The sequence below is a fragment of the Phaseolus vulgaris genome, chromosome 2, assembly GCF_000499845.2.
Source record: "Phaseolus vulgaris cultivar G19833 chromosome 2, P. vulgaris v2.0, whole genome shotgun sequence".
Taxonomy (NCBI): domain Eukaryota; kingdom Viridiplantae; phylum Streptophyta; class Magnoliopsida; order Fabales; family Fabaceae; genus Phaseolus; species Phaseolus vulgaris.
Genome location: NC_023758.2, coordinates 35,980,717 through 36,052,638, shown reverse-complemented (window position 1 = coordinate 36,052,638; position 71,922 = coordinate 35,980,717). Strand labels below are relative to the sequence as shown.

Sequence of the window (71,922 nt, the reverse complement as noted above, 5' to 3'; positions counted from 1 at the left end):
TGAAAATATAAATAATAATAAAAATTTAAAGTTTTGAATGTTAAACCTACAAACGTAGTGTATGCATTTTGAAATTAAATTTAAATATATAATAAAATTATGAAATTTCAATCTATGCAAACAATTAATTCTTTGTTTACATTTATTAAAAACTGAGTGTGGGTGTGTTGGACAAAAGATTGAAAACTGAGTGTGTATTGTAAACTGAGCGTGACAAAAACAGTGTCCAAACACTTTTCTTCTTTTCAAATTTGTGCGATCTGTGAGAGTGAGACCGTGAGATTGTGAGTGTGAGTTTCACATTTCCTTTTTTTTCAATCTTTGCAAGTTGAAGGTTGAGTCTCCATCTCCATTCTGACGATGGATTTCCATCCTTTTTCAATTTCTACGAGTTGAAGACTCAACCCTAGATTTCGCCCTATCTTGATTTCTTTCTTTTTGTGTTCTATTGGTCGAGGTTTGTGTTTTGTTGTCTTTGATTCTCAGTACGAATTTTATTTTTGAAGGTCGCGTTCTTGATTTCAGTGGTATAAGGGAGCTTGAGAACAAGTCTGTTGTGAGAGCTTGAGAAGACACTTTCGTGGAAGTCTACCACTTGAGGTAAATCCTTAGATTTTTTTACTGATAAATTGCTACATTGATCTGCTGGGGAAATAACTTATTTTTCTTATATAAGGAATAAAGATAAGTTGATACTTCTTCATAAATATCAATTCAAGAATATGCTCTCAGTATTATGCTTCATCACTATTTAAGCATTTTGGATTAGATACTGCTCCATAATCTAATCCTGTTCAATACATAACAACCAAAAAGTTAGTCAACAATAAGAAAATTTTAGTCATAACAAAAAAATTGTGGCATTGTTTAGAGTTTGAATAATGATACATTGATAACCCATATTTTTTATACAACCACATTATAACTCCTAAAACTATTATTTTAATATTTTTTCATATCATTTAATTCCAAACTTACTCTTTATTATATATATTTATTTCTAAACACATCATATTAAGAGTTGTATACAATTCTATGGATTGTCAAACTATCATTTTCCTTAGAGTTTAGATAATTGAACCAGTGCTTGGAATTGAGGTAGAAGCTAAAGTAGGTTTTGAAAAGCCAACAACTGTGAGCTCCTGAGATGACATGTTAGGGATGACCTTTTTAACATAGGTTGTTTGAATAATGGGTCTACCAAGGTCATAAAAGGGCTGGCAATACGCTGGATACCAGCGGATGGAAAGCTCTTGTCCACCATATGCATTGTTGTAGTTCTGTATAGAACAACAGAATTCAAATGAAAAAGTTTGAGAATAGTAGACACAATTCAAGAATATTGGCTAAATGATGACGAATATCATTTTTCACATGTACATATCCTCTGAAGTTAAACCAATACTTGAGTAAGTGAAGTACAAAACAATTTGTATTGATTACGTTTTTTTTATCAGCAAATAGCAATGAAATTAAATGAGACCACTTCAGGGGTGATCCAACTCTTATACAGCAAAATGATGCTCACAAAGTACCTTTCCATCTACATATCAACCAAAAAGACCTCCTACTGTCTATCCCAGCTCTACCAATAATAAAAAGAATTACAAGGATCAACCCTTTATAAAAAAAACTAAGTTGAATGCATACATACCAAGGGTTCAAGACATCAATCAGAGAATAAGAAATTAGTTGACGGTATATTTGATGAGATCCAGGACCAAACTTTAATATTGTCAAATTGTAGTGTATAATTGATTACTTATTTATTTCAAGATTATTCTTACAAGTTAACAACAACAACAAAGAGGCTTCAATGAGTATACATAAACATTTTCCATAATGGTTTAAAAACTACGTAAGTGTTATTTAATTTAGTAACTAAGTGTTATTTAATTTAACAACTATGTGACTATTTCATAGGTTTATGATGAGAGGAATGGGGTGATTGACCCAAACATGAAAGCATTAGCTTGGGGACCTAATTTATCTCCAACATCGTGGAACATGTACTTTGTTAATGGATACAAGTTTCATACAAAGGCATGGAGTGAAGGCAAGAAAACTTCAAATTGTGTGGGGTGCGTGTAAAAGGTGTCACAAACGGAGGACAAGATGATTTCTTTGGCGTCATCAAACATATTTACGAATTAGAATATCTTAGTTTTAAATATTGCATCTACGTTTAGGCTACATTTGTAAGAGTGTTGCATTTTTCACTTTTACACTACATTTATATATTTGTTGTCAATTTTAGGCTATGCTTTTATTGTTTTAGCCCACACATTTTAAGGCAACACTTAAAAAATGTGATATAAATAAATAATGATTTTTTAAACGTAGTCTTTGGTAGTCTTTAAACCGCATTTATAAAATTATTAATTTTTTATATTTAAACAATGATTATATAAGTGTGACATAGTTCAAAGTTACTTGAAATAAAAAAAATGTTGTGATATATGAAAAGATGTTGTGATATATGATGTTGCAATTGAATCGATGCATCGAAAGCCTGAAGAAGTGAGGGTTTAAAAGATACATATGTTGTTATTGCCATAGTTGTTGTCAATAAGATAATTCATTTTTGTGGGTTGTATATCTAGGGTTTGTTAGGCGTAAATTCAGATCTAAGTCACAGCTTTAGGTTTTAAAAGAAATTTTTAAAATTTTTTATCAACAATAAAAAATAATAAATTTAGAGTATTTAAAGATATTTTTATTCTTCTAAAAAATAAACTAGTTCTCATAGTTCCCAAAACATATTCCAACAATAGATATTTACAACCTGGGGACCTGCCAAGGCCCATTGCGACAAATTTCTGGACCTTGCTCTACATTGGTATAACCTTATAGTAAAATTTCAAATTTCTAATTATTGTATTAAAAGAAATTTGCATTGGAGAAGATTTTGCTAAAGAAATTTGCATATAAGTATTAAAAGAATTAAAGTTATTAAATAAATATTAAAATAAATTACATTATTATTAATTAAAACCAACATTAAAATAAATATTAAAAATAAAACACTACAAGAAAACAAGAATCTAGAGTGAACCAAAAACGGACGCTTATGCGTCGGATTTTCGTTGGACGAAAAAACCTTGGAAGCAATAGTGTGGGTCAGTGAGTTGGACACAGGTTGCGTGGGCCAAGTCCACGCATAAAGGATGAAAAATAAAAAATTTATATAAAATGCAAATTTAATAGTAGACACAAACTGCAATGGGCAAGACTTAAACTCAAGTCCTCTTGGTGAGAAAGAAACTTTAACCACTACACCAAATAAATTCTTTTCTCATAATATGATTTGTATTATACTTATTATTATTATTATTAATGTGGGGAACGTGAAACATGTGTGGGCCGCGGCCGATGCAAACTGAATTTAAAAAAAAAAAAAAATTAAATCCACAAGTGCGTCGGTTTTGCGTCGAATACTATTTTGTGAGTTTTGTTTGTGCCATTTTAGCCAACGATATTAGCGTCCTGGCCCACCCAAATATTTGAAAGCTAATAGCTTGTTTTCTTGTAGTGAAAACATAAACTAAATCACTTTAATTAAAATTGATAATAATTTTTTTATAGAAACTTTCATTGCTAATATTAACTAAGGAGATGCATACCTTTAGTCACCCTGATTAAAATTTATAATAAAAATTTTATAGAAAATTCCGTATCAACTATGCAGATGCATACATTTAATATATTTAGTTTTCTATTTTTTTTATTTTATTTTAATATAAATGAAAATAATACATAAATTAATATATTTTTTTAATACATTTATTTTGTATTGATTTTTTTATCGATTGCCAAGTAAATGAAAAATTTAAATATACTTGATATATTAAATTTTGAATAATTATTTTTTTCTTTAAACTCTGTTTTGATATAATATATAAAAGGGGAATATAATTTTCTAGTAAACTTGATCATTAAGGTAAAGCCTATATTTCAGGAAGAGAAGCATGAGAGTAAGACTCATGATGTATATTAATTGAAGAAAATATATTATTTTATAAAATTATCAGAAAATATATATATATGTAAATAAAAACAAGCTAATTAGTGAAACATGAAACTCAGAATGCAAAAAGTGGGCACAATAAATATTTGGAATAACCCTTTTTACGAGGGTATGAAGTATTGTTTCTCAAGTTATAAAGAAAACTAGCGTTAAATAAAAGGAATAAGTGTGATTGGTTCTAATTGAACACATAACAAAGTGCTGTTAATTCATGATCTTATCGTAAATTTGATACTCTAACTGGTATATGATCCTTTGAAAAGAAATATACTTCTTCATTTAAGATGATTTTTCCTTTGTTCAAGATAAGAGAATATTTGTTGAGGGGAAAACGATTTAATAGAATATATATTATGAACAATGCTAGTTTCATTTGGGATTTATTCGTGTTGTTTGTTTACGTGACATTATCATTGTTACATCAAAGGACATGATTCCACCAGTCCATTCAAATAATAGAAGTTGATATTTATTTTTTCATCAAATAAATAAAATATATTAAAACATTTAAGGATATTCCAATTTTTGAAATATGAAACTACTAGCTCTTGATTCACACCAAAACAAGTAGTGTTGTGAGCAGAATTACATCATAATACATTGCTAATGCTGGAATTTATGCAGAATTTTACTGCATAACTATGCCATAAAGCACTAATTGATGTGCCAAAAAGATGATAAATTTTGCTAATGATGGATAATATGCAGAATTTTGCTGCATAACTGATGTGTCAAAAAGTTGAGGCATATATTTGTTGTTATGTTTTGGTTTGTACTTAGGTGAAGTGATTTTTTTGACACTTCTAGACACTCCTAAAGTATTCAGTTTTAATTTATTTAATCTTTGCTGATAGAAAGAAATAAGAAACTAAAAAAATTATTGGTATTTAAATTAGTTTTTATTGATAAATAATTTTTAAATTAGTATATAATTAACTACCAAAAATGGAAATGCAAATGAGCACATGAGAGAAAAGTAAACATCAAAACGTGAAACCTAAAATTTTAAAATAGCACATATAACATCGGTTCCCCATACAACTGATGTAATATCCATGGCAGAAATTACAAAAATGTCACAAACGATGTGATTTTGAATATATTACATCGATTGTGAGTACAACCGATGTAATATTTATGCCAAAAATGTCATCGCGTGATGTTTTACACGATTTTCATCGCGTGTTGCAATATTTGTATTTTGCACTAGTGTACTTGATGGAAGAAGCCTTCGAATCTCCAAGAAGAACAACCCATCTTTTAGTATCAACCCATCAGTACTACTCCTATTGATTACCATGATCAGTTGGCAGAAAATGAATAACTTCGTTAGAAAGTTCAATTAGCAAATGAAACAACTCAAATGTTAACTCAAAAGACTACATTGTTGAAGGACAATATGAGATTGAAGCAGCAATAAATGGCCTTGATGATGGACCGGCAACATACCGATACTTCAATCAATACGAGTCAATTCCAAATTTTAACTTTTATTTTTTTCTTAACATCCACTTATGTTTGAGTTAACAATTTTATTTTTATTTTTTTATTTCTTTACATCAACTTATGGGTGGGCTTAACCCACTATAATCTCTTTTCTTTTTCATTTTTATTAGAGTCTACTTTTGCATTGTCTAAGTCCACTCTAATTTTATCTTCTATGTGGAACAACATTTTTTTTCATTTGAGTGGATGAAGCCCACACTAAAAGCCACACATAAACAAAATATTATAATATTAAATGTTCACTTAGCATTGGTTAGACCATCGCTACTTTCGTCATTTTCCTAGATCCATGTTAAACTTATTAGCTTTCACGATTTTAAAGTGTATTGAGAGGCGAACACATGTTTTACACATAAACATCGACATTCCCATTTTTTTATGCATTTTTAATTACTCAATTTCGTTATTTTTTTTTATTGTATTAATTCCAACAATATCTTCCAAATGAGGTATACATATGCGCTATTTCCTTGATTAGGAGTTCTAACCCCACTTTCGATGATCTTATTATTTATTTTATTTCAATAAGCTCATCATACCAGTATAGTTATAGGAAAGTGATTTTGGTTAGCAACAAAAACACCAACTTGTATATTAAATCTTACCAAATGCATAACTTTGTTAAGCCAGAAAAAAAAACATACAACAGGTATAACATGAACAGTTTACTTACTCAAATATGATGTTCTTTACATTTAACCATAGGATACAAATTCAAAATTATGTTCGTCGAGCAATTAAATAAGAATAAGAAAGTCTTTCATTTTTGTTAAATAGTCACAAGCATCATTTCAATTTAATTAGCCCAGCTACTTATTCAAGTTAGGTTCTCTATCGTGTTTGTATCTATGTAATTCTAACAACCAAACAGGAAAGTGATTGTTGCATTAAAATATCTTCTGTATAGAATTTGATAGCATTCGTTTTGAATTGATCTTGTATGTAGTTTGATGATAAATTTGGAGTACGAATAATATTTATCCTTTGCGAAGGCAACAGATATCTTTGATAATATTCACCTGAAATTATTGTCGTTGCTTTATCCAAGAGAACATTAGATGAGGACCAAAGAGTATAAATCCGAAAATAGTGCAGTCCAATCCCAATGGAATACTTATCTTACTCCAAATATTCTTGAGCCTAACCCTAACAAAGGTATAGTTACACAAGATTCTTGTATCCGCGTCTATAAAATGAGGGTTAGGTTTGTAGCAAACATCAAGGCAAGTAGAGATATACACAACACTTGTGTGAGAAAGTAATAAGATCCTTAATTTCCTAAACCAAATATCGACCATGTCTTTCTTGGGCATCTTTAGCTCGGGTAAAAACAACGGCACTGAGAATGCCTTCAAGAACTCGGGAGGAGGTGGACAAGACTTCGATCAGGGAGAGTTCAACACAGGTGCACAAGTTGCCAAGGGTAGATGGACACCTTGCGCTGCCAACAATGGCACCAAAGATGCTTTCAACAACTCTGGTGGGGGAAAGCAGAATTTCGGAACTGCCAAGTTCAACACTGGTGGTAGGTTCTATTAAGAACCTCTCACTCTTGAGCTGCTTCCCAAATATACATAGCCCTATAAATAATATGGGAATAAGAAAATAAGTCCTCACTTTGTGGGCCTTTCTGTAAGATGTATCTGATCATATGCTAATAATTGTCATGCTGGAGCTCGAGCTCTTTGTCCTGTAATGCTGAAATGATCCACTTATATATGCTTTTATTATCTTATTACATGAGTACTACTTTTACTAGTTTATTAATACTAGGTCTAGGTTTAAACCTTCTGCCATGTCCAGATCTTGAGATTACTTTGTGCATAAAAAGCATAGAGATCGTTAAAAAACAATTTGGATGACAAAAAACACGCTAATTATCGTCGGGTACAAATACATATGATCATTGTACATCAGATTTCAAATAACGAGTTTGTTATGTAAAGCATTTTAAACTCATTCTCCTATGATCAAATGTCAATTGGAAATCACATGCTTAATAGTTTATATTACAACCAAAATGCTAATAAAGATATTTAAGATTAACTCTATATATAATTTTCTTTTTATCAATAACAAAAAATATATTAAATATGAACAGCTTGTAAAAACTTAGTGGAGGTTTTTACTATGATACAAAGGAAGACTTGGTCTTGGATCACGGCAAAAGCAAGTGTGACTAATTTTTCTTACTTCGACTGGTGTTTGGAACCTCGATGTTGTATGAGGTATTTGAAAGATTGATATTTGGTGTTTCTTATTTAATTTTTTTTGTCCAGGTTTGGAAGGTATGATGTGTTTGTGCAGGTTTTCTTGTTTTTTTTTTCTACATGGCAATGTCGGGTTGATGATTTTGTTCTTGGACTGCGGTAAAGGAAAGTGTATTTGATTTATGTTTTTCGGTTTGGTGTTGAAATCTTTATGGTGTATGAGCTTTGAGAGATTAATATGTGGTGTTTATGGTTATTGATATGTCCAGTTTGGGAAGTTGTTATGTGCTTTTGCAAGTTATTTCTGGTTTATGTATTCTTCCGGCATGATCAGTTTGTTGATGTTGGCACTTAGTTATTTGGCGCACTTTAGTCTGCTGCAAATATATTGCTTAGTTGTTGGATGTTATGTTCTGTATTGAGGGTGTGATCTCTTTGGTGGTTTATTTCTGGTTTACGTTTCCTTCTTGTAGGATCGGTTTGTCGAGTTTGAAATTTGGTTATGGCACTTCAGCCTGCTGGCAAAGATCTTGTTTAGGTGTTGGATGTATGTCTTATATTCAGGGTGTGATCTCTTTGGTGGATTGATGTAATTGTATTTGTTAGGTTTCTATATCTTGATCTGGTTTATTATTTTGGTTTGTAGTGTAGTGTATGTTGGATCCTTAGTTGGTAGGATGCTAGGAAACTTGTTTTGGATTTTTGTATAAGGGTCTAGACACCACTGAAGTGTCTCATTTTATTTTATTTATTCTTTACTGATAAAAAAAATACTTATTTATGGATCACTTGTTGCGCCAAGACTTGGCAAAAAGACCAATTGGATTTGTCTTGGATATTTAAGCTTTATCATATTTGTACTTGAATCTTCATCGTATTGTACTATTCATCATCTACTTCGTATCAAATGCTCAAAAAGAAATGTTTTGATATTAAACTTTTAATGTGTCTTGATCAATCATTCCACTTGGAATCCTTTTCCTATCTGTATATCTTTATTGATAGAAACTTGATATTGCTTTAATTTTCACTTACATAGATCTCGTATTGTAGCATCATCTTTTTGTCATCAGACGCTTAATAAGTAAATTTTATCTTTGATAATATTTATGTGTCTTAACCAAATAATATCACACTATTTGAACTTTAAACTTTTTTTCATATTTAGAGATAATGAAGCGTTGAAGCTTGTAAGTGACAACTTTTTGGGATTGCACAAATCTCATTTTGCACTTCATCCTTTTGCCATTAAACGTTCAAAGAAGAAACTTTCGATTTTATCTTCCTACACGTCTGTAAGTGTTAAAAATATTTTCTATAATTATTTTGAATATCACTGATGCGTGGGTATCACTTATGCCCAAGAGACTGTTGATCTGATGACGAAAATAATTAGTATGAATATAAGAAGGTTAGGAGGCAATATTAAAAGAAAATATTTAAGAGATTTGATTAGTAAGGAACAAGCAGATATGGTTTGTTTACAAGAGACCAAATGCTTTGAGTTAAATAAGTGTTGCTATCTTCTCTGGGGTTCTAACGAAATAGAGTGGGTTGAAAATTGTGCTTGTAATAGTGCAAGTGAGATTATTAAGATGTGGAGGAAAATTTGTTTTCAGATGTCTAATTTCTTTAATGGAAGGAAATTTACTATTATTAAAGGGTGGGATTGGAGCACAAGTAACAATTGTGAATGTTTATTGCTCCAGTTTGTTAAAAGATAAGATGTTGATTTGGAAAGAGATTAACGACTACAGGAAGAATCAAATTGCTAAGGCCTGGTGCGTAGTTGGGGATTTTAACTCTATCAAAATGCAGGAAGAGAGGAAGAGTCTGATATTTGTGTCCGATTATAGTAGAGAAATAAAGGTTTAAATGCCTTTATTGAAAATTCTGAATTGTTAGATATCCCGATGGTTGGCAGAAAGTTTACTTGGTATAAACCAAATGGGTTAGAGAAGAGTAGGATTGACAGAGTTCTTGTGTCAAAGGAATGGCTTGAAGTTTGGCTGCATAGTAAACAATTTGTTTTATGTAGATATGTCTCTAACCATTGCGCTATTGTGCTAAAAGGTGTGTGTGTGGACTGGGGCCCAAAACCGTTTAGGAGTTTGGATGTCTGGCCAAGTGATAGTAGGTATAAAGAGTTTTTAAGAATGGAATGGTCTAGTTACGAAGTACAAGGAGGAGGAATGTTTATCTTTAAAGAAGTTGAAAAACTTAAAGCAGATCTAAAAGTCTGGAACAAAGAAGTTTTTGGGAACGTCAATCCGGTGGGTGAAAGTTTGCACAAGAGAATTTCCGAGTTGGATGTGAGAGATGGTGAAAATGAGTTAGACGAGTCCAGAAGGGAGGAAAGAAAGTTACTCTTAGCAGATTTTAAAAGGAATCTTTTTAAACAAGTGGCGATTTTGCATCAAAAAAATGAGACAAAAGTGGTTAAAGTAGGGCGATCTTAACACAAAAAAATTTCACTCAACAATTAAATGGAGGAGAGCAAGGAATGAGTTACACAGTGTTGTAGTTAATGGTCAGTGGTGTGCTGATAAGGAAGTGGTTAAGGACAAGGTTAGCTATTTTTTTCAAGTCTAGATTTGATGTGAAAGACGCTTTTCAGATCAGGTTGGACAGTGTTAGTTTCAAGTCCATTTCTGAGGAGGACAATGAAATGTTGGTTGGTGATTTTTTCGAAGAAGAAATCAAGGAAGCAGTTTGGAGTTGTGATAGTTTGGAGAGTCCCGACCTAGATGGTTTTAATTTTGGATTCATTAAATTTGGTTGGAACTTCATTAAAAGGGATGTTGTGTCAGTGGTGAAAAACTTTGCGGTAAGTGGAAAATAGCCCAGGGGATCAAACGAGTCGTTCTTATGCTTGATTCCTAAAGTTGATAATCCTCAACAGCTTAGTGAGTTTAGACCTATTTCACTAGTTGGGTGCTTATATAAAATTATTTCGAAAGTTTTATCTCTAAGATTGAAGAAGGTGATTAACAAAGTTATAAATGTCAGACAATCTGCTTTTCTTGAAAAGAGGGGTCTATTGGATAGTGTACTAGTGGCTAATGAAGTTCTTGAGAAGATGAAGAGGAAGAAGAAAAGTAGTGTTTTCTTTAAAGTTGATTATGAGAAGGTCTATGACTCTGTAAGTTGGAAGTTTATTTTCTATATGCTAAAAAGGTTTGGTTTCTGTGATAAATGGATTCATTGGATTGAGGGTTGCTTAATATCGGCCTCGATGTCGGTGCTTGTAAACGATAGTCCAACTGAGTTTTTTCCTAAAAGGGGGTTACGTCAAGGAGACCTGTTAGCTATGCTTTTGTTTCTTATTGCGGCTGAAGGATTGACAAGTGTGTCAAGGATGGCAGTGGAGAAGAATTTGATAGATAGTTTGGAGATTGGGAATAAGAAAGTTAAGGTTAACATGTTACAATATGTCGATGATACCTTATTCTTTTGTGAAGTCAATACTAAAAGTGTCTTTAACATCAAGGTGGCTTTGAATTATCTTCTGGGCTCAAGATGAATTTCTTGAACAGAAGGATAGGTGGGATGGGGTTGATCAGACAATGGTTTAACGCTTTGCAGTTATCCTTAATTGTGATGTCATGGTAACTTCTTTTACATACTTGGGTATGTTGGTAGGTGGTGTCATAAAATAGGTGCTTTTAAAGGTGGTGTGGTTGAAAGATTGAAGTCGAGATTGAGCAAGTGGAAAGGTATGTTTTTATCAATGGCCAAGAGCATTTGCCTGATTAAGTCTTTCCTTTCGTCTATTCCGTTATTTTATCTATCATTGTTCAAAATGCCATTTGCAGTGGTAAATGAGATTGTAAAAATTCAGAGGATTTTTTTATGGGGTTGAGGGTTTGAAGGGAGAAAGATTGTCTACGCATCTTGAAAAAAGGTTTGCGAGTCTTGCGAGGCTGGCGGTCTTGGAATCCTTGATTTAAAGGTCTTTTATGCGACTTTATTAGGAAAATGGATTTGGCGTCTGGGGATGGATAAGGGTTGTTTGTGAAAAGAGGTTCTTGAATTTAACTATGGTAGTTAGAGAAGTTTGAGAGAGGGAAGGAAAAATAGCAAGGATTCTCTTTAGTGGAAAGATTTGAAGGAGGTTTGAGGTTTGGAGGGATGGGGACAAAATTTTGATGATGCTTTCTTTTGGAAGATTGGAAATGGGAAGGATATATCCTTTTGGGAGGATAACTGGCCGGGATGTGGTCTTTGAATAACGTGTTTTCGAGGTTGTATTCCTTGAGCACATCCTATGATTCCAAGTTGGCAGAGTTTGGAGGTTGGGTTAATGGTGGTTTGGGTGTGGCATGTAGCTTGGAGAATGAGGCTTTTTGAATGGGAAAAACCTTTAGAGTATTTTTTACAGGAACTTCAAGGGTTGAGGCCTGATGTGGGAATTGAGGATAGCTGGGAGTGGAAGGATAAAGATTTCTTAAGGTACTCGGTAAAATCTTCCTATGTTGTTTTAAGGAAAGATGTAGAGGGAGATAATAAGTATTTGTACGACAGATTTTGGAGGTGTAAAGTTTTGCCCTCTTCTCAAGTCACTGCTTGGAGGGTGTTGTCAAATAAGATTGCTACCAGGATGAATTTGGAAAGGCGTGGGGTTGTGGTAGAAAGTCTTTTGTGTAGTTTGTGTGGAGTAGAAGAGGAGACGTGCCGCCATTTGTTCTTTGAGTGCAAAATAGTTTGGCTCATTTGGAGTCATTGTTATGCTTGGCTAGGAGTGGTGTCTATGGATCACAATGACTCATGTTATCATTTTTTACAGTTTAAGTTGGGTAGAGCATCTGAATCTATTAATGATGTTTGAAACGTGATTTGGATTGATGTAGTAAGTAAGATCTGGAAGCACATGAACAAAGTCATCTTTAAAGGTGGTGTGATTAATGTTTCATAAATTTTTACTCTTGTTTAATCGAAGGTTTGGTCGTGGGTCATCTCCAAGACATCCTCATCTTTTTTCTCTTATTTTGATTGATGTCTTGATTCTTTCGTTTGTATGAGATTAGTTAATCGATGTTTTTTCTGCAGTGTGGGTTTGTCTCTTTGTGTTTTGGGTGTTTATTTGAGCTTTGTTAGCTTTTTGTAGGAGGTGTTTTTTGGTACTGTTAGGGGAGGCTAAGTTTTTTTTTAAGATTTATATAAGGGTTGGACCACTCCTGAACTTGTTCAAATTAATTTATTCTTTCTTGTTGATAAAAGTATTCTTGAAACATAATCTTTTATTTTCTGAAATATCTCAACCTTATATTTTCAAGATTTCACTATTAAAAATATTTTTAAAATACTTTAAACTTAATTTAAATGTTGAGAAACAATTATACTTTACTCTATATTTTTTTTTTGAAAAATGCTTTAATACAATGACCAAATGTGCCTTTGTTTTTCGAAATTTTTTCAGTTAAGCAGTGTTCATTCAAAATCTTTCTAGTATTTTCTTAATATTAATCTTTAAGGCATAACACTACTTAAAACACTTTGTAATCATAAATAAAAAAAATTATTTAAAGATAGTTAAGACTCAATATTTGAAATTTTTGGATGCTCTATTTTACATACGAAAACTTTTCCAAATGTAATCAATCATCCTATTTGAAAACTTTAGCTTATATACATTAAGATCTTCAAATGATGTTCAAAATCATTAAAGCAATGTTAGAAACAAAACTATGTTTCCAAAAGAGAACATTAGATGAGGACCAAAGAGTATAAATCCGAAAATAGTGCAGTCCTATCCCAATGGAATACTTATCTTACTCCAAATATTCTTGAGCCTAACCCTAACAAAGGTATAGTTACACAAGATTCTTGTATCCGCGTCTATAAAATGAGGGTTAGGTTTGTAGCAAACATCAAGGCAAGTAGAGATATACACAACACTTGTGTGAGAAAGTAATAAGATCCTTAATTTCCTAAACCAAATATCGACCATGTCTTTCTTGGGCATCTTTAGCTCGGGTAAAAACAACGGCACTGAGAATGCCTTCAAGAACTCGGGAGGAGGTGGACAAGACTTCGATCAGGGAGAGTTCAACACAGGTGCACAAGTTGCCAAGGGTAGATGGACACCTTGCGCTGCCAACAATGGCACCAAAGATGCTTTCAACAACTCTGGTGGGGGAAAGCAGAATTTCGGAACTGCCAAGTTCAACACTGGTGGTAGGTTCTATTAAGAACCTCTCACTCTTGAGCTGCTTCCCAAATATACATAGCCCTATAAATAATATGGGAATAAGAAAATAAGTCCTCACTTTGTGGGCCTTTCTGTAAGATGTATCTGATCATATGCTAATAATTGTCATGCTGGAGCTCGAGCTCTTTGTCCTGTAATGCTGAAATGATCCACTTATATATGCTTTTATTATCTTATTACATGAGTACTGCTTTTACTAGTTTATTAATACTAGGTCTAGGTTTAAACCTTCTGCCATGTCCAGATCTTGAGATTACTTTGTGCATAAAAAGCATAGAGATCGTTAAAAAACAATTTGGATGACAAAAAACACGCTAATTATCGTCGGGTACAAATACATATGATCATTGTACATCAGATTTCAAATAACGAGTTTGTTATGTAAAATATTTTAAACTCATTCTCCTATGATCAAATGTCAGTTTGGACCCTTAGAACTCAAATAACGAGTTTGTTCTCGTATCATTTGATTTGGTCGTGATCGGGTCTTGATTCCATCACTTATGTTTTTTTGACCAACTTAATTCGGATCCAATAGACAGAACTCAACTCAAGTAAAAGCAGGTCCAATGATCCTAAAAGAGGTTTGGTCATGGGTTACTTTCAAGGTTTTCTTATCTTTTTTCTCTTGTTCTGACTGGTGTTTTGATCCTTTGGTGTATATGAGGTTGGTTAAATAATGTTTTTGCAATGTTGGTTTGTTCCTTTGTTGTCTTTTTGGGTGTTAACAAGAGTTTTGTTAGTTGTTGCTAGGAGGTTAAAGATATTGTTAAGGGAGGTTAAGATTTTCTTTTTCGATTAGTATAATGACTGGACCACCTCCAAAGTGGTTCACATTTATTTATTTTTTCTTGCTAATAAAAAATACCAAATCAATATTTATCCGATGTTAACTTACTCAACTTGTTCGAGTTTCATATTATTTGTCTTAGGCTTTGTTTGCATCCAAGTTAATACAATATACATTTGTATCCATTCAATTGTGGGAGAGGAGTAAAATCGATCCTCACTATGTAGTGAAGAAAGACAAACAAATAAAAAAAAATTACATAATATTACTAAAATGTCAAAATTACCCTTAACCTTTTATGCATATAAAATAACACTTTAAATATATATATATATATATATATATATATTACAATAATAAGAATAATATTTAATAATAATTAAAATAATTTTATTAAATAAAAAAATTAATAATAAAAAAATTAATTTTAATTTAATTTTATGAAATTATTTTTTTAATGTATTTATAATAAAAATAAAATTATTCAATAAAAATAAGTATTTTTTACATCGAATATTTTAATTAACTTAAATCTATATAAAAATACTTCATATTTTATTTTTCAAATATTTTTAAAGATAAAGATAAATCTATAAAATTACATTTTACACATTTTAAAAAAATTAAAAATTTCTTTATAAATATCATATGGCTCACCAAGTTCAATAAACTTTTTTTGACAAATGTACTCTAACATATTTAATCCAAACAATCTCATTTTCTTTACATTTTTATCTGAAATTCACTCCCTCAAATCTTCTTCCTAATTCAAACACAACAATAATGAGTTGTATTGTAAGAACTCATCTCTGTAGCCGCTATATAATTTCCACAGCATTTTATACATAATGAAAACGAACATTTAATTAATTCTTGTAATTACAATTGGACTGCACATTTTCCTTCACTTTCTTCCATAATTGGTGTTCTAGAGGAACCATATTCCATATTAACTTACTCATTGAATAATTCAAACCTGAAAGGAAATGCTTTTGGCCACCATTAATTATAATCTCTTCTGTACAGAATCTGATAGCATTTGCTTTCATTCCATCTTATCTACGGTAAAAGTGGCACACGAATAATATTATGTAGCCTTTGCCAAGTGATCGAACAAATATCTTTCATCAATTCATTTAAATTTCCTTTATCCTCCTAGAGCATATTAGATGAAGACCAAAGATATATATATCCGAAAATAGTGCACTGCAATAACAATGGAACAACGGAATAAATGTGTCTTTCGAAATATGCCTGTTTCTGACGTGACCCTATTTATCAAAGGTAGGTAGTTACACGAGATATTCTCCTTTCAGTATCTATAAAATGAGGGTTGGGTTTGTAGCAAACGTCAAGGCAAGAAGAAAGATAAACCAGTGAAACAAAGTAAAGAGATCCTTAATTTCCTCGACCATGTCTGGTTTCTTTGGGTCACTGTTTGGTTGGAATGGCAACAATGGCACTGAGGATGCCTTCAACAACTCGGGAGGAGGACAAGACTTCAAAGAAGGGGAGTTCAACACTGGTGTACAAGTTGGCAGAGGGAGATGCGCACCTTCCAGGGGTAACAATGGCACCAAAAGTGCTTTCAACAACTCAGGTTCAGGAAAACAGGATTTCGGAAAGGCCAAGTTTAACACTGGTGCTAGGTTCGAGTGATTCACCATCACTCACTTCGAAGGGCTATATATAGAACAATATTGTGGGAATAAGAAACACAAAGTGTTCATTTTGTGGGACTTTGTGTTATGTGTGTGTCTATGATCATATGCTAATAATATCATCATAATGGAGCCAGAGCCCTCAGTAGTTTGTGCTGTAATATTCCTGATTTACTCTCTCATCTTATTTCGTCATTGCTTTTACAAGTTTCTAATACTCACACACCAAAGATCACACTAATATAACTCTTGGCTTCCTCATTTTTTTCTATAATAAATCCAGCTCTACGTTTGAAGCAAACTTCTAAAAGAGTTGGTTCATAAACGTCCACTTAATAACACCATGGAAAAGTTTATTTTGACACCCAAAAAGTAAGCTACACACATTTCACAACCCATTATAATAATATTTTATAAATTAAAAAATAAAATAAATATAACTAAAATAATAATTTATCAGTGTATAAATTATATGTATTTTAGTGTATGGGTATCATCACTCATAAATCAATGCAATTAGCATCAGCTATGAAGAACTACAAGTGTATTTGCCTTAGCGTATGACCTATGGTAATATTTTTTTCAAATAATTAATCCTCGTTGTATAAAATAAAACTATATAAAAGTGCTCATATTTCTTAAAAGGATCAGGTAAGTGAAAAATGATAATTTATATTTTACTATATTATATTTTGTCGAGTCTTATCCATTTATTCTATGGTGTATATATATGGATTTAGCTTAAATCATAAACTAACTGAAGTAAGAAAAAATCCAGTATCCCATGGATAATTATCCACGGGATCCTGTATGTAAATTTTATTGTACTCATTGAATCATCAGTGAGTAATATTATTATTGACGGAAAGAAAGAGAAGGTGGAAAAGTGTGTCCACGAAAAACATTATTACCTACAAATATAAGGGATGGGAAAACAAAATGGGTGGATAATATTATTTAATCTATTGATAAAATTAAAAAGATAAAAGAGATAAAAAAAAAAAGCATTACCCGATAAGAAAACCAAAATTCACTCAATTTTTTGTGCTCAGATTTCCAACAGATTTGTTCCCGTATTTGCAACATGTTTTGGTTCCCATTTTCGTTTCATTTTGTTCCTACTTTGGTTTCCAATATGAAGATACTGAATATGCAAATTATTAGGAACTTGAAAAGTTTGACTTCATTTTGAGTATGTTTAAACTTCATTTACAGTACATTTTAATCACTTATGTTTAAGTTTTGGATTTTGGATTGTGTTTCAATTTCATTTGAAATTATTATGTTTTAGTTTGATTTACATTTTGGATTTGGTTATATTTGAATTTAGTTTTGATAATGTTTTATTTGGAGAGTTTTTTAAATTAATTTTAAATTTTCTTATGATTGGATAATATTATATTTAACGATGTTTGAATGTTGAAATGATTATAGGTGTTAATGCAAATTATAGGTACAATGATAACACAAAATATATTTACATATTTTTTGGATATTGAATTGATTTATACATGTGAAAAGGAAATTTTAGAACATTGATAGCATGGTTAATTCATGCATGATTTACAGACAAGTTTATCCACAATGAAATTATCCACCTATGAATTTATTACAAATATCCACAGATTTGGACTAGTATGTAATTTAAACCACGATGAAATTATCTACGGATGATAGTGATAGATAAAAAAATGTTTGTAATTACCTACGGATTATCAGTGAATGTTTTTCTACGAATGCAACATAACGAAAAGGGTTTTTAACCATCATGGAGTTATTTTTTTTTGCTTTTTATCAAAATGAGGTCCGTTTAAAAAAAATTACAAATTTGGGACAAGTCGTGCCAATTTGGCACGACTTCATATGCATAACTCGTCCCAATTTGATACGATTCTGCTATGTACTAAAGTCATGCCAACTTGGCACGACTTCTGCATGTCAAACTGAAGTCATGCCCAACTTGGCATGACTTCTGCCACGCCATATTTTTATTTTATTTTTTTTAATTTTATTGTTTATATATTGGGTAGTAAGTTATGTAAATGTTAAAAATTAATTTGATATCTTGATCATCACCCTCCACAAAGACCTAAATTAGTAAGATTCATTACAAGATATAAAATAGTGATGATCAAGATATCAAATTAATTTTTAACATTACATAACTTACTACCCAATATATAAACAATAAAATTTAGAAAAAATATTAAAAATTATGACGTGGCAGAAGTCGTGCCAAGTTGGCACGACTTCAATATGACATAGCAGAATCGTGTCAAATTGGGACAAGTTGTGCATATGAAGTCGTGCCAAATTGGCACAATTTGCCCAAATTTGTAATTTTTTTAAAACGGACTCCATTTTGATAAAAAGCAAAAAAAAATTATCCCATGATGGTCAAAAATACCCAATAAAAATCTTATCTACAAATGGTAGGCTGTGTGTATTACCCACGAATATTATTGAGTAATTTTTCTATGGATAGTGTGTTACTCATATATATTATCCATTGAATTATATTTTCGACAAAAAAAATACATCCCAAGTTTACCTACACCCATATTAAATACGAAATTTATTCCATCGATAATCCATAAATCATTTCCAATTACCTACTAGATATTTTGCATTTTCTATAAATTTTTTAAGCAAGTAAATGTAATTTCTTTTGTAGTGACAATTTTTAAAATAATTACAAAAAATTTAAAAAATTAAAGCAATAATAATTATTTAAAACGGTACTATAATTTATATATTTAATTATTTAATTTAAAAACGAAGATCAATGTTATTAAAGTGGAAAAACCAAGTTAACATCTAATAAGATTAACTTGCAAGAGATAAAGGTTGAATCACAATGACTTGTGGTATTCTTCATTATAGCACATGGATTTAACAATTCTATTTATTTGTCTCCTATTGTGTTCTACCAATAAAAAAACTAATATGAAAACTTTCTTTATCAATTATATCTTTTTACATTAATAATCATAACCATTATGTAGTCCATCACATTTTTTCACTCAAAACTAACTGATTACATAACTTTTCCTTAGAAGAGGGAAAAATATTATAAAAATATATTTTTTCAAAATAACTGATTACATAACTTTTCCTGGAAAAGAGAGGGGGGAAAGATTATAAAAGTACTTTTTCAATCGAAATATATTGGTGGGACAATGTGAGACATGAAGTGAGACATGAGACCTTCAACAAATGATTAAAACCTCAGTTCATAAGTTTTTGAGAATATATAAAATATTTTTGCATAAGATTCTTCATCCGCAAATTAAATGCAGGCTCAATCATCAGCAAATGTCAAAGTAATAAAAAAAACCTTGCAGCAGACTGATAAACTTTTGTAACAGAGATCCTTAATTTCCTCAAACACCGTGCGTGTCTCTGGCTTTATTGGAATTTGTTTTCTTCCAAAGTGTTAGAAAAAAATAACACATAGATAACATAATATGCGAAGAATTATACAAATAACATAGTTTAGTGTAGCACACCAGAGTTTAACTTATAAAGGGTCAGATTTTGACAAATTGAGTTAAAAAAAAATAAAATTGGTAGGATTTCAGTTTGGAAAAATCGAATTATAACCTTTTTTTTAAAAAATAAACAAGTTAAAAATATTTTTTTTAAAAATTATGTATAAATAATTAGTATTATTAATTGAATTTGATTTGAATATTAATAATAAATTTTAAAATTTAAAATATATTAATATCAAGTGTTGTGTTTAATTGTGTTCTTGATAGAAAATATTATTATCATTATTAATTTATATAAAAATTCAATAAAATAGAAAATGAAGGAATTTTTTAATTAAATAATTAAAAAAAAATTAAAAATAATACCCAACAAATAAAATTTAATATCTAAAATTTTATTAAGTTATTTATATAATATAGGAGTAAGATGTAATTATGTCTCATTCATTAATTTGATTTAATAACTATTTTTGAAATTTCATAAAAGTTAACCATTATAGATATAAATAATAAAATATTTTAAAATTATATATATATATATTATACTAAGGCATTTTCGCATTTTAAAGACTTTATCGAGGTGAAGAAAGAAATTATGGGTGCGAAAAGCAAACAGTTCCTTTTACTCCTTTACCTTGTGAGCCTAAATAACTATACTATTGGATCCTCTATCTTTCCAGGCCCAACATTAATAAATCTTGGGGTCATTTACATTTCGCAATTAGTTGAGAGGATTATAGATTAAGAAACATCAAACATCTTTCATTCCTTCTTCTTTAAGCTCCTATCCCCAAAAATAAACAAGAAAGTTAATTTTAAAAATTTATATATACAAAGCATCATTAAAAGAAGTTTTTTAGTTACACTTACATAATTTGAATGCTGTCTTTAGAAGTTACTCAATATTTTTTGCTGCAACATATATGTTTTTAATTTTTTAACACAAATTAATATATATAAAAACACATATTAGGCTACAATTTATTGATTATTCATTCATTAATTAGATTGGTATGAACATTTTCCTCTTTAATGAATTTTGTTTACAAATAACATGAGATGAAAGAGAATAATTTTTATCTTTGTAGAACTCATTAATTTGCAGCAGCAAAAGATGATTAAAGAGGTTGACATATTAATAACTTATTTCTTTCAATATACTAAACACACCATTTATCTATCATGTATTTTCATTAATTGTTATCCATACATATTCAAGTTTCCACTTGTGGGGAATTTACCCCGAAAGGGTGCAACTTAACTGATACACAGTTGTTTCTCAAAATGGGGCAAAAAACCTCATATTCCATCTCACCTTTCTTAATTTGCAAGGAATGAGTCAAACCCGCTTTACTTCATAAGTGTGTCCACCAACTTTTATAAAGACCTTTTTCTCCTTTTTAAGACAAAAAATAAATGAATTTTCATAACTAAAATTAGCTTGGACATAGAATTTAGAAAAACCTATATAAAATAACTTTTACAAATTAATTTAGGTTTAAACTTAATTTATTTGATGAAAATTGCTGGTTTTATTTGTTTTCAACTTTTTAAAAGTTATCTTTTTTCTTTTAAGCTTCAATTATAAGCGCTGACAAGTCGTAGAGGTTTTTTCTGTAATATTTTTTCAGTGTACTTATTTATCTTCTGCACTGAAGGAGAGAGCAAACATCATAAACTTTACTAATCATGCCAGCAAATAGAAACCCTAACACCACAGATCCCATGGGGAACGCTGCAACTCGCAGTGCCAATCCTTCGAGAGAACCTTCCTTCAAGAACGCCGGAAAGGGTTCACAAAGTTTCCAAAATTCAAAAATTAATAGCGATTCATGTTCATGTGTTCGAAGCAGAATTGGGTCTGATAGAGTGGTTTATAACGGTGGAGGTGAAGAACAAAACTTCAAGAATTCAACGATAAACAGCGTAAAAATGGAATCACCCACCAGCTCCTCCGAAACCTCATCCTCTTCTAGATCGGAAACCACAGTCTGTTGCTCTACTTCTCAATCCTTCAACAACCATGGTACAGGATCTCGGAAATTCAATGATGCCGTGATTAATGTCGGTGGAAGCAAAGGTAACCTATTTTTTTTTATCAACAAAAATTAAATAAACTAAAGTTAAATATTTTAGTACTATCGTAATCCTTATACCGTGAAAAAAAAAAACCAAGCTAGCATTATTATTGGTTCCTTATTTTCCATTCTGGTGACCCTCCTTTGGGTTGGGAGGAAGACTGGGTCAGCATGAATTACTTCTGATTTTCCAAACTATATAAAAAAAAAGTATAAGAAACCATAAAAAATGGTAAGAAGAAGAGATGTTTAAGATTATATGTAATTATTGTATCCAATATTTGATAATATTGTACTTAATTATATGCAATTAATTTAATAATTATAGAAACTCATGATTAGTATTCTACCTAATTAGATTGTAATTTGGGGAGAGAATCTCGCTATATATTTTCTATACATGGAGTGACGTAATATACACATAAGAGAATAAGAAACATCTTTTCTTCTTACCATTTTTTATCATTTTCTTTTCTTACATGGTATCAGAGCCATTTTGAGCCTATTCTAACGAGTATTTGTTGGGTTTAGCAGGTCACCCGCTATCGGGCCGTTATCGGACCACCCATAACATATATCTCCACGCACGAGTTGGTAGCCTCGGCGTGAGGGGTGTGTTGGAGATCCCACATCGACTAGAGATTAGAGTCTTTCATAGTATATAAGTGGGTGCAAACCTCACCTTATTGAGCCGGTTTTCTGAGGTTAAGTTAGACTTAAAACCCACTTCTTAACAAAAAGACAACAAATAAATAAATAGATAGAATGAAAGACAAAAACCAAATATTATGTAAGATCTAGTATTATGTAAGATGAAAACAAAAAAGTTGACAAAAGTTTAAAAGAAATGAAGATGAATTAAGACATGCAATACTAAATATAAAGCTTTAACTAAGAAGGGAAATTTTAATTAGGAATAAATTTTAATGTTGTCCTTTAATTGAATATTCTCATTCATACGGCCGCCAGACATTATGATAGAAAACAGTGGTTCGATAAAAAAAAAGAGTCACAATCTACTTTTACTTCATATATTTTCAAGTATTTGCATCAAAAAAGTAAAATTAAAATAGTTAGCAAATATAATTGTTTTACAGTAAAAGTGAGAAGATAAAAAATGTGGGCGAAGTCTTACATAATTATATATCTGTGATAGAGGTAATGACTGTTTTGCTGTGTGCATGGTCGGAGTAATAGATCTTAAATAAGTTTCGTGCATAGAGTTCTCAATGAGGTTGTGGAAGCAACATATAGTGTCATGTTTGTTGGTTTCTTTAATTTTTTTTAATTTACTTTTGTCAAAGTTTGACTATATTAGTGTGATTATCCTATCACAAAATTTGAGGCTGATTTTAAACAAACCATCACAACTTCCAGCTCTTGTAAAGGAGACTTTGATGAAAGAAATTCATTGTGTGTAAGAAAAGTATAAGTTAAGTATGTTTTTCTCCTTTGAAAATAAGTAAATTTTAGTTTTTATAAAGGTACTTTTACTTTTGTTTTTTTAAATATATAATTAATTCTTGTTTTATTTTTATATCACGTCAATTAATTATTTATATTTCTAAGGTCACTTGATCAACTTAAGTGGTATATATATATATATATATATATATATATATATATATATATATATATATAAATAAATGAGACTCGACTTTTTTTTATCCCAAAATTAATGTTAGGCTTAATTATTTTTATTTTTATTTTTTTCATTTTCACAAATTTCCTGTGAATTTTTTTTATAAACTAATATTCTACTATTTAAATTATTTAAAATTTGAAAATTAGAGTCAACTGTTGTTTTATTTGAATTGATAATAAAAGGGATGAATGTCACAGTGGCATGAATATTTTCTTTTGATCATTTGACATATTTAAAGTTTTTGAAAATAATGTGTCTGATATTTTTGTTGTAATATACTAAACAAAATTAGGATATGTTGTAAAACTGTTGTTGTATAGGTGTTGCACGAATCTGAATTTGATTGTGTCTTAGTTGGATAAAAAATGTGTAGAATCAGGTATATTTAGTTCAAATGAAATGGATGATAGTTTATGTGATTAGGAAAATATTTTTATATTCTATGTTGCTGTTTTGGGTATGACATTATTTTTTTGACATGTTATTCTTGAAGAAAATAGGTGCTTGATGTTTCTATGAGAGATGATGTCTTTTGCATAGTATTTTATTTATATAGTGTTGAAATATCTCTTAAATATTTTAAATAATTAGTTATAAAAAAAAAACTAAACAAAACTAGGAGTGTTATCAATGTTGCTGTTAAAAATAATGAATGTTCTCAATCAAGTATCACGAACTCAACTATAAGGGGAAAGGAGTACCATAAGTTTTGACATATATGTTGTATAATCCATGAGGCTGATGAGTATAACTTAGTGGTGTTTATCATGCTGAGATCTTTTTCTATTTTTTAAAAACGAATTATGATTCTCTTTAGAGGAACTGCAATGTCATGTTTTATAGAATGTAAGGGAGAATCTTCTTGGTTTAGGGTTTAAGGGTTGTTTTGTTTTTTATTTGAGAAACCTCTATTTATTCACGGTGAAAGGTTTTTTTTTATGTATATGGGTTAGTACGTTCTAAAGTATTCCCGTTTTAATTATTTTTATTTTTTTTATAAAAAAAATGTGGATTAGTATGTGAACTCCATATGGTATGACTTAGTTTAATTGAATGTACTTAAATAATTTTATTTTTTTTATCAGTAAAAAATTAAATAATTAAAAGGATATTTAAAGAGTGTATCAACCTTATACAAACCGGAAAAAAACAACTTGAAAATGCTACCTAACTTAGCTACAAGAGCAACAACCCACAAACTCCCTGGCCAACCCACCTTAGACACATAACCAAAAGGACCAACAAAACCAGAACTGGTTTGCAGAACAGCTAGTGGTCCAGCCATCCAACTAGCCCAGGTTACCAAGACTGCACCTAAAGCACCCTTGCTGAAATTAGAGATAGATAGATAATTTTACTTGTTGTTTTGCAACCATTATTTGCATGAAAATGTTACATGTTTATATCTGTCTTGCCTCTGGCTTACATTACTTCAAATCTGACTGTTGTCTGTTTTCTGGTTTTAAGCAGTGCAGGGACAGATGGATCTCAAGAGGGCCAAATCTTGTACGGCAAGCCAATAAGATTGTGTTGTTTATGTTTTCCTACTTTATCTTTGGTTTTTGTTTGTGTTAAGATTTTATGTGGAGTCTAATGACCTAGACCCCAGATGGTTATGTTTATGTCTTGTTATGCTTTCCCCTTTTTTTCAACAACTCATATCTCCTAAAACTTTTATCTTCTAAATAAGACCATGAGTGCTGGAATTATGTACTTGGATTTCCTATTAAATATAGTGCTCTCTGTAATGAAGCTATTTTCAAGTCAATGATTAGGTGGACTTTTAGCTGCGCACGTGTTTAAAATGTAATTGCTTACCCACTCAAATTTCGCAAATATCAAAGTAATACTTCTTATTGTTTTGTTACATATTTGTTAATTATGTATTATTTTTGTGTACAATGAGTATATGTATCTAACACCAAGTTTAATTGTTTGTATGTATGATTAAAAAGTGAATCATAAGGAATTAATTATTTTCTTAATCTTAGAAATCATAAAATTAAGATCTCACGACATACTGTCTTTTATGAAAATCTCTTTCCATATAATTTGAAAGATGATAAAAATGATAGTCCCAACAATTTGTCTCTGCCTATTCCATAGTCTTATAATTCAAATTATGATTTTTTTTCTGACAATTGCAATACTGCTACTGAACCATTATACCCACTGGAAAAATGAATACTACTCCACCAAGGAGATTAGCTAGGGCCAAGAGACCTCCAGCTTACCTTCAGGATTTTCATACTGATTTGCCATCTACACACAGTGTAAGTTCTAAATATCCCATTAACAATTTCGTATCATATTCTGCTTTATCTTCTAATTTTAAAAGTCGTATTGCTTCTTTTTCTTCTTCTATTGAACCCAAAAACAATGAGGATGCTTCCAAACATGATTGCTGAAAAAAGGCTATGGCGGACGAATTGGAAGCTCTCTCGACTAATCATACATGGATTCTTGTGCCTCTGCCATTGGGAAAGAAAGTCATTGGATGTTGATGGATTTACAAACTCAAACACAAATTTGATGGCATGATTGATCGTTACAAAGCACGCCTCGTTGCCAAGGGTTATGCACAACTTGAAGGACTCGACTTCCTTGACACGTTTGCCCCTGTTGCAAAGCTGACCACCCTGCGCCTTTTACTTGCGCTAGCTGCATCTCATAACTGGAATCACGAACAACTAGACGTTAACAACGCTTTTCTTCATGGAGATTTGCTTGAAGAGGTCTACATGAAGCCACCACCTGGAGTTGTTGTTCCTAATTCAAATTTTTGTCTGCAAACTGCAACGCTCCCTCTATGCTCTCCGTCAGACTGACAAACAATGGTACGCCAAATTATCCAACTTTTTACTTAATAATGGTTATATTCTATCTGATGTTGATCACTCATTATTTTTAAAAACTATTGATACTCACATAAATGCTCTTCTTGTGTATGTTGATGACATTGTTCTCACCGGAAATAATACTGAGGAAATCACCCACATCACCAATCCGCTGAATCAAGATTTTAAAATAAAAAATCTGGGCGATCTCACTTTCTTCCCTGGTCTGGAAGTTGCCAGAAACAGCACTGGAATCCACCTTTCACAACGCAAATATACCATGGACCTTCTTCATGAAATAGGAATGCTTGGATGTGCTCCTGTTCCAACATCTATGGTTCATTCTTCACCTCCATCTAGCACTCAAGGTGTTCCTCTAGATGTTGCAGAATCATCCTCTTACCGAAGACTGCTAGGACGCCTTATTTATTTGACAAACACAAGACCAGACATTGCCTTCAGCGTGAACAAGCTCAGTCAATTTGTTTATGCACCCACCAGTTCACCATCAGGCTGTTTTTCGTATTCTTAGATACCTCAAGAATGCACCTGGTAATGGTATTTTTCTTTTAGCAACAAGCACAACCCAGCTCAAGGCATACAATGATTCAGATTGGGCAGCTTGTACTTGTTGAAGATGGTTGCTGCTCCTTCAAGACATGTGTTTGATGAAGCCATTTGTGTACATTTCATGTATATTTACTTTTGCTTTAAGAATGTCTTAGGTAGAGTAGGCTTTTTTGCTGAGTAACTCACCTCTTAACCCCTAACCATGTGATAAGAGCAAACACAAATTTCTTAAACTGTTTTTCACATGTTTTGCAAAACACACCTTTATTGTATAAAAATAAATCTGTTCTTTTATAAATAAACAGATTCTTTTTTGAACTGATGTTTTGGCTAAGTCTTGTGAAAATCAGATTTTGTGCATCAAGGATTTTGACTAAGTCTTCTCCTTTTCAAAACGACTGTGTTTCAATAGTTAAGTTTTTTCTGTTATCGTTTTGAAAAATAAATCTGTTCAACTGTAAATGAATAGATTCTTTTTAGTCTGGTGCAATGCTTATCTTAAACATTTTTTCGTTTTGTCCCTGCACCAGAATGGTTGACTGAGTCACCTTCACATAACAAATTCTCTAACTGCTTTTTGAAAATAAATCTGTTTATTTTCAATCTGTTCTTTTTATAACAGCTTTAACTGTTTTTTGAAAATCTGTTATGAGTTGTTTTTCAATAAAAAGAAAACTTGTTCCTGCGTTTTAACAGAGATCATACATTTGAGAAAACAAGTTTTACATCAGAGAATTAAGGATTTACAGAGAATATGCATGTGTTCTTGAAAGATTTCAAAAATCAAAAGTGTGCTTGTTCTTGTTTGGTTCCAAAGCTTGGTGAGAGGTGCTGCTACTGTTCAAGCGATCTGTTCTACTAGTTTAAGGCAGATTTCTGTATCCTGGTGTATTCGTTTCACATTTCATTCCTTGTAAAAGTGTAGTTGTAAACTCTTCTTGATAGGGTTTCTTGAAGAGTACGTGTGCTGAAATAGTGTTTTTCAGCAAGTGTACCAAAGTTTCCTTGTAAAAGTGTAGTTGTAAACTTTTCTTGATAGGGTTTCTGAGTATGTGTGCTGAAATAGTGTTTTTCAGCAAGTGTACCAAAGTTCTTGTAGGTTCAAGAACAGTGGTGTTTGTGGTTGTTTGAATTGTGATTTAGTGAATTTCACCTTGGATTAGGTGAAGATTGGATGTAGCTCATTGGAGTGAACCAGTATAATTGCCTTGTGTTCATTCTCCCTTAATCTCTGCACTTTAATTCACGCTTATTTGTTAATCTGCTAGAAATTGAATTTGTTCAATTAAAAATAAATTTGTTCTTTTTGGGCTTGTTCATACAGTTCTTATTTTCTGAAAAATCAGTTTGGTTCTGTGAAGAAGATATACGATCTGTTAAATACAACTGGAACAGGTTGATTGTGATAGGTTACCCAATTGATTGTCAAGCTAATTATTGAACTTTTATCACTTGCTTATAAAATTGAAGGTCACTAATTTGTGTGTCTCATAATATACTCCTAAAATCAATGTGTGTATCTGGAAAATCAATCTGCATAATCTCGAGATTAACTTGGTTGATATAAATGTTTTCAAACATAAACAATGGCAAAATAAATTTGTTCATTTCCAAATAAATCGATTTATTTTCTTTGTACTGTGATAAATATTGATTATGCGAGAAACTTTTAAAAGGTCAATTCACCCCCCTCTTGAACTTTGACACTATTAAACCCAACAGTACTGAGACAAGAAAATCAGTTACTGGTTTCTCTATTTATCTTGGTGACTCTCTCATTTCCTGGAAATCGAAAAAGCAACAGACTATCCAGAAGTTCATCTAAAGCTGAGTATAGAGCTCTCGTAGCCACCACTTTTGAGATACAATGGTTATCCTATCTGTTCCATGATCTCCACATTCCTTTCATTCAACCAGCCACACTTTACTGTGATAATCAGTCAGCAATACAAATTGCTTCCAATCAAGTATTCCACGAACGAACCAAACATATAGAAATCGATTGCCATCTTTTTAGGGAAAACCTAAATGTTGGACTGATCAAACTACTCCCCATCCCTTCCTCCATGCAAACAACAAATATCTTCACCAAGCCTCTACCTCCTTCCATCTTCAACGTGCTTCAATCCAAGCTGGGAATGAAGAACTTATACTCCCAGCTTGAGGAGGGGTGATAAAATATATATGTTCTGTTTTTATTGGGCCCTTGTATCTTTGGGCTTTTTCTGTTTTTAAGGCTTTCTGTGTTTACTTTCCAGCACCATATATTTCCTCTTGTACTGTTTTGAGATACATTGAATAATAATAGAATTGATATTCTTTCATTTTCTTTTTCTATTGTTTTTCATGTCGCTGCCTTTCTCTATCTCTGTTCTTTTCAGTGCTGCATTAGGGTTTCTCTATCTCTGGCTTCTTGATTCTCTCTTGCTAAGCAGGGCTTCTTTCTTTGACTCCTTTCTAGCTTCCGCAGGTTTGCTCCACCAATCCCAAAAACTCGCGTAAACTCTGTTATAAGTCTCTAATTTGTTTCACATATCTTCATGTATTGAAGGTTCTAAGTTATTCTTTCTTTAATTCAACCGTCAAGAACTACAAAACTTTAAAAGATTTCTTGATATTTTGGTTAAAACAAAAAGAGCAATGATATATGAACAACTACATTTTTTCATACAACCACGTTACAACTCCCAATATTATTATTTTAATACTTTTTTATATCATTTAATTACAAATTTACCCTTTACTATATATATTTATTTCTAAATCTATCACATCAGGATTGTATACAACTCTTTGAGTTGTCACACTATCATTTTCCAAACAAAAATTTGACGAAAGATGATAAGGGCAGAATAAGTATTAGGTTGAAGAAAATGTCTTTTTTTAATGTAAATTTTCTTGAATATATAATTTAATATTTAATATGTATCAGTTTTAATATATTATTTAAATATTAAAATACAATATTCTTTAGATAAAAATAATAATATTTTATCATATTATTTATAGAAACTTTGAACGAAAGTATCAAAGATCGAAATGTTGTCAGCTATAAAAAAAAAATTGTAATCTTAAATTATTTTATGTATAAATCCTTTTGAAAATATTGTTAAAATAAATGAATAATTAGTTTATAAGCCTAGCATATATTGAATTTTATCATGGGTAAACATTTTGGAAAGATTATATTAATATTTACTATTTTACTTTTGTTGTATGTGAACTTGTTTTTATTCAATAATAGTTGTGTTTATATATATATAGAGAGAGAAAATGAAGTGCAACATGTGCAGAGAATGTATTCAAGATCTCGGGACCTACAAAATGCCCTGCTTTATAGATAGATGCACATGCAAGTCATCGAAGTGACTTTTCCTTCACTTCCACACTAATGCTTCGTGTCCTGGGATTGAAAAAACGAACTAAATTTTTGTTTGTATCCATATACAATGGCTAGGAGTGAAAAATGATTATTTGTGAAAGAAGAACAAAAGGAATAATTTGTGCGAAGCAAAGAAAAATAAAGAAAATTAAAAAACTTTACATAATATTATTAAAAAGTTAAAATTACCTTTATTTTTTTTATACATATAAAATAACACTTTATATATATTACAATAATAATAATACTAAATTATAAACAATAATAATAAAAATAAAAATAAATTACACATTTAATAATAATTAAAAAAATTTATTAAATAATAATAAAAAAAATTAATTTTTGTTTTGATTTGATTTTATGAAAATATTTTTTATACGTATTTATAATAAAAAATTATTAAATAAAAATAAATATTTTTTATATTAAATATTGTTTACATTAAATATTTTAATTAACTCAAATTAAAAACAATATTTTATTATTTAAATATTGATAAATTTGTAAACCTACATTCTATACCTTTTAAAAAAATTAAAATTTTCTTTATAACTATCATATCACTCACAAATTTTAATATTTTTTTCGTACAAATTCACTCTAATATATTTTAATCCAAACAACTTTATTTTTTTTAATTTTTTTTTTCTTAAATCACTTCTAACCCACTTTCTTGAATTTTCTTCCCAATTCAATTAGAAGATAAGATTGCGAGAGTGTGTTTCTTAAATTTAATTTTTATCAAGATAGTTAATTTTGTATAGAACATGTATGTAAAAGCTTTTCATTACTCTAAGTATAAAACATACAAGAATATTTACAATCATGTTTAAGTAACAAAACTATAAGGCATGAAATTTCTTTTACGAACATCTATCTATTGCAACAATTACTGCTATTAGATTCATAAGTTTAAGGAAGATTTTTTTACCTAGAACTAGAGAGTTTGGTAAGGATTTATTATTTTGTTTGATTTAAAATATATAAGCTCATATTACACTTGTTCTTGATAGAAGCAAATATGTTCTTACTAGAATTAACTATTATATATCTTAGCTTCATGTTATGGTTTAGATTCAGTCTTTTTTATCTCCATCAAGTTTAAGTAGAATGAGTTGTTTTGATTGGTCATAAAATTTGTTTTTTTTATATAATAAAATTGAAATATTTCTCAAATATTTTATTTATTATATTTTTTATTATCGATAAAAATTTAATAAATATTTCTAATAAATTAGCTAAAAGATTTCAATTAACACAGCTAAATAGCTTTTAACTGAAGGCCTTAAAGGTCAAAAGAAACTACAAGTTGGAATTTTGTAATTTTTGAAAAAAATGACCTTTAATCGTATTTTTTAGTTATGGATATATTTGAACGATGATGCTTACTTTGTGTGTCATTTTTCTCCGTGTGGGGTCCAATTTCTATCCCTTCTGGTCAAAAAGGGTGGCTACGTTTTGGAATCATCTTGCATAGTAGCATAGTACGACGTTGAGGTTAGATACTTGGATGAAATATTCATTCATAATCTTATTTCTAGACCAAGACAATTCAAAAACAAAATAAAAAGTAATCAAATCTAAAGATAATTGCATAAAAATGTAAGAATCAAATAGTTAGTTAGTGTAAATAGATCGAATAAAATACTTAGAGTTTAAATTTATTTACTCTCGCTTCTATTTATGCAACATTTTAGGTTTATGGGTGTGTTGGTTAGGAAGGAAAGTGAAAAAGGAAAGGAAATAAAAGGGAAAATAAATAGAAAATATGATGACTGTTTAAACTGCTGGAAAAGAAAAAATAATAAATTTCCTTCTCCGAGTTATTTGTTGGTATTAAAAGTAAAAGTTAAATTATAATATGAAAGTCCTTATATAAATATATTTTTTAGTTCCTGTAGTTAAAAGCATCTCAAGAAAGTTATTAAAATTTTAAATTGTGGAATTAAATCCCTACACTCTATGTATCACCACTAACTTCGTTAATCTATATTTTTTTATATTCTATATAATCGCAGTGCGATTTTAGTTTCAAGTTTCATCAGGTCAACTTTAACTTTATTATAATTTTAAATAAATTATTTCTGTTAGCTCGTTATGAATTTAATGAACTTTTCTAATATGAGATTTAAAATTACTATAGCAACACTAGAACCATTAAAACCCATGACTTAAACAGGTATCTTTTTCAGTCAGCAAAAGACCCATTAAATTTGTGCTTTTATTCATAAACGTATCTTCAAAAATTGGTTTTTAAGAATATGAACACTGATTTAGAAAAGTTCTCTAAACTCGTCTTTTAGCGGGAGTCAAACGTTCGGTCTTCACGGTTCAACAGGTAAGTCAGTTTACTTAAATTTTTCTTTGTTTTTTAGTAATAAAGTCTTCACTCATCGGAAATTGGAAGTCAAAATGTCGGTTATCCAAACGGTTTACCGGTCTCTTAGAATAATTTCAATTAAGAGTTATAAAACGTGATTAAATGTTTATTAGGTTTGTCTTAATCATTATGACAGTATAAGGTCTACTAGAACCGTATAAATAAGAGGGGACCCTCATGGTGAAAGGTAATGTTATTCTGAATCCTAAACTAGATCACCTACATTGACCTCATCTAAGTTGAGCGTTGGAGTATCTTTGTTGGTACCCCACCCTCTTGGACATCCAAGAAGAGCAATCGGGATTGAAGAGAAGACTCGATAGGGGATATTAGGTCTCAGATAAATTGTAAGAACATTTGGGTGCCCACCGTGTGGCCGAAAGAAAAGCCTATTAAAGAACTGTATGGTAGCCACCGGGAGCATGATGTGAAACGACAGGCAAACTGTATGGTTATCCCTTTGCTAATTTGGTAGGTGTTCTAATAGGAGATTGGTGTCAGGTATTTTTGTATAAGGGTTGGACCACCCCTGAAGTGGTTCCTATTTATTTATTTATTTTTATTGCTGATAAAAAAAATGATAAATCAGGTAATATGCTATAAATCTGGTAAATATACGATACATCAGGTAATGATATTTTATCAAGATACGTTTTTTATCAATATATCATTCACTTTTATACAGAGGACTTATTTGATCATCGGAGAACCTTTTGCAAGTTTACTCCTGATCGAGTACTAGATAACAAGTACGAATAGGAATGAGAGGGAGGAGCGACCGAATCCCAGAGAACGAACACAAGAAAGAGGGCGAAGAATAAGCAACTGAGAAATGAGAGACAATTGTTCAAGCCGGTAGTAGATACTATATAAACCCTATACACGTACAATTATCTTAAACTTAATTATTTTAAAATATAAAATATGTATGCATGTAACCTTGAAGAATAAATTGGTTCTTTAGTACAATTTTAAAAAGTAAAACAAATTGTTTAAATTTATTAGAGCAAAATGAAAATTATTTTTAAAAAGTATATATTTTTTAAGTAGTCAATTAGCGGTTTGAAGTGTACTAGCCGAATCAATCGTTTACCATAGATGGGTTTCCAATTTTTTAAAACTAAAATTGTTATAAAAATTGATTAAAATATATTAGACTTATATATTTTTGTTTTAGGGTCAACGATTTGACTTTTTCTCACCTCTTCCTTTTTTTTATCAGCAATAAAATAAATAAAGAAATAGGGACCACTTCAGGGGTGGTCCAACCCTTATACAGAAATACTTGACATCAGTCTCCTATTAGAATGCCTACCAAATTAGCAAAGGGATAACCATACCAACACTAACCAATGTTAATGAATCAACCTCATACAAGCCAAAGGATTTAAAACCCAATTAGAATAAGGGAAATAAGCAGAACGAGACTTTGCATAAATCCAAGACCATACCTTTACTTGCACCGAAGCGAACACTTCAGACACATCTGCCACACCTCTATTGAAGATGACCAAGTTCCTATGTTTCCAGATTTCGCTCACAATGCCAACCCAAATTGTACCCCAAACTTCGTTAACCGAAACAGAAGCCTGACTCATCCTGAATTGTGAAAAATTTGACTTAGGATCCTTGTGAATTACAGACGACACACCAAGCCACTTAAAGCACAGACACCAGACACGCCAAGCAAACCTGCAAACAAAGAACAAGTGACAAGATGACTCCTCCTCCTCCCCACACAAACAACACAAGAGATTTTCTACCGCCACTCCGCGCCTTACCAAGTTAACCCTAGAGGCAATCCTATTCTTCAACACCCTCCAAGCAGTGAACAAAGCAGATGACAAGGCTTTGCACCTCCACAACTTACTATACACAGGAGAATACTCCCATCCTCAAACCCGCCTTACCTGAACATAGGCAGAGTTGACTGAGAAAGTTTGACTCTCCCCAATCTTCCAGACCCAACTGTCCGCCTCCCCAAAAAATTTGGACGAATATATCTTCAACATAGCTAATTTATTTTCATAGTCTCCAACAGTCCAAGGTTAAGACGAACCTTCAAACAAAACTTTTATTCCTTCCTTTCAGTGCTTGGATCCTAAAGTTCTTTGGTGAGTACTTCAATTATTTTCTACTCCTTCCTTGGCTAACCCTCTCTAACCATGTTTAATACTTTGATTTTTGTCCAAGAAAATCCTAGTTGGTGGTGCTATGTATATGTTGCTTCCATTCGAGAAGATTTCTCCAAGATTCTCCATTTTCGCCATACCAAAAGGCTTCACAACTTGTTTGCTTCTAGGTTAAGGGAAGATTTCCTATTCTTCATGAAAATATTGTGTTAAATAAGAGCATATATGTTGCTTTGCCTGAAGTTGCATGATTGATTTTCCTGTGGTTATATATTTTTGCAGTTTTAAGTTTTGAAAAACCAAACCTCTGGATAGATTCTTGCATTTTTTTTTGAAAATTTTAAATTTGTTTGTCCTTTGAATGAAATTTACTGAACTTTTTTGCGAATATTTACTTTCGCGAACATATTGGCTGAAAATCTGGTTTCGGCAAATTTGGAAATTTTGGAAAGTGTACGAGGGAGAAGTTAGAATAGCCGTACCTAAACACTTAATAAAATTAAAATAAGTTTTGTAAAGGTGTAATTCTGCATTTTGGAGCTTTTATGGGGTTGCAGTTTCGTAGAAAATTCGTGGAAATTGAAGAACTTAAGAAAACCACCTCTCTGTAGCACTGGTATCATAAAACAGCTACCGACAAAAGAAAAGCAGCAAAAAGGACATGGTCCACAGCCAAAACAGATCATGCGAGGAAGAACATGTGGTTCTGATAAGTTTTCGTAGTACACACCATTATCCACACAAATAGAGGTATCCTTCCAATCACTGAAGTCTTTTTTATATATATATATTAAAAATAAAAAATCAATTGTAAAGATTTTTAGGATGTTTAAATTATGTATTGAATTATACTCTCAATATAATAATAATAGCAAAGTTAATGAGGTAAGTTTTGAGGAAATATTAAAATAAAGAATGAGAGACATTTTTTATTTCTATATCTTCATTTTCTTTTTCACTTTCGAATTCAGATTTTACGAAGAGAAGATTAGCTAACTGTTCTCTTAGCTCTTCGTCTATATTTAAATTATTTAGTTTTTTTTTAAAAAATTTATAATTTTTTTATAACGTTTCACGATTCCACACTTATATGTTTCACGATTTTTTTATAATTTTTTTTTCCTTCTGATTTGTTTGTTTAGATGAATTATTTTGTCTAGTGGGTGAAACTCTTTTCATATGTTTTTTATTGTTGATGTGGGTTTTTTTTTCTCATATACATATTGGATACAAAATTCATTTTACAATTGAAAAACAAATGGGATACCATCTCCTTCCTCTCCATACATAACACATATGCTACTTTCCAAGACAACTCCTCCTCTTACCAAATTATCCCTTGTTTCTACTACTTTTTCAAGAATTCTCCAAACATTCACTTGTGTAGAGTGAGGGTTTTTATTTTCCATAAAGGTAGAAACAAAGACCTTCACTTTCTAAATCTTTCCTTAAGTATACCTTGCTAACTTCCCTCCCTCCATATCCATTTATCATCTTCCCTTTTCTCGTACTCCTGCCATATCCATTTCCTTATTTTTCAACAACACCATCAATTGATCCACTTGATTCATTTTCCACCTTCTCCAATCAAACTTCCAGTTCCATCCAACTTGGTATAGCTTACACTCTTTATTTGTGGACATGGAGTAAAGTCTTGGAAACTTAGTCTTTAAATCTCCATTCTTCACCCACTTATCTTCTCAAAACCTTACAAAACCTTAAAGATTTCTGGTGACATATCTCCCACATACTATTGCATATTGTAGTTAATATAAAATGATAAATGAATTTTATTGTTTTTATTGAGAACATATTGGAGAATCGTTATACTCCTTCATGACTTTTATGTTATCACTTCCAATGATTGTTCACGTCACCACCATTAATCTAGGTGAGCTGATTCATTTTATATTAATAATAAACTTCGTATTAATACCCGTAGACAGTTAAATAAAATGACACGATTATTCAATAGAATTTTTGTTAATAAAAATTCAATTAAAAATATCAAAATTAACGAAAAACTTAAAACTTAATTAAACCAACTTAATAATATATATATATATAATTTCAATGAGATTATAGGATTTAGCTACTGCTAAAGCTTACATGAATCCCCATTCTCACTTAATTGTTACTAATATTTTTGTAGGTAATCCCAAAATAATATATTAAAAAATTATACTATAAAGAAGAAGAACTTCTGGGAAAAAGGAAATGGTTAATATTCTTACCCACTATAAAAGCAATGATGTTAAAATTTATACAAGTGTATTGAGATATCTAACTTATTTCTTTTATATAAAAAGTTATAAATAGCAGATTTATACTGTATAAGTGTGTCATGTATTATTTATAAAAAAATTATTCGTACATTTGATATGTGATTTCACTTTTCTTGCATTGTAAATTAGTTGCGTGAATGAATGAGAAGATAACAGTTGGTAAGTGGAAAATGTATTGTGACAGTTTATTAGCATTGAAAATGAAAATAGAGATAAAATTAAGAAAGTGAGAATTGTGAAAAAAATAAATCAAAATCCTTGATAGAGTTTTTAAAATTTAAATTAGTTTAGTCAATTTAAAATTAAATTATCCTCACCAACTAATTTCCAACATCAGTTCCTATACCTAAATCCTAGTCATCTTCATTAGTCCCTAATCTCACAAGTGGCCCCTATTCACAGGATTCGATCTGAGATTTTATTTCTTTTAATCAGCTGAATAAATATATTATACAATATAATATATAACTATAAGGTTACCTAAATCCTTCGACCTATTGTCCAAAAGTTTGTCCCACTCCCACTACTTCCAACTGATAAAACAACAGATTTAATTTTGATTGAACTAAAACTAGTTACATTTAGATGAATCCTTAATCAACCTATGGTTTATAACTTGTCAAGTACATTTTAAAATGTGTGAAACTGAAACCAGTGAAATCATATGGGAAAGAAGAGTAGAGCATGTTTGAACTGTGGCAAAAGGTTATGTGGCTGGTTCCTATTGTGGCTAGTTTGGGAGGTTGTTATGTGTATTTTATAGAATATTTTTGGCTTAGGTATCCTTCTCATAAGCATCGGTTTGTCGTTGTTAACACTTGGGTTTTTGGTACAACTCAGCCTGTTACAAAGTTATGACTTAGTTGTTGGATGGTGTGTCTTGTATTGGTTTATTGAGTTTGACTCTTGGGTAAGGTCCTCCAGCATGATGACAAAGACCTTATTTAGTTGTTGGATGCATGTCCTTGTTTGAGGGTGTGACCTCTCTCTAGTGGGGTGATATAACTGTATTTGTTGGGTTTCTTTATCTTTGTCTGGGATTTTATCTTGATCTGTAGTACAATATTTGTTGGATCCTCAGTTGGTAGGGTTCTAGGAAACTTATTTTTGGGGTTTTGTATAAGGGTTGAAACATCTCTGAAGTGTCTCATTTTATTTTATTTATTCTTTGCTGATAAAAAAAAGAAAAGAAGAGAAGAGTAGAGCATGTAGCTATTAACTTGGAACAATTCTATATGGTGTCCCATGCATACCAACGATAAATATGGTCTCCATACATGATAAAGAAATTGCATAACTATCATCAATGAGAAATTATTATCATATACTATGCTTTCTCTCTCTCTTGTAAGTTAATCAGGACTTTTGGTGTTCGTTGTATATTCGAAACCATCGAAGTTTTGGGTTCCGTTCTCTCCATTGTTGAAGGAACCTATAATTGGAACACTGCCGTTGTAAGTATTGCCAATATTTGCAGAGTCCAAAGTTTGTAAGTTTGAGCTCTCGTTGTTTAAGGAACCAACAATTTCAGAAGCCGAAATCTTTGCCTGCTTGAGAACTTGTGAGCCCAAGCCGCGGTTGTTACAGGAATATTTACTTGTAGTACTCTTAACCTTCAAATTACTGCAATCTTGTTTCCCGCCGCGAGTGTTGTTAAATGACTCAAGAATTTCACCACAGTCAACAGAATTGGTAGTTTCGGATCTGTGATCCTCTTTGTTGTTTTCACGTTGGTTAGGGTTATTGGTTTCATTGATCACGCTGTTTGATTGTGTTGTCTCTTCATCCTTCCCACTCAAACTAGTTTCCAGAAAGTTGTTGGTTTCTCCACGATCAACATCGCTCTCTCTTCCCTTTCCCTTTCCCTTTCCCTTGCCGTTTAATTTCTCCATGGTTTTCAACAGCCAATTGGAAGTTGCAGTTAGAGAAAAAGTTAGAAGACGAACTGCGAATACAAGCAGCAAAAAGAGCACATAGATGAGCTCATAGATAACAGCAGATAGAGCTGTGCTAACGAAGGAAAACACAAATTCAGGAGAATTGACGGATGGCAAAGCTTCACGAGTTGGCTCCTTCAAGGAGACTTCTGCAAATAGAAATGAATAAAGTAGATAAATCACAAAGTTTTGCCAGTTTGAAGAACAATAAGGTGATCAAGGATTACTCTTCTTCCACTGAAGCAAATTTGAATGAAGTTGATGAACGGATTCCAGCAAGGAGAAGACTGAGATTATTCAATTTGTAAATATTAATGAGTCCATTCATGTAAAAGAAGAGTATATATACCTGCATATTCCATGGACATGTTTTTGGGCCTGGTTGTTGAAGCTTCAAGTTCGGAATTTGGTGCCTACAACATAAGATTAATAAATAAAACAACCCTCTGCGAATATAGCAATTTTAATTCATGAAACGGGAAACAATTAAGAGAGAGATAGGGAAATAGAACTGAAATCCCATAAACGAAGAAAAAGGGTTTAGTTCAGCCATCTACAACGAAAAGAAAAACCCTAATGCACCTATAAGTCGATAACAAGACGAGGGAAAATAGGTCCCAGTTCCGAAAAAGTTAGATCTACCCTCTGAACAAGCCAAAGACATCAAAATAGGGTTGCAATGAAACCTCTACGCTTTATTTGGAGAACCAAAACTAAACATCTAAGGCCCAAAACAAGTTTGAGGTTCTTGTGTGCTGAGGTTGCTCTAGTGTGTTGGTTGGTTGTGGATCTTCCAATCACCAACTCATAGCAGATCTGTAGGCATAGGTTTGGCTTTTTGTTAGGCTACCTCTTGGTTGGTTGGGTTTAGGCTCTCATGCCCTTTGATGGGTTGCCTGGCTGGTTCCTCTTTGCTAGTTTACAGGTATAAAGGTTTAGTACGAAGGGTTGGGTCTAGCCTTTAGAGGATGTAGTCTTGAAATTTTGTATAAGGATTGGGATAACTATTTCATTTATGGGTAGATTGAGGTTATAGAAAGAGAGACAAAAGTAAAGAAGTAACTATAAGAGATGTAATAACAAGTAATAGTGATATGATGATGAAAAAGAAAGAGGAACGTACAGCAGGAAAAAGTTCTATGCAAGCTTGAGAACTCATACCTTAACTGAAGAATTCTGCTTCATGTTTTCTTCTGCCATCAAACTATGCCGAAGGCGTCACTCCTTTCTATTTCTAATAAGGAATGGAGAAAGAGAGATAGTGTGTGGACAAGAATATGAGAGGAACATAAAATATATAGAATTGGAGTTGTAGGGTAAGAATAGAAGAAAAAAAAAGTTATCATATTTTTAGTTAACATGTATTAAGCATTGTCGTCATTAAAGCTAAAATTTTCAACTTTTACCAGAATTTTTTTATCAATAAACAAGGAGGTATAATATATATAAAACTCACCAGATTTTTGATTCTAGAAATTGAGATACACAATTACTGACATATATAAAAAAATGTCTTGTGGCATAATAATTGAACACCTTTAATTTAATGCTGATAAAAAAAGTAACTGAACACATGCATTAATTTTTACGTTAGATTTAGTTCCTTTTCACTGTTCTATTATCGTACGCTAAAAAAAAATATTAAATAAAAAATAATTTTAAAGATAAAAAGTAATTAGTTATTAGTATTGGAGTTATTATATTTTCTATATATAGATGTATATAGAAAGTGTATCAATGTATAATATACGTGGTAAAAGTAAAACAATAGTTTGGTGTAATTGTTGATAGATAAGCATAATACATGGAGTATTGAATTTTATGGAACATATCTCTCCAATATTATTGTATATAAACACTAGGCATGCGATGAATGAATATACAAAAACATTTTTTCCATAAAATTTGACATGGTATTAGAACACTTTTTTTTATCGACAATAGAACACTTTTTAGTGACTTTACAAAATTTTCTTTCGCCCTTTTTTTTCCTTGACAATCATGTCTACTGAGAACTCCACAGATGTAGTTACAGATACATCAAATTCATACTACGTACATCATTGATATCAACCCAAACACCTACTTGTCCCAGAGAAATTGAATGACTCAAACAATCTAACTTGGAGTAAATCAATGACTCGTGCAATTTTTCAGATACAGAAAGTCATTGCCACAATTACTCAAGGTACTAAGGTACGATGTATGTTTCATCATATTACATAAAAATCAAGAGCCTTTGGGACAAGTTAGACACATATTGCTCATACTCGTCGTGTAATCAAATGAAAGCACACAATGATGAGAAGAAAGAAGATTGTTTAATGCAATTTCTTATGGGTCTCAATGACACATATATAGGTATCTGATCTAATATTTTGATTATGTCTCCCTTGCCTAACATTAAACATACATATTCATTAATTATACAGGAAGAGACACAAAAACAATTGTCGATGATTAATTTGTGTAACCATGATGTTTACGCAAATGTAGTAGGTTTTCTCATGAACTTTAATACTTCAGTCAATTTTGTCTTCACAAAACCATGGATTTTGGACAGTGGAACAACTGATCATATTGTTTCAAATCAAGAATTATTTATTAATTCAACTCCATTACCAGTTTTTTGGTAAACCTTCCTATAGGCTCAACAACCCCAATCACATCCAAAGGGACCATCCAATTTAATAGGGATATCAAATTAGAGCATGTTTTATGTGTCCCGTCTTTTCATTTAAATCTTATTTCAGCAAGTAAACTCACTAAAGCTCTAAATTGTTGTATTGTCTTACTTCCAAATGGTTGTATCCTGCAGGATCTGGCAACGGGGAGGATAATTGGCTTGAGCGAACAACAAGGTGGTCTTTATTACATGAAAACTTTAAAAAATTGTTTACCCTTTTAATTTTTTCAGCAACACATATCTCTGGCATATGAGATTTGGTCATCAGTCTTCATCCTGTTTAAAACTGTCATCTTTATTATTTTCTTTCAATATGTCTACTCACAATTATTGCAATATATGTCTCATTGCTAAACAAACAATACTGCCTTTTACTTCTAGTGCAATAAATACACAACGTCCATTTGATTTTTACATTATGATATTTGGGATCCTCATAAACCACCTACTTATTCAAGTGCACGATTTTTTTTAACCATCGTCGATGATTTCACTAGATGCACTGGAGTTTTTTTTTATAGAACACAAATCATTAACTATAATCTTTAATCACATTTGCATATACACAATTTCACATCCATGTTAAAGTCATTCAAACAGATAATGGTACAAAATTTCTTTCCATGCATCAATTTTTTCTTGATCACGACATTAAATGCCAACACACATGTGCCTATACTCCCAACAAAACAGAGTGGTTGAGCGCAAATACCGTCATATCCTCAAAGTTGCACGATCTTTTCTTTATCATTCTAATTTGCCTTTTTTTTTTGCGAGATTGTGTTTTAATCGCAGTTTACCTCAATAACCGCTTACCTTCCCCCATTTTACCAGATAAAACACCCTTTCAGTTATTATACAACCAAGTCCCATGTGTTACACATTTACCTATTTTCGACAGCCTATGTCATGCAATAATGAATCATCCCAAACAAAAATTTGATCCCCGCGCTCGACGGTGTGTTTATTGGATATCCACCTAATCATAAAGGCTACAAATTATATGATCTAACACTGTTTTTGTCAATAGGGATGTGGTTTTTCACGAAACTATTTTTCCTTTTCATGAAACAACATCACCCTCACACTCTTTTGTCCTACCAAATTTGGTCCTTGACTTAGACCATTAAAACTCTACATTTCCTACCACACTACCGAACTCACAATCGGCTTGACCAACTTCACCCGTTGAGCCCATTACCGAACCCATATCCATTGAGCCTATTCTTGAACCTTTGACCATTAAATATTTTGCATCTAATTCATCCCCTGATATTTCTACACAACCACTTCGACATTCTACAAGTCACAAGCATCCTCCTGCATGGCATAAAGATTACTTGTTGCCACCTCTTGCCAATCATTCTACTCCTAGCCAAGGTTCTCTCTCAGGTACACGATATCCACTTTCTCATTTTATTTCTTATTCCGACTTATCTTATGCTCACTGCACGTTTTTAGCTAACATTTCTAAACATAGAGAGTCTTCATCATATGATCAAGCCATTCTTTCTCCCCAATAAAAGGAAGCCATTGGAATCTGAATTATCTGCATTGACAAAAAACAACACCTGAAGCATTGTTTCATTACTAGTTGGCCACAAACCCATAAGATGTCGATGGGTTTATAGAATAAAATACAGGTTCAATGGAAGCATCGAACGATATAAGGCGCGCTTAGTCGCCAAAGGTTACACGCAAGAGGAGGGGAGTATTCTCCTGTGTATAGTAAGTTGTGGAGGTGCAAAGCCTTGCCTTCTGCTTTGCTCACTGCTTGGAGGGTGTTGGAGAATAGGATTGCCTCTAGGGTTAACTTGGTAAGGCGTGGAGTGGCGGTAGAAAATCCTTTTTGTTGTTTGTGTGGGGAGGAGGAGGAGTCGTCTTGTCACTTGTTTTTTGTTTGCAGGTTTGCTTGGCGTGTTTGGTGTCTGTGTTTTAAGTGGCTTGGTGTGTCGTCTGTAATTCACAAGGACCCTAAGTCAATTTTTTCACAATTCAGGATGAGTCAGACTTCTGTTTCGGTTAACGAAGTTTGGGGTACTATTTGGGTTGGCATAGTGAGCGAAATCTGGAAACATAGGAACTCGGTCATCTTCAATAGAGGTGTGGCAGATGTGTCTGAAGTGTTCGCTTCGGTGCAAGTAAATGTATGGTCTTGGATTTTATGCAAAGTCTCATTTTGCTTATTTTCCTTATTCTAGTTGGGTTTTAAATCCTCTGGCTTGTATGAGGTTGATTCATTAATGTTGGTTAGTGTTGGTATGGTTATCCCTTTGCTAATTTGGTAGGTGTTCTAATAGGAGATTGGTGTCAGGTATTTTTGTATAAGGGTTGGACCACCCCTGAAGTGGTTCCTATTTATTTATTTATTTTTATTGCTGATAAAAAAAATGATAAATCAGGTAATATGCTATAAATCTGGTAAATATACGATACATCAGGTAATGATATTTTATCAAGATACGTTTTTTATCAATATATCATTCACTTTTATACAGAGGACTTATTTGATCATCGGAGAACCTTTTGCAAGTTTACTCCTGATCGAGTACTAGATAACAAGTACGAATAGGAATGAGAGGGAGGAGCGACCGAATCCCAGAGAACGAACACAAGAAAGAGGGCGAAGAATAAGCAACTGAGAAATGAGAGACAATTGTTCAAGCCGGTAGTAGATACTATATAAACCCTATACACGTACAATTATCTTAAACTTAATTATTTTAAAATATAAAATATGTATGCATGTAACCTTGAAGAATAAATTGGTTCTTTAGTACAATTTTAAAAAGTAAAACAAATTGTTTAAATTTATTAGAGCAAAATGAAAATTATTTTTAAAAAGTATATATTTTTTAAGTAGTCAATTAGCGGTTTGAAGTGTACTAGCCGAATCAATCGTTTACCATAGATGGGTTTCCAATTTTTTAAAACTAAAATTGTTATAAAAATTGATTAAAATATATTAGACTTATATATTTTTGTTTTAGGGTCAACGATTTGACTTTTTCTCACCTCTTCCTTTTTTTTTATCAGCAATAAAATAAATAAAGAAATAGGGACCACTTCAGGGGTGGTCCAACCCTTATACAGAAATACTTGACATCAGTCTCCTATTAGAATGCCTACCAAATTAGCAAAGGGATAACCATACCAACACTAACCAATGTTAATGAATCAACCTCATACAAGCCAAAGGATTTAAAACCCAATTAGAATAAGGGAAATAAGCAGAACGAGACTTTGCATAAATCCAAGACCATACCTTTACTTGCACCGAAGCGAACACTTCAGACACATCTGCCACACCTCTATTGAAGATGACCAAGTTCCTATGTTTCCAGATTTCGCTCACAATGCCAACCCAAATTGTACCCCAAACTTCGTTAACCGAAACAGAAGCCTGACTCATCCTGAATTGTGAAAAAATTGACTTAGGGTCCTTGTGAATTACAGACGACACACCAAGCCACTTAAAACACAGACACCAAACACGCCAAGCAAACCTGCAAACAAAAAACAAGTGACAAGACGACTCCTCCTCCTCCCCACACAAACAACAAAAAGGATTTTCTACCGCCACTCCACGCCTTACCAAGTTAACCCTAGAGGCAATCCTATTCTCCAACACCCTCCAAGCAGTGAGCAAAGCAGAAGGCAAGGCTTTGCACCTCCACAACTTACTATACACAGGAGAATACTCCCCTCCTCTTGCGTGTAACCTTTGGCGACTAAGCGCGCCTTATATCGTTCGATGCTTCCATTGAACCTGTATTTTATTCTATAAACCCATCGACATCTTATGGGTTTGTGGCCAACTAGTAATGAAACAATGCTTCAGGTGTTGTTTTTTGTCAATGCAGATAATTCAGATTCCAATGGCTTCCTTTTATTGGGGAGAAAGAATGGCTTGATCATATGATGAAGACTCTCTATGTTTAGAAATGTTAGCTAAAAACGTGCAGTGAGCATAAGATAAGTCGGAATAAGAAATAAAATGAGAAAGTGGATATCGTGTACCTGAGAGAGAACCTTGGCTAGGAGTAGAATGATTGGCAAGAGGTGGCAACAAGTAATCTTTATGCCATGCAGGAGGATGCTTGTGACTTGTAGAATGTCGAAGTGGTTGTGTAGAAATATCAGGGGATGAATTAGATGCAAAATATTTAATGGTCAAAGGTTCAAGAATAGGCTCAATGGATATGGGTTCGGTAATGGGCTCAACGGGTGAAGTTGGTCAAGCCGATTGTGAGTTCGGTAGTGTGGTAGGAAATGTAGAGTTTTAATGGTCTAAGTCAAGGACCAAATTTGGTAGGACAAAAGAGTGTGAGGGTGATGTTGTTTCATGAAAAGGAAAAATAGTTTCGTGAAAAACCACATCCCTATTGACAAAAACAGTGTTAGATCATATAATTTGTAGCCTTTATGATTAGGTGGATATCCAATAAACACACCGTCGAGCGCGGGGATCAAATTTTTGTTTGGGATGATTCATTATTGCATGACATAGGCTGTCGAAAATAGGTAAATGTGTAACACATGGGACTTGGTTGTATAATAACTGAAAGGGTGTTTTATCTGGTAAAATGGGGGAAGGTAAGCGGTTATTGAGGTAAACTGCGATTAAAACACAATCTCGCAAAAAAAAAAGGCAAATTAGAATGATAAAGAAAAGATCGTGCAACTTTGAGGATATGACGGTATTTGCGCTCAACCACTCTGTTTTGTTGGGAGTATAGGCACATGTGTGTTGGCATTTAATGTCGTGATCAAGAAAAAATTGATGCATGGAAAGAAATTTTGTACCATTATCTGTTTGAATGACTTTAACATGGATGTGAAATTGTGTATATGCAAATGTGATTAAAGATTATAGTTAATGATTTGTGTTCTATAAAAAAAAACTCCAGTGCATCTAGTGAAATCATCGACGATGGTTAAAAAAAATCGTGCACTTGAATAAGTAGGTGGTTTATGAGGATCCCAAATATCATAATGTAAAAATCAAATGGACGTTGTGTATTTATTGCACTAGAAGTAAAAGGCAGTATTGTTTGTTTAGCAATGAGACATATATTGCAATAATTGTGAGTAGACATATTGAAAGAAAATAATAAAGATGACAGTTTTAAACAGGATGAAGACTGATGACCAAATCTCATATGCCAGAGATATGTGTTGCTGAAAAAATTAAAAGGGTAAACAATTTTTTAAAGTTTTCATGTAATAAAGACCACCTTGTTGTTCGCTCAAGCCAATTATCCTCCCCGTTGCCAGATCCTGCAGGATACAACCATTTGGAAGTAAGACAATACAACAATTTAGAGCTTTAGTGAGTTTACTTGCTGAAATAAGATTTAAATGAAAAGACGGGACACATAAAACATGCTCTAATTTGATATCCCTATTAAATTGGATGGTCCCTTTGGATGTGATTGGGGTTGTTGAGCCTATAGGAAGGTTTACCAAAAAACTGGTAATGGAGTTGAATTAATAAATAATTCTTGATTTGAAACAATATGATCAGTTGTTCCACTGTCCAAAATCCATGGTTTTGTGAAGACAAAATTGACTGAAGTATTAAAGTTCATGAGAAAACCTACTACATTTGCGTAAACATCATGGTTACACAAATTAATCATCGACAATTGTTTTTGTGTCTCTTCCTGTATAATTAATGAATATGTATGTTTAATGTTAGGCAAGGGAGACATAATCAAAATATTAGATCAGATACCTATATATGTGTCATTGAGACCCATAAGAAATTGCATTAAACAATCTTCTTTCTTCTCATCATTGTGTGCTTTCATTTGATTACACGACGAGTATGAGCAATATGTGTCTAACTTGTCCCAAAGGCTCTTGATTTTTATGTAATATGATGAAACATACATCGTACCTTAGTACCTTGAGTAATTGTGGCAATGACTTTCTGTATCTGAAAAATTGCACGAGTCATTGATTTACTCCAAGTTAGATTGTTTGAGTCATTCAATTTCTCTGGGACAAGTAGGTGTTTGGGTTGATATCAATGATGTACGTAGTATGAATTTGATGTATCTGTAACTACATCTGTGGAGTTCTCAGTAGACATGATTGTCAAGGAAAAAAAAGGGCGAAAGAAAATTTTGTAAAGTCACTAAAAAGTGTTCTATTGTCGATAAAAAAAAGTGTTCTAATACCATGTCAAATTTTATGGAAAAAATGTTTTTGTATATTCATTCATCGCATGCCTAGTGTTTATATACAATAATATTGGAGAGATATGTTCCATAAAATTCAATACTCCATGTATTATGCTTATCTATCAACAATTACACCAAACTATTGTTTTACTTTTACCACGTATATTATACATTGATACACTTTCTATATACATCTATATATAGAAAATATAATAACTCCAATACTAATAACTAATTACTTTTTATCTTTAAAATTATTTTTTATTTAATATTTTTTTTTAGCGTACGATAATAGAACAGTGAAAAGGAACTAAATCTAACGTAAAAATTAATGCATGTGTTCAGTTACTTTTTTTATCAGCATTAAATTAAAGGTGTTCAATTATTATGCCACAAGACATTTTTTTATATATGTCAGTAATTGTGTATCTCAATTTCTAGAATCAAAAATCTGGTGAGTTTTATATATATTATACCTCCTTGTTTATTGATAAAAAAATTCTGGTAAAAGTTGAAAATTTTAGCTTTAATGACGACAATGCTTAATACATGTTAACTAAAAATATGATAACTTTTTTTTTCTTCTATTCTTACCCTACAACTCCAATTCTATATATTTTATGTTCCTCTCATATTCTTGTCCACACACTATCTCTCTTTCTCCATTCCTTATTAGAAATAGAAAGGAGTGACGCCTTCGGCATAGTTTGATGGCAGAAGAAAACATGAAGCAGAATTCTTCAGTTAAGGTATGAGTTCTCAAGCTTGCATAGAACTTTTTCCTGCTGTACGTTCCTCTTTCTTTTTCATCATCATATCACTATTACTTGTTATTACATCTCTTATAGTTACTTCTTTACTTTTGTCTCTCTTTCTATAACCTCAATCTACCCATAAATGAAATAGTTATCCCAATCCTTATACAAAATTTCAAGACTACATCCTCTAAAGGCTAGACCCAACCCTTCGTACTAAACCTTTATACCTGTAAACTAGCAAAGAGGAACCAGCCAGGCAACCCATCAAAGGGCATGAGAGCCTAAACCCAACCAACCAAGAGGTAGCCTAACAAAAAGCCAAACCTATGCCTACAGATCTGCTATGAGTTGGTGATTGGAAGATCCACAACCAACCAACACACTAGAGCAACCTCAGCACACAAGAACCTCAAACTTGTTTTGGGCCTTAGATGTTTAGTTTTGGTTCTCCAAATAAAGCGTAGAGGTTTCATTGCAACCCTATTTTGATGTCTTTGGCTTGTTCAGAGGGTAGATCTAACTTTTTCGGAACTGGGACCTATTTTCCCTCGTCTTGTTATCGACTTATAGGTGCATTAGGGTTTTTCTTTTCGTTGTAGATGGCTGAACTAAACCCTTTTTCTTCGTTTATGGGATTTCAGTTCTATTTCCCTATCTCTCTCTTAATTGTTTCCCGTTTCATGAATTAAAATTGCTATATTCGCAGAGGGTTGTTTTATTTATTAATCTTATGTTGTAGGCACCAAATTCCGAACTTGAAGCTTCAACAACCAGGCCCAAAAACATGTCCATGGAATATGCAGGTATATATACTCTTCTTTTACATGAATGGACTCATTAATATTTACAAATTGAATAATCTCAGTCTTCTCCTTGCTGGAATCCGTTCATCAACTTCATTCAAATTTGCTTCAGTGGAAGAAGAGTAATCCTTGATCACCTTATTGTTCTTCAAACTGGCAAAACTTTGTGATTTATCTACTTTATTCATTTCTATTTGCAGAAGTCTCCTTGAAGGAGCCAACTCGTGAAGCTTTGCCATCCGTCAATTCTCCTGAATTTGTGTTTTCCTTCGTTAGCACAGCTCTATCTGCTGTTATCTATGAGCTCATCTATGTGCTCTTTTTGCTGCTTGTATTCGCAGTTCGTCTTCTAACTTTTTCTCTAACTGCAACTTCCAATTGGCTGTTGAAAACCATGGAGAAATTAAACGGCAAGGGAAAGGGAAAGGGAAAGGGAAGAGAGAGCGATGTTGATCGTGGAGAAACCAACAACTTTCTGGAAACTAGTTTGAGTGGGAAGGATGAAGAGACAACACAATCAAACAGCGTGATCAATGAAACCAATAACCCTAACCAACGTGAAAACAACAAAGAGGATCACAGATCCGAAACTACCAATTCTGTTGACTGTGGTGAAATTCTTGAGTCATTTAACAACACTCGCGGCGGGAAACAAGATTGCAGTAATTTGAAGGTTAAGAGTACTACAAGTAAATATTCCTGTAACAACCGCGGCTTGGGCTCACAAGTTCTCAAGCAGGCAAAGATTTCGGCTTCTGAAATTGTTGGTTCCTTAAACAACGAGAGCTCAAACTTACAAACTTTGGACTCTGCAAATATTGGCAATACTTACAACGGCAGTGTTCCAATTATAGGTTCCTTCAACAATGGAGAGAACGGAACCCAAAACTTCGATGGTTTCGAATATACAACGAACACCAAAAGTCCTGATTAACTTACAAGAGAGAGAGAAAGCATAGTATATGATAATAATTTCTCATTGATGATAGTTATGCAATTTCTTTATCATGTATGGAGACCATATTTATCGTTGGTATGCATGGGACACCATATAGAATTGTTCCAAGTTAATAGCTACATGCTCTACTCTTCTCTTCTTTTCTTTTTTTTATCAGCAAAGAATAAATAAAATAAAATGAGACACTTCAGAGATGTTTCAACCCTTATACAAAACCCCAAAAATAAGTTTCCTAGAACCCTACCAACTGAGGATCCAACAAATATTGTACTACAGATCAAGATAAAATCCCAGACAAAGATAAAGAAACCCAACAAATACAGTTATATCACCCCACTAGAGAGAGGTCACACCCTCAAACAAGGACATGCATCCAACAACTAAATAAGGTCTTTGTCATCATGCTGGAGGACCTTACCCAAGAGTCAAACTCAATAAACCAATACAAGACACACCATCCAACAACTAAGTCATAACTTTGTAACAGGCTGAGTTGTACCAAAAACCCAAGTGTTAACAACGACAAACCGATGCTTATGAGAAGGATACCTAAGCCAAAAATATTCTATAAAATACACATAACAACCTCCCAAACTAGCCACAATAGGAACCAGCCACATAACCTTTTGCCACAGTTCAAACATGCTCTACTCTTCTTTCCCATATGATTTCACTGGTTTCAGTTTCACACATTTTAAAATGTACTTGACAAGTTATAAACCATAGGTTGATTAAGGATTCATCTAAATGTAACTAGTTTTAGTTCAATCAAAATTAAATCTGTTGTTTTATCAGTTGGAAGTAGTGGGAGTGGGACAAACTTTTGGACAATAGGTCGAAGGATTTAGGTAACCTTATAGTTATATATTATATTGTATAATATATTTATTCAGCTGATTAAAAGAAATAAAATCTCAGATCGAATCCTGTGAATAGGGGCCACTTGTGAGATTAGGGACTAATGAAGATGACTAGGATTTAGGTATAGGAACTGATGTTGGAAATTAGTTGGTGAGGATAATTTAATTTTAAATTGACTAAACTAATTTAAATTTTAAAAACTCTATCAAGGATTTTGATTTATTTTTTTCACAATTCTCACTTTCTTAATTTTATCTCTATTTTCATTTTCAATGCTAATAAACTGTCACAATACATTTTCCACTTACCAACTGTTATCTTCTCATTCATTCACGCAACTAATTTACAATGCAAGAAAAGTGAAATCACATATCAAATGTACGAATAATTTTTTTATAAATAATACATGACACACTTATACAGTATAAATCTGCTATTTATAACTTTTTATATAAAAGAAATAAGTTAGATATCTCAATACACTTGTATAAATTTTAACATCATTGCTTTTATAGTGGGTAAGAATATTAACCATTTCCTTTTTCCCAGAAGTTCTTCTTCTTTATAGTATAATTTTTTAATATATTATTTTGGGATTACCTACAAAAATATTAGTAACAATTAAGTGAGAATGGGGATTCATGTAAGCTTTAGCAGTAGCTAAATCCTATAATCTCATTGAAATTATATATATATATATATTATTAAGTTGGTTTAATTAAGTTTTAAGTTTTTCGTTAATTTTGATATTTTTAATTGAATTTTTATTAACAAAAATTCTATTGAATAATCGTGTCATTTTATTTAACTGTCTACGGGTATTAATACGAAGTTTATTATTAATATAAAATGAATCAGCTCACCTAGATTAATGGTGGTGACGTGAACAATCATTGGAAGTGATAACATAAAAGTCATGAAGGAGTATAACGATTCTCCAATATGTTCTCAATAAAAACAATAAAATTCATTTATCATTTTATATTAACTACAATATGCAATAGTATGTGGGAGATATGTCACCAGAAATCTTTAAGGTTTTGTAAGGTTTTGAGAAGATAAGTGGGTGAAGAATGGAGATTTAAAGACTAAGTTTCCAAGACTTTACTCCATGTCCACAAATAAAGAGTGTAAGCTATACCAAGTTGGATGGAACTGGAAGTTTGATTGGAGAAGGTGGAAAATGAATCAAGTGGATCAATTGATGGTGTTGTTGAAAAATAAGGAAATGGATATGGCAGGAGTACGAGAAAAGGGAAGATGATAAATGGATATGGAGGGAGGGAAGTTAGCAAGGTATACTTAAGGAAAGATTTAGAAAGTGAAGGTCTTTGTTTCTACCTTTATGGAAAATAAAAACCCTCACTCTACACAAGTGAATGTTTGGAGAATTCTTGAAAAAGTAGTAGAAACAAGGGATAATTTGGTAAGAGGAGGAGTTGTCTTGGAAAGTAGCATATGTGTTATGTATGGAGAGGAAGGAGATGGTATCCCATTTGTTTTTCAATTGTAAAATGAATTTTGTATCCAATATGTATATGAGAAAAAAAAACCCACATCAACAATAAAAAACATATGAAAAGAGTTTCACCCACTAGACAAAATAATTCATCTAAACAAACAAATCAGAAGGAAAAAAAAATTATAAAAAAATCGTGAAACATATAAGTGTGGAATCGTGAAACGTTATAAAAAAATTATAAATTTTTTAAAAAAAAACTAAATAATTTAAATATAGACGAAGAGCTAAGAGAACAGTTAGCTAATCTTCTCTTCGTAAAATCTGAATTCGAAAGTGAAAAAGAAAATGAAGATATAGAAATAAAAAATGTCTCTCATTCTTTATTTTAATATTTCCTCAAAACTTACCTCATTAACTTTGCTATTATTATTATATTGAGAGTATAATTCAATACATAATTTAAACATCCTAAAAATCTTTACAATTGATTTTTTATTTTTAATATATATATATAAAAAAGACTTCAGTGATTGGAAGGATACCTCTATTTGTGTGGATAATGGTGTGTACTACGAAAACTTATCAGAACCACATGTTCTTCCTCGCATGATCTGTTTTGGCTGTGGACCATGTCCTTTTTGCTGCTTTTCTTTTGTCGGTAGCTGTTTTATGATACCAGTGCTACAGAGAGGTGGTTTTCTTAAGTTCTTCAATTTCCACGAATTTTCTACGAAACTGCAACCCCATAAAAGCTCCAAAATGCAGAATTACACCTTTACAAAACTTATTTTAATTTTATTAAGTGTTTAGGTACGGCTATTCTAACTTCTCCCTCGTACACTTTCCAAAATTTCCAAATTTGCCGAAACCAGATTTTCAGCCAATATGTTCGCGAAAGTAAATATTCGCAAAAAAGTTCAGTAAATTTCATTCAAAGGACAAACAAATTTAAAATTTTCAAAAAAAAATGCAAGAATCTATCCAGAGGTTTGGTTTTTCAAAACTTAAAACTGCAAAAATATATAACCACAGGAAAATCAATCATGCAACTTCAGGCAAAGCAACATATATGCTCTTATTTAACACAATATTTTCATGAAGAATAGGAAATCTTCCCTTAACCTAGAAGCAAACAAGTTGTGAAGCCTTTTGGTATGGCGAAAATGGAGAATCTTGGAGAAATCTTCTCGAATGGAAGCAACATATACATAGCACCACCAACTAGGATTTTCTTGGACAAAAATCAAAGTATTAAACATGGTTAGAGAGGGTTAGCCAAGGAAGGAGTAGAAAATAATTGAAGTACTCACCAAAGAACTTTAGGATCCAAGCACTGAAAGGAAGGAATAAAAGTTTTGTTTGAAGGTTCGTCTTAACCTTGGACTGTTGGAGACTATGAAAATAAATTAGCTATGTTGAAGATATATTCGTCCAAATTTTTTGGGGAGGCGGACAGTTGGGTCTGGAAGATTGGGGAGAGTCAAACTTTCTCAGTCAACTCTGCCTATGTTCAGGTAAGGCGGGTTTGAGGATGGGAGTATTCTCCTGTGTATAGTAAGTTGTGGAGGTGCAAAGCCTTGTCATCTGCTTTGTTCACTGCTTGGAGGGTGTTGAAGAATAGGATTGCCTCTAGGGTTAACTTGGTAAGGCGCGGAGTGGCGGTAGAAAATCTCTTGTGTTGTTTGTGTGGGGAGGAGGAGGAGTCATCTTGTCACTTGTTCTTTGTTTGCAGGTTTGCTTGGCGTGTCTGGTGTCTGTGCTTTAAGTGGCTTGGTGTGTCGTCTGTAATTCACAAGGATCCTAAGTCAAATTTTTCACAATTCAGGATGAGTCAGGCTTCTGTTTCGGTTAACGAAGTTTGGGGTACAATTTGGGTTGGCATTGTGAGCGAAATCTGGAAACATAGGAACTTGGTCATCTTCAATAGAGGTGTGGCAGATGTGTCTGAAGTGTTCGCTTCGGTGCAAGTAAAGGTATGGTCTTGGATTTATGCAAAGTCTCGTTCTGCTTATTTCCCTTATTCTAATTGGGTTTTAAATCCTTTGGCTTGTATGAGGTTGATTCATTAACATTGGTTAGTGTTGGTATGGTTATCCCTTTGCTAATTTGGTAGGCATTCTAATAGGAGACTGATGTCAAGTATTTCTGTATAAGGGTTGGACCACCCCTGAAGTGGTCCCTATTTCTTTATTTATTTTATTGCTGATAAAAAAAAAGGAAGAGGTGAGAAAAAGTCAAATCGTTGACCCTAAAACAAAAATATATAAGTCTAATATATTTTAATCAATTTTTATAACAATTTTAGTTTTAAAAAATTGGAAACCCATCTATGGTAAACGATTGATTCGGCTAGTACACTTCAAACCGCTAATTGACTACTTAAAAAATATATACTTTTTAAAAATAATTTTCATTTTGCTCTAATAAATTTAAACAATTTGTTTTACTTTTTAAAATTGTACTAAAGAACCAATTTATTCTTCAAGGTTACATGCATACATATTTTATATTTTAAAATAATTAAGTTTAAGATAATTGTACGTGTATAGGGTTTATATAGTATCTACTACCGGCTTGAACAATTGTCTCTCATTTCTCAGTTGCTTATTCTTCGCCCTCTTTCTTGTGTTCGTTCTCTGGGATTCGGTCGCTCCTCCCTCTCATTCCTATTCGTACTTGTTATCTAGTACTCGATCAGGAGTAAACTTGCAAAAGGTTCTCCGATGATCAAATAAGTCCTCTGTATAAAAGTGAATGATATATTGATAAAAAACGTATCTTGATAAAATATCATTACCTGATGTATCGTATATTTACCAGATTTATAGCATATTACCTGATTTATCATTTTTTTTATCAGCAATAAAAATAAATAAATAAATAGGAACCACTTCAGGGGTGGTCCAACCCTTATACAAAAATACCTGACACCAATCTCCTATTAGAATACCTACCAAATTAGCAAAGGGATAACCATACCAACACTAACCAACATTAATGAATCAACCTCATACAAGCCAGAGGATTTAAAACCCAACTAGAATAAGGAAAATAAGCAAAATGAGACTTTGCATAAAATCCAAGACCATACATTTACTTGCACCGAAGCGAACACTTCAGACACATCTGCCACACCTCTATTGAAGATGACCGAGTTCCTATGTTTCCAGATTTCGCTCACTATGCCAACCCAAATAGTACCCCAAACTTCGTTAACCGAAACAGAAGTCTGACTCATCCTGAATTGTGAAAAAATTGACTTAGGGTCCTTGTGAATTACAGACGACACACCAAGCCACTTAAAACACAGACACCAAACACGCCAAGCAAACCTGCAAACAAAAAACAAGTGACAAGACGACTCCTCCTCCTCCCCACACAAACAACAAAAAGGATTTTCTACCGCCACTCCACGCCTTACCAAGTTAACCCTAGAGGCAATCCTATTCTCCAACACCCTCCAAGCAGTGAGCAAAGCAGAAGGCAAGGCTTTGCACCTCCACAACTTACTATACACAGGAGAATACTCCCCTCCTCTAACCCGCCTTACCTAAACATAGGTAGAGTTGACTGAGAAAGTTTAACTCTCCCCGATCTTCCAGACCCAACTATCCGCCTCCCCAAAAACCAACTTCACCTCTTGCAGACTCTGAAACAGTTGTTCCACCAAAGACTTCTCCTAGTCGAAAAAGGATCTACGCCAGTCCAAATTCCACACCCATTCACCATTATACCAATACCCAAGTTCAACCATTTTTGCGTTTTTGGCCGAGCTTGGAGAGAAAAGTCTCGGAAAAACTCCCTTCAAAGTACCACAGCTCAACCAGCTGTCCTCCCAGAAAGAAATCTCCTTACGATCCCCCACTTTCCACTTAAACCCATCTTCAAAACTTCTACCCCATTATCTTAAATGACAACTGATTTATCATGTATCTCTTTATTTTCTATTAATGTAACCAATTTGTTTGGTCGCTACTGATACTGAATGACGTGGCTCACTCGGCTCCAACCGGTATAATAATGATTGTTAATAACTACCATAACATTTAAATTAATTATTTTACGTCACAATGTTTATGTTAATTAGTTTATTACAAAAATAACTAATATAAATATTTTGGTGCTTAGCTCTCACTATAATAACTAGAATTTCTTAAAAAAGAGTAATACAAAAGAATTAATGTTAGTTGCAATCATACCAACACTAATGCACTGGATCTCATCAGAACCTCGTAGTTAAGCGTGCTTAGGTGAGAGTATTACTAGGATGGGTGACCTTCTGGGAAGTCCTCGTGTTACACTTTTTTTTTTGTATTTCTTTGCTGATAAAAAAAACAAACACAAAAGAATTAATGTTCAAATACCTAATCTTCAAATTAAATTCAACCAAAAAAATTAATAACTATAATATATAAATCAATTATCTTAATTACTTGTAATACTAAAATAAATAATTTGATGTTGAGTAACATATATAGTAACAACATAAAGTAGTAGAAATTATTTTTCTCTCTTACTTTTTCTTTCAAACACTAAAAAAGAGTAGAAAAAAAAAGAAGTATTTTTGATGTGTCTTAATAAGAGACTCCTTTATAATAAAAGAGCAAGCACTAAAGTAAATTATCTCTAATTTAAGACTTATTTTCTCACATTCTTCCACTTAATATTTTGATCAAATTAATCAAATCTTCATGCTTTATTCTTGGTCATTCATGTTGTTTATTTTCGATATGTCATAATAGAATCAAACCTATTTATAAAGTTGTCATTGTTTTTTTCTATATATTAAAAGAATATATTAATATTCCATGTAATATATTAATATACCACCTATTTAGAATCAAACATATATAAACTAGTTATTGTTAATCGATTTTGTCATAACATTTTTTAGGTTTTCAGAGTGTGAATCTCTTGCATCCAGAATTTATTCCTCTACTATTTCTCAAAAAGAGTAGTAGTGAATACTTATGTAAATCTAAACAAATAGTCAATATTAAATCTCCTTTTACACTACAAGAAAAATATTAAATAGAAACTAATTTTAGAGAAAAAAAAACAATTAGTTACTATATTAACTAAATTAGATATTATTTTATAGACTAACAAATTATTGATATCTAAAGTAGTTTCTATTATTAATAAAAATAATTATAAATTAGTTTCTAAAGTGTTATCTAATAGGGGTGGTTTTAATAAAAGAGAAATACCCTATTGCTTATTTTAGTGAGAATTTGAAGGGTAATAATCTTAATTATTTACCTATAATAAGAAACTTATATGCCTTAGTTACATTCTTGCAAAATTGGACTTTTTACCAAAATAAATTGTGATTCATAGTGATTATGAGTTCCTGAAACATTAGAAGGGTCAATGCAATCTTAACAAAAGACATGTTAAATAGGTGGAGTACATTGAGAAATTCCCTTATGTGATTAAACGTATGCACGGAAAAACTATTATCGTGGTTGATGCTTTGTCTAGAAGATATATCTTGCTTATAAATTTGGAAACAATAGTTTTAGGCTTTGATCACATTAAGGAGTTTTATCAAAATGATTATAACTTCTCTCAAATTTTTATGAATGTTCTAAAGGATCATGCATAGGGTTTTTCATACATTTAACATTTCATTTTAGAGATAAAAACTTTTACATTCCTAAGGGATCTTTAAGACAACTTTTCATTGAAAAGGAACGTGAAGGTGGACTTATCGAGTACTTTGGTGTAAATAAAACTAAAGATTTTGAAAGAACATTTTTATTGGCATTACATACAAAAACAAGTTTCAAAATTTTTGGGAAAAATGGACAAGAACAAATTCTTACTATATAGTTTGTACACACCCTTTCCATTTCCTAACATTGTTTAGCAAGATTGAATTTTGTTCTTGGATTGTCAAGATTAAGGAATGGACATGGCTTTATCTTTATGGTTGTGGATAGGTTTTAAAAAATGACTCAATTTATATCATGCCAAAAATTTGATGATGCGTGTTTTATTGCTAATTTATTTTTCAAAGAAGTGGTTTGATGACATGGACTTCATAGGAGTATTGTTTCTAACCAAGACTCTAAGTTCCTTAGTCAACCACAAATAGATGGTCAAACAAAAGTGGTTAATAAAACTTTAATTCAACCTCTAAGATGCATGATTTCTAAAAACAGAAAAGGTGGGAAATACATATACCTCACATTGAGTTTGCATACAATGGAGTTGATGAAACTCTGATTGACAGAGGATGTAGTAAGTCAGTCCAACCTTCTAGGAGGATGACCAAGAACATGATACAAAACTCGAAGCTTGGTCAGGCACATCCCATTATTCCTCAGAGGATCCTTAGGAGAAGAACACTTGAGCATACCAGAATATCAATTGTTCTTTATTTTAGTCTTTTTATAAGATATGATTAAATGTAATAAATTGGGCTCACATTGGCACAAGAAAAATAACCTACCTTAGGCTTCTAGAAACCCTAGTTAGAGGAGCACATGTGGTCACACTTCCCACATTAAGCACATGCTCAAATGCGAAAAGCATGACCCTTCTAGATCCACTTTTTTAGTAGCACGAAATTAGGGAGTTTAATCATGTTTAATTTGAATTTAAAATTCCCTCCACTCTTTAAACCTCACGACACCTATGCTTTAAATAGGTGGTCTTGCTCATTGTAAATAAAAACACATTTTGAGTAAAGAAACTTTGTTTGAGTGAATTTCTGATTATCTAGTTTTCTTTGAGTCTTATCTTGGCAAAGATGCTTCAAGTGGTGGCTCCCTTCATTACTTATCTTGGACTCCTCCTCCTCCAAGTGGCATGACTCTTTCATCTCTCCATCTCCATGGATGCCTTCAAACATCTAAGTTCTTCCTTCTTAGTCTCTAAATTTCTCTCTTTTATTTATGTAAACTCTTATTCTAATGTCCTTTAATTTCTTATTTTTCCGCTTGCATTATAATTCCTTGTGTGAATCATCTTCCCTTTGCTCTTTGAATAGAATCTTCACACTTACTTAACCACTTTGTTAAGTTTGTGTCCAGTGACAATCCTCACTAAGTCATCACCTCATCTTGCTACAAAATACTAATCAAAGTGAAATTAATAACTCAATGTGTGAGTCTACTAAATCAACTCATATAAGTAGTAATTCATTCTACTACTTCCCACACACCTTTTGAGATTGTTTATGGGTTTAATCCTTTGACCACTCTTGACTTATGTCCTCGTCCTACTCAACAAGACCTGATGTGTAGTGATGTAAATGAAAAGGAAAATTTTATAAAAGATCTACATGTAAAGGTCAAAAATCAGATAGAGAGGATGGTGGAAAAGTTTGCGAGACATGGAAATAAAGGAAAGGAAAAAGGTAATCTTCCAACCTACAAATTGGGTTTGGGTTCACTTGGGAAAATATAGATTTTCAATCAAAGAAAATCCAAGTTTCGGGCTAGAAGAGATGGCCTTTTCCAAGTTCTTAAAAGAATAAATTACAATGCATACTGATAAGTGTCAGATTTCAGTAATATTTCATATTAAAATACAAACACTTATGGAAATTAATTGATAAAATAACTATAATATAACCCCTAAGTTATGAATTTAAACCTGTTTACATATTTTGTGATTTTAATTTGAATAAGAACAATTTATTCTCAAATTTGTGTTAGTTTTAGAATTTTAGGGAAGAATGGAGATGAAAGGGCAAAAAGAGAATAGACAAAGCTAAAAAGGGAAAGTCAGAACGCACTAGCACTCACTCAAGCTCGCCTAAACTCGCCCAAGCCAAAAAGCTCCTAGTGGATCTCGCCCAAGTGAGCCCAATCTCACCCAGGCGAGATCACTTCAATGACGTTGGGCCTTTTTTCGTGCAACTCACCCAGACGAGAAGTCACTTAGCTCAAACCCAACTAGGTTAAATATGAGGCTTGAGGCACAAGCCTAGACATCATCGAGTGGATTGGGATAATAAAAGGTGTTAGAAACCCATGAGGAGGCAACCGTCAAGGAGAAACATCCTGAATCTTCTTTTCTTGCTCTCCATGCTTGTAATAACCAACATGAGTGGTTAATTCTACCCTTTGGGATTGGGATTAATCTGTTCAAACTCTTATGTATTGAGGTGATATTTAAATATAGTATTATGTTCTTTATTGATGATTGGTATTGTCATTTTATTTGTAATGCTTGTTTCTATGATTTAAATCCTTAGATTTAACTGGAAAATACTTTTAAGTTTCTAACCCAAATGATAATGCTTAACATATTTGAATGCTAGGAATAGATTTGAAATGTTAATTGCTATCAACGTTTAATCGTAATGATAAGCAGTTTTTATAAATATGCGAGGAATCGATATTTATGAGACTCTTTTAATAATTTTATATGCGAGAAATCGATATAAATTATTTTTATACGGGCATCAATATCAATCAAATGATAGAATATTACCATGCTATTCAAAATACAAAAGAGTAAGAAGGATGAACCCCAATCCCAATTTTCCCAATTGAATCAACAAACTTTATTATTTTGTTTTTTATTTAGTGAATCTTTTACTTGATTATTCAACTGTTCCTTGTGGGTTCGATATCCGTCCTTAGGGACAAATTATTACTTTCGATAACACGGTGCACTTGTCGTAAATAGTCATCACATACAATTGGTTCTTCCGGAGGATTATGCTGTGAGTCATAACTTCAATATTTCTTATATTTCTCTTTGTGACACATGCCTTTTGAATTTGTGGCCAAATTATCTCCAATAGGGGAGGATATATAAATGAAGATAAAGAAGAACTTATTGAGGAAAGAAAAAGAAGAGCTTAAAGGAATTTAAACAAGAAGCATGACAAGGGAGAGATTTCAAAGGAGGCTAACTAGATTTATTTTGGAATCGAATAAAAGTCTCCTTTTGTGAGTTTGAGTTTTCTCTTCTTTTGCTTCAATTCTTATCTTGATAAGTTTTCCCAAATGGTGAATCCTCTTGCACTTATCCTTTGATTGTTGCATTAAAGGTGACGTGTTCTTAATCCCTTTCTCTTCTTAAAACATTTTTACTTTCATTTCTTTACTTGTTATTGCTTTTTACATTGAAAACTATTACATATCTAATGGGTTTCGCCATGGTTTTGTGAATTGTGTCAACTCTTGTAACATCCCTATTTTTACTCATATTTAAAAAAAAATATGCATACACTATGTAATTAACATATAAACATATACAACTATCTCATCCTGTGTTTCAAAATATATCCCTCTTAATAGAGATTTTAATATATACACAAATGTTTAAAACCAAAAACATTCAAAATAAAAATATATTATCCTCTAGTTGCTCATTGAGGAGCTCTAACACCAACTTCATTTGCTCTCGTGTAAGTACACAATCATCACAGATAAAGAAAAACAAAATACAAAACAAAGCACAGGATAAGCTAGCTATTTCTAAATTTTTTAATATAAATTTAACTTTTAGTAATAAACATAATTCGTCAAATTATCATAATTTACACAAAATTATCAAGTGTCTATCAATATTCATCATCCATATTACTCATCTCAGATTTCTGCTGATTCACATACATAGATACTTGACTCTACTTCCGGAAGACTCATGTATTGAAATTAGCATTCTGAGACCTGCATTTGTCATACTACTCGCTATGAAACAACCATGTGCATAATCATCTCAATATTTAATCATCTCATATGACATGGCAAATTCATATGACCTAAAAGACCAAATTATATTTCAAACTGCAGACAAAATCATATGAACCTTCTTCGACTCTCACTAACTGAATAATTTTATCTATGTGATTTCATTATATCAATAGAGTCAGGATCGTCTCATTAACGGGACACTCACAAATCAATACACTCTAATAACAATCTCAACACGATATATCATTTCCTGAAAATACAGTGTTTTGATCACAGTTTCACCTCATTGTATACTTCATTTTAACACATCATTCAATCACATTATATTTTAAACTTTCTAAACAATTCAAATATATATCAAAATTCACTTAACACACATAACTAAGTTCCTTTAATAAAATTTAGAATTTTCACTTAAAAATAATAAGTAATAATAAACTAGGCTTTTAAAGACAAAAATAAAATTTTAATTTTTTTTACTTTTTTTATATTTTTATTCGCTTGAGCGAAAATTTCTCATTTGAACGAGATTGAACTCGAGAGCATCCCATAATTTCCCCATTTTTGCTTGACCGAAATTGGACTAAAAAACACATATGAATTTACCCCATTTTTGCTTTGAGCGAGAGCACATCATATTTTCATTCAAATTGTTATGTTATCCAATATACTAAAAGCAAAGTAACAAATTTCATGTATTCTATAAATCTATAATACCATATATTCAATATCTTTAAACCAAAATCAAACAAACAATACTCATCAACATTATCCTTTAAGTGATTCATCATACTATTTAAATACATTCACTTACTTATTCAAATAAAAAAAATATAATTCTATAACATCTATCATATCTACAATTTCACATTCTAATCTCAATCAAATTCTAATATACTCGAAACCAAGCAATCCTGCAAGAAAACTTGAGATTGGTGACCACATCACCCCCACATTTAGATCTTTTAGCCTAGGATTTTATTGGAAATTAAAAACTAGCTTCCCTTACCTGAGTTTGAGCATGTGCTCACTAAAGGTTCCAAACCTATCAAAAGCTCAATGGTAGCTTAACTTGCACCATATAGTCATAATAAAAAATCTAACTATAATACTAGCACCCTGAGCTAACAAAGACTAATTCTAAAGATAAAATCATCACTTACAATCTTAAAATAAAGGCAAACCTAACCAGATCAAAACTAACTCAAAGGAAAAGGAGACAAAATGAACTTACTATATCTAAGATTTTGATTGAGTAGTCTTATAGTCTTCACTGCCAAGAGTCTAATGGTGGACTCTCATCGTCAAACTGATGAGCGAGGAGGTAAGAATCTTAGAGAGAAGGGAGATAAGAGGAAAATAAAAATTTGAGAGAGATGGTGACTCTTTTAAAATGAAACCTGAATAAATGTATTTCTATTTATATACTTTTTTTCACTTTGATAATAAATTCAAATTCCATTTTAATTTTACCACTTCTACTAAGACTATTATTCTCAGTCCTTACAACTCTTCTTATGTTTTCCATGGATTTCCTTTCTCCGTACCTCTTAAGTTGATCGAGATCCTACAAAGCACATCATACCATTTTGGAAAGGAGAGGATCATGTTATTGCACTCTGGTTTGGATAAATGTTATCAGGATGAGTTTGTGAGTCCGACATGCATTTGACTTCAGTCTCGTCTTTAGATGCTATCAACCTTCTTATGATAAATACAGATGTTTTTGTTAAATTTAAGAGTTCATAATTCTCTCATATGTTGTCTTTTTGAAGAAGATTACTTAAAGGTTTATACCTTCAAAAGCACAAAGGATATGCATAATACTTTTGCTAATGCATATAAAAGGTTTGATGATAAAATCTTCAAGGAAGAATTTTTCTACAATAGAGATCCCAAATTTGAACTAGAAATTGAGACAGGTGACATTTGTCTTATAAATAACACATGCATCATCCGATTATCCATAAGATGAATCTGATGATGTGGTAAACTTCTCTAACTCAAACTTTATTTTTAGAAGCTTACCATATATTTCTTTCAAACATCACTTACAACAACAAAAACAAAAAAAAAACAAAAATACTAATAAAAAGAAAAAAAAAATAAGAAAACAACAACTTACATTTAGCTTTCAATCCATTCAAACTCTGAAATATACTCTTATTCCTCATCACACATATTTCTACATCATACATGTCTCATTTTATTGCACAAGCATACCAATTTGTACATATACTTATCACCAAAAGTATGTACAAGCATCATGTCACACACATGCATCATTAATCTAAGGAACCCATACATTGAATAGATGTAATATTAACTTCCTTATTTATCTATATTGAAGCGTATCTACTTAATAATTCCAACAACCTAATAGAAATCCAATACTCCAACAACCCCAATACAAGTACTATATTTCCTTGAAACCCACTTAGAGAAGAAAAAAAAGTTAAAACCTTGATAAAAAAAAAAGATACACTTAACAAACTTAAATATAAGGGATATAATATAACAAAATAATAGTAGTTAAATTTTTTTAAAATTTAGAGAGTTTTAAAAGAAAGGTTTTAGTGAGAAAAAAAATTTAAAATGGAATAATAGTTAATTTATATTTATAAAATTATATTTATTTAAAGTTCATCTCAATATAAAACTCAAGTCTTATAGCAACAACTATTTGAAAAGTTACTTTTTAATTTTTATCTTTAATAGTGATTTTGAATAAAATATATGAATTTTTCTTAATTTAATTATATGGATACATATATTTTATTTTAATATAAATAATGTAAAATAAAAATAACGTATTTGTATATAAGTAAAATAGAAATAAAACACATATATTTACTTAGTGTTTAATGTTATTATTGTAATATGTCTACAAATATATAAATAAATTGATATTTTTTATATATTTGTAGTTGTTAAATTTATTAAATATAAATAAAACCTTATAAAAAATATTACCGAATACTACATTATTAAATAAACTAAATATGTTTTTTTCCTTGAAATATCGTCGTATTTTAGTTTTATTTCCAATAATTTTTTTAATTTTGTTTTTTATAATTTTTTTAAATCATTGTTACTTTATTTTATTTCTTCTGGTATATTTCTTTTTGTCTTTTTAATAGTAGATTATTTGTTTCTAGTTCTTATCAAATATTTTGAAAAAGAAAATCAAAATGAAAAATTTGACAAAAAACAATAGCATTTTATAGAGATTAAAACAAAATAGGAAAAGACCATAATAAGAATTTACATGAACTAAAAGTAAAAAGAGATGATAGGAATAAAATTAAGTACGATTACCTTTTAGGAATTAAAAAAATATTCAAATATAAATGAAAAGAATAATAAGTAATGTGATCTTAGATTCTAAAAGTGGTAATTAAATAGAAATAAATTATTTAAATATATAAGTTTTTAACCTGTGTATATTAAAATTATCAAATATTTAAATTAATTAGCTGATGTCACGTCTAACATGTCTAACTTGATATGATGTGTCCTCAAGTACTTTACTGAGTACACGTCCTTTAATGACTTAAATACAAGTCAAGAGTCTTTTGATCGTTATTAAAGGAAAAGAAATCAATTTTAAATTTTACTGAGAAAATTTAAAATATTTTATATTTTTCATTTATTTTTTTTGAAAAATGTTGCCTATCCTTTATTCTGGAAATAAAAACTTAGAATTCAAAATAATACATTTAAAAAAAAAATCCGGAAGAGATTTTTATGTTTTGGATATAAAAATTCAGAAAAAAAAAATCAAAATCTCATTCTGGATAAAAAAAAAATTTGGAACTGAAAATAATATATTCTGAAACAAATCATCCGGAAGAGATTATTGTGTTCTCAGAAAAGGAGTTCTAGAATGTAATTTTATATGTACCTTTTTTAAGAATATTTTTTGTTTTTCTCCTGTGATTGGGTGCAGTAATATGGTACAGGAAACAATTGCCTTTTTCTTTTCTAAAAATTGAATATTTTATTTTATTTTATTTATCTATTTTTCTTTTTTAAAAATTGAATATTTCATTTTATTTATCTATTTATCTTTTAATTTTATTTAATCATTTTTTTCTTCAAAACTAAACACACCGACTGGTTTTATAGAAAGAAAATATATAGATAAAGCTATTTAATTTGAAATAAAAATATTAAAATAAATATTAAATGAAATATGCATTAAAAACGTGTTGGATGCTGTTTTTTTGGGCAATATATTCATTTATAGAAAATTCTAAATGACTTGTGTCAATATTCTTTATCATTGGAATTCATTTTTTAGGAATTCATATTCATAATACTGTTTTAAAATCAGTTGAAAATTAATCTTTTGAGAATGTTGGAGATGTCACATTCATTAGAGATAAAGATATTTTCATTATATATAAATGGGTGCAAACTTCACCTCATGAGCCAGTTTTATGGAATTAAGTTAAGGTTTAGGAATGTTTTTTGATCTTGTCAGGTCACCCATATCGAACCACCCATAATATGTTATCTCATACACGACGTGAGGGGATAAGGGACCAAATTCTCCATATATATATATATATATATATATATATATATATATATATTAATTTATCAATTATAATTATTCTATCATATTTATTCTTCCATAAAGGAAAATGAGTTTCATAAAACATCTCTAAGCAAAAATATTTCATATAAAAAAGAGTAAAATCGTTTATCCCACTTTTGTAATCTAGAAAAATATGAGACAAATATGGTATTACATTATAAACCATTTGATATGGTGATTTTATGTAAAACGAGTTTTATTAATTCAATGAATAGAGTGTTTGACAAGATATGACAAAAAACAATGAGGCAATTAAGTTTGAAAAATCAGTGTAAAAGTGACATTCAAAATATGTTGATGTTTACATTCAACAACATTGTCATGTTAAGGTGTTTTTACACAATTAGTTTGATGAAAAATCAATTTTCTATTAAAGAAATCAGCCAGAATAAGCTCAAGTTCATCATCACTTCTTAATACTTTCAAATGAGTATTGAACTGAAACTCAATCATGTTGATGATTTTCATATTTAGTTTTCATTAGACAATTCATGTATATCGGGTAAAATCATCGACAATATTTAAAAGATATTTATTCCTTTCAATAGAAACATGATTCAAAGGACCTCATATTTAAGCATGAAACAAATAAAAAAAATGACTTGATTTAGTAAAGCTAGAAGGAAAAGGTAGTCTATTTTGTTTAGCAAAATGGCATATATCACAAGGATCAACAAAACCTATAGAAATATTTGAGTAATATGAAGACAAAGTTTTCAACCTATCATGAGACAAATGTCTCATTCTAAAATATCAAAGTTTAGCATGATCAACATCTACATAAGATTTACTGATATTAGCAATCTTATTAGGAATAGATGAGATCTTAGTGTCAATTTTACTCATCCCAAATTTGTTTTGTGACATGATAAGTGTCAAATTTTAATAATATTTCATATTAAAATATAGACACTTAAGAATATTAATTTCTAAAATAAGTATAAAATAAATCCTAATTTATGAATTTATACCTTTTTACATATTTTGTGATTTTTATTTGAATAAGAACAATTTATTCCCAAATTTTGTGTTAATTTTAGGATTCTAAAGGAGAATGGAGATGATTGGGCAAAAGGAGAATAATATAAGCTAAAAAGGGAAAGCTTGAAGGCTCTGGCACGCATCAAGCTCACACAAGCCCACTTCATCATCAGGGCATCTCGCTCAAGCGAGCTCATTCTTGCTTGAGTGAGATTGCTCCAACATCGTTGGGTGTTTCGATGTTTTACTTGCTCAAGTGAGCTCTATCACGCTTGAGCGAGAATCCACTTAACCCAAGTTATTTAGGTTAAATATGGGGCTTGAGGCACAACCCTAAGTGTGCAAGATTGAGAGAAAAACATCATTGAGTGACTTGTAACACAATTGGGAGAATAGGAGATGTGAGACATTAGAGGAGGCAGTCGTCAAGAAGAAACATCCTGGATCTTCTTTTCATGTTCTCCATGCTTGTAACCGTCATCATATGTGGCTAATTCTACCCTTTGGGATTGAGAGTAATCTTTTCAAACTCTTATGTATTGAGGTGATATCTAAGCATAATATTTTGTTCTTGATTGATGATTGGTATTATTATTTTGTTTGTAATGTTTGGTTTACCATGATCTAAAATCTTAAATTTGACTAGAAAGTACTTCTAAGGTTATGACCTAAATGATAATACTTAACATATTTGAATGTTAGGAATAGATTTGAAATGTTAATTGCTATCAACGTCTGATCTTAAGGATAAGTTGTTTTTATAAATATGCGAGGAATCGATATTTAGGAAACATCTTAATAATTTTATATGCGAGAAATCGATATTTAGAAAGCTTCTTAATAATTTTATATGCAAGGAATCAATATAAAATATTTTTATACGAGTATCGATATCAATCTAAGGACACAATATTGTCATGCTAATCAAAATACAAAAAAGTGAGAAAGATGAAACTCAATCCCTATTTTTCCAATTGAAACAACAACTTTTTGACTTGTTGTCTTGTTAATCATTGGCGGCATAACAAATCCCAACAAACTTTTGTTATTTTGTTTTATATTTAGTAAATATTTTACTTGATTTTTCAATTATTCTTGTGAGTTCGATATCCGTCCTTAAAGACACATTATTACTTCTTACAGCGCGATGTACTTGCTGTAAGAAGTAATCATGACACCCGATGGATACTCGAAGTCCTCAGTTGATAAAGGTTGTGTGATCTATCTGGTGTACCAATCACTCTCCATGGTTGCTTCTGAAGAATGAAACAAAAAAAAGGTTAAAAAATGATTAAACAATTGAGATTTGTGGTCAATCTTGAAACAGAAATCAAATTGACTTGGAATGAAAGTGCATATAAAACATTAGTCAAAGTGAGTAAGAGAGAGATTTGAATTATACCTAACTGATTGACACTCAATTGATTTCCATTAGGTAAAAAGACTATTATAGGCGAAATACTATGAATGAAGAATATAATATATTTATTGTAGCGTATATGATTTGTAACTCATGTGTCTAATACATAGTGCCTACAAAATTTATTCAATTTGACTAAATTCATTTGAGATGTATTAATATAATTCAAACAAGGGGTTTGAGGAGATGATTGTGAGATTAAAATCATTAAACTGTTGTATTGTTCTTGTTGTTGAGAAATCTGAATGATAAAATTGAACCTTTTTTTTTTATCAGCGATAAAATTGGACTTATTAGCTTCGGAAAGAATAACATGTTCTTAAACCTTAACGAATGTAGTGATATTAACATATATTGTATTGGAAGAAAATTTGATATATAGTCAGTTGTAATTATTTAAAATTTAAAATTATTTAATTTAAAAAATTGAATGATGTTTATATATATATATATATAATGAAATTTTTATAGGGAATAAAATCTGCATTTCTAAAATTACAATTACGAAAAGTAAATTCAATTTTTTTATTATGAAAGTAACGTCATCATGGCAGTGAAGAACTTTCACCAAACCTAGGATAAACATGGTATGAAAATAAAGGGATGTTTGGAGGAAAGTGCAATGACAGGTCACAATGCAACAATATAAACTGTAGTTGGTATAGAGTAGATCCCAAGGGTTAACAATTAAAAGTAGATTTTATAAGCGTCAAGATTCATATAATATAGCAGTGCTTTAGTGGCCGACAGTGACTATGACAACTTTCCATTCACATGTTTTATCATTTATTTTGATTTAAAAGGATGAGTTAATTGACTTTAGAACTTTGTGGTAGAAAAGAGTTTAATCACGTATTTGTCCCACTTTCTTTGTTTTCACATGGATGATTCATTCTCTCCATAGTTTTATTTTATCAAACTGCTTAGTATCTCTTACGTACATATTATTTTAATAAAATTAAACCAAAGTTATCTTCAAAAATAATTATTAAATAAAAATTAATTTTAAATATAAAAATAATTAATTATTGCATTGACTAAATTAGATACTCTTTTATTGAATAATTTTTTTATCTAAAATAATTTTTATTATTAGTAAAAAATTATAAATTAGTTTTTAAATTGATATTTAATTAGTTATTACACTAAGGAAAATGAGTTTTAATGAGGTTATATTTAGCGTTTTTGACGATTTTAACCCCGTTAAGTGTGTTTTTTGCGATTCTTCTAGCAGATTCAGTGTCGTTAACGGATTATCGGACGTTTTTTCGGTTCTCCTAGAAGATCCAGTGTGTAATTCCCAACGGTTTTTTAACTCTTGTTCGCTAATTTTAAAATCTGCAGTATTTCCATCAATTTGTCAAGGCAAGAACTTTATTTATATAGACATCAATAGTCTTTGTGGTTTGCATCTGCAGTAGTTCATATTGGCATCTTAGGGTTTGAAGACGCACCCTCCTGATCTTGTCATCACCTTTATAATTGATTGACAAAATGATTCAAACCTCACTTGCAATTGTTACTCCTTCTATCTGCTCAAAATGTTTCATCATTCATCCCTTGATGGATGAGATACAAAGTCTTATTGCCCTTCTTCTTCTGGTCACGATGTACTACTCGTTGCGTCTCAATTGCATTATCATCTAATGCAGACATTTCACTATCAACAACATCCCTTAACTCATGATAATCAAACAAAACTCTCATCTGCACACACCACCAATTGTAATTTTTTCCATCAAGATAGAGACTGATAATTGGGTAGAGTTCATGATAACAAACGGGCTCTGATACCAGTTGTAGAAACTAATTGAAGGAAATAACAAAAGGCAAAAGGTTGTAGAAATTGATTGACCCTGCACAAAATTGCAAAACTGATACATTCATTTTGATTTACTTCAATAATATATATATATATATATATATATATATAAAATAAAATTACAATCACTGGAAGTTATAAAATGGAAAATACTAATAGCCTGGTAAACTGATCATTAATACAATACTAACAGTAAATAATTTAATATTAATAAAATCTGAATTAATAACCAACAAAAATTAACAAAATGTATTTGATTTTGAATAAAAAAAAGTTAGAAAAGATAAATATAGAAAATAAATAAGTTAACCAAAGAAAAATAGCTGAAAAATATTGAATATTTAATTATTTAACATAATACAAATCAATAAAAAATTAAAAACTATGCAATTTACGAATTCTTTAAAAAAAATAATAGAATGAATTACATTACTATTAAAATTAACTATATTTTTTTACCAAATAAATAAAATTAATTCTTTCCCTTCATCTTTTTGCGACAGACTCGGAAACAATGAAGCCAATGAATAAATAATAGTCACTTGAGAAAAAATGGAAAAATCATTTCTTCTT

At 31.3% G+C, this 71,922-nt stretch overlaps 2 protein-coding genes, 3 long non-coding RNA genes and 1 pseudogene across 7 annotated transcripts; 4 read left to right on the top strand and 2 right to left on the bottom strand.

The window, feature by feature from the left end:
• The first annotated feature begins 21,484 nt into the window (after positions 1–21,484).
• On the top strand, positions 21,485–25,390 carry LOC137809564 (uncharacterized). The gene is made up of 2 exons (XR_011080781.1): positions 21,485–21,979; positions 25,093–25,390. It is a non-coding gene; the product is annotated as an uncharacterized lncRNA (long non-coding RNA).
• Positions 25,391–34,775: 9,385 nt separating this feature from the next.
• LOC137811742 (uncharacterized) lies at positions 34,776–35,342 on the top strand. Of its 2 annotated transcripts, none has more exons than XR_011081139.1 (2): positions 34,776–34,905; positions 34,985–35,342. It is a non-coding gene; the product is annotated as an uncharacterized lncRNA (long non-coding RNA). The 2 variants fall into 2 exon arrangements; XR_011081138.1 differs by having other exon boundaries at positions 34,786–34,905; positions 34,995–35,342.
• Positions 35,343–38,417: 3,075 nt separating this feature from the next.
• LOC137811741 (uncharacterized) lies at positions 38,418–40,518 on the bottom strand. Its single transcript, XM_068613575.1, has 3 exons — positions 40,307–40,518; positions 39,495–39,558; positions 38,418–39,294 (listed from the first exon to the last, which is right to left on the bottom strand). The coding sequence occupies exons 1-3, from the start codon at positions 40,343–40,345 to the stop codon at positions 38,561–38,563; spliced, it is 837 nt and encodes a 278-aa protein (XP_068469676.1). The 5' UTR covers positions 40,346–40,518; the 3' UTR covers positions 38,418–38,560.
• Positions 40,519–48,556: 8,038 nt separating this feature from the next.
• LOC137811739 (uncharacterized) lies at positions 48,557–50,657 on the top strand. Its single transcript, XM_068613574.1, has 3 exons — positions 48,557–48,768; positions 49,517–49,580; positions 49,781–50,657. Exons 1-3 carry the CDS (start codon positions 48,730–48,732, stop codon positions 50,512–50,514), a joined length of 837 nt encoding a protein of 278 aa, XP_068469675.1. The 5' UTR covers positions 48,557–48,729; the 3' UTR covers positions 50,515–50,657.
• A 3,077-nt stretch (positions 50,658–53,734) lies between these two features.
• LOC137811740 (uncharacterized) lies at positions 53,735–54,471 on the bottom strand. 2 transcript variants are annotated; one of them, XR_011081137.1, is made up of 2 exons: positions 54,172–54,471; positions 53,735–54,092 (listed from the first exon to the last, which is right to left on the bottom strand). It is a non-coding gene; the product is annotated as an uncharacterized lncRNA (long non-coding RNA). The 2 variants fall into 2 exon arrangements; XR_011081136.1 differs by having other exon boundaries at positions 53,735–54,082; positions 54,172–54,291.
• A 2,575-nt stretch (positions 54,472–57,046) lies between these two features.
• LOC137813084 (5S ribosomal RNA) lies at positions 57,047–57,165 on the top strand (annotated as a pseudogene).
• Positions 57,166–71,922: the final 14,757 nt, after the last annotated feature.

Coding starts and splice junctions, on each gene's coding strand:
- LOC137811741 (XM_068613575.1), bottom strand. CDS start 40,345: ATGGCAGAAGAAAACATGAAGCAGAATTCTTCAGTTAAG. Junction 39,559..40,306: donor AGCAGAATTCTTCAGTTAAG/GTATGAGTTCTC, acceptor CTTATGTTGTAG/GCACCAAATTCCGAACTTGA. Junction 39,295..39,494: donor CATGTCCATGGAATATGCAG/GTATATATACTC, acceptor TTCTATTTGCAG/AAGTCTCCTTGAAGGAGCCA.
- LOC137811739 (XM_068613574.1), top strand. CDS start 48,730: ATGGCAGAAGAAAACATGAAGCAGAATTCTTCAGTTAAG. Junction 48,769..49,516: donor AGCAGAATTCTTCAGTTAAG/GTATGAGTTCTC, acceptor CTTATGTTGTAG/GCACCAAATTCCGAACTTGA. Junction 49,581..49,780: donor CATGTCCATGGAATATGCAG/GTATATATACTC, acceptor TTCTATTTGCAG/AAGTCTCCTTGAAGGAGCCA.